The sequence below is a fragment of the Argopecten irradians genome, chromosome 3, assembly GCF_041381155.1.
Source record: "Argopecten irradians isolate NY chromosome 3, Ai_NY, whole genome shotgun sequence".
In the NCBI taxonomy this organism is placed as follows: domain Eukaryota; kingdom Metazoa; phylum Mollusca; class Bivalvia; order Pectinida; family Pectinidae; genus Argopecten; species Argopecten irradians.
In genome coordinates, this window is record NC_091136.1 from 25,943,807 (window position 1) to 25,997,819 (window position 54,013).

Genomic DNA, 54,013 nt, shown 5'->3' on the forward strand with positions numbered 1-54,013 from the left:
AGGCTGCCTAGCTGTGATGTTACAATGGAACACCCTTCACTGTCACGCTATCATGCTGTGATTCAGTACTGCAAAGGAACCCCAGGAGAAGGAAAGGAAAAGGGGTGGTATCTATATGATCTGGACAGTACCCATGGGACTTGGGTTAACAAGCACAAGACTTACCCCAATAAATATTACAGAATACGTGTTGGACACATGGTGAAGTTTGGAGGAAGTACTCGCCTTCATATTTTACAAGTATGTTCGAAAATGCAAAACAAATTTAATATCTGTTCTAAGGGACAACATATATAGTATATATATTTTTGATATATACATGTACAATTTACATGCACATACATTATTATAAGTTAACATTTTAGCATGACTACTACATCGAAGAAAAATGTGTCATTACAAATTTAAGATATTCAGCATCTTAGGAATATATTGGTACTACATTGTAATTTAGATCTATATAAATTCATAATGATTGCTTTGTTGTTTTGAACTATTCAATAAACATCTTTGTGCATGAATTAGGGTCCAGATGAAGATGCAGAAGAGGAGTCAGATTTAACACCCACAGAGATGAAGGAACAGAGAGAAAAACAGAAGAGAGAAGCAGAGATACTAAGACAGGCAGAGATTGCTGCAGAGGAACAGAAAATAGAGGAGATGAAGAGAATTGAGGAAGCCAGGGGATGTTCCTGGGGCATGGGTAAATGTTGATATATTACACATGTGTTATTCTCAAAAACCAAAAGTTAATTCCAGGGGATGTTCCTGGGGCATGGGTAAATGTCGGTAGATTATACATGTGTTATACTCAAAAAACCAATAGTTAATTTTTACCTGACCATGGCTATCCTGTATTTCTTGGTTTGTTGTAAAAATAGTTTAACCAGTTGTTGTATTTATTGACACCAACTTATAACATAGCTATGGTCATCATTTGTGTTTGTAACAGGTGACGATGCTGCAGAGGAAGAGGATGAAGAGGAGAAGGGAGAAAGTGCTATGGGACAAGTGTTAAATATTCTTACTCCAGAGAGTGAAGCTCTCTACATTAATGACCCAAAGAAAGCTCTCAAGGGGTACTTTGAGAGAGAAGGTACTTTAAATTACTCTGAAGAAAAAATTTAACTACCAGTATATTTTATTGATTACCTAACCAACCTATATAAATATACACACATAACCTGTTTTGTAAGCAGACGATGGAGACTACTATTAATGTCAAAAATTCTACAAATTATACTACTAGTTTATAGCTTCATCAATATTTTAATTATTTGATAAATAAATTAGAATCGTTTAGTAAGAATGAATAGGAAAATCCTAAGGGTTTTCTTCATAACAAATACGTTTCTATCATCCAAATTTATCACATATGAAAGTTGCTATAAAGTTCATTGGGATATTTGGTGTTAAAATAGTTTTACGAACATCCAGAAATGAAAACTAGATACCATGTTTGTATAAATTTTTTTACAGGCTGTGAAGAGCCAGAGTATGAGGTAGTGGATGCTGGCAAAGGGAAATTCAAGTGTACAGTGGAGTAAGTACTGGTAATATAGACTTGTCTTGACACCAATTACTGTATATAGGTGTAAGTGCATCTAATTATATATGTATGTAAATTATAGCACAAGAATTAGTACTTGAACAATATGATAAATTGTAAAGTATAACTTGTCCAAATCCATCCCTTATCTAATCTGAATCCTTGTCTATATTATCGTGATTGTATGGCATTTTCTTTCTTAATTTATATTTATTAAAACCTGTATGATCCATAAACCTGGCTATGCCGGCATTATATGCTGGTCCCATATACAGTATATGTAATTTACACTGTGTATGCGCTGTTAGCAGAAGAAATATTTGTCACTTTCACTGTTGCCTATATATACATGGGGACAGGGTCATAAAATATAATGTAGTGAAATGAGGACTGGCATCAATTTCAAATTTTATTCTTAGATTACCAGTTGACACAGCAGCTGGAGAACCAATGGTTGCTGAGGCCACTGTGTCTGGGAAGAAGAAGGATGCTGTAGTGCAATGTGCTCTGGAGGCCTGCAGACTCCTCGACAGACAGGGCTTACTGAGGGCATCCAAGCATGGTGAGCTCCTATACTGATCTGGAGAATCTGTTTCCGTATAGTGCTGGTATGGTAATCGGAACTAACGGTCTATGTTACTCCTGTCACCAAAGTCTTCTCTCCATAACGACTGCATCAATCCTCTGGTTCAGTTCTTCTTAAGTATAAATATAAACTTTATTTGTTTTACACGAAACAAGTTATATGACTCATATAAATCAGTTTTAATGGCCCGATTGTAGTGTGCAAAGGGTCTTAGGGTGGGAGGAAGCTGGAATGCCCATAGAAAACCCTGTGACCATGGCCAAGTGACCCCTGTCCTTGTCAAGGATCTAACCCCAGCCAACTAGGTGAAAGGTGAATGGCTTAACCACTACACTACACGATAACCCACTTCTTCTTATATTAATTAGGAGGCATCTCACTCTTTTGAATCAAACTACGGACACATTTTAATAGAGGCACATTACATTTCATCAGCAAAAAAAAATTAAGCGAAATTCCATAATTTGAAGCTATGATATATTGTAGCCTTAGACTTTCTACCCTTGCATATTCATGTGTTCATTTTTCTGTGGATTTCCCACTATGTCAGTTTTAATTTTTTTACAGAAAGTAGAAAGAAGAAAAAAAAGAATTGGGCCGATGATGATTATTACGACAGTGATGATGATACATATCTGGACCGAACCGGTGACATAGAGAAGAAACGAAAACAAAGAATGGACAAGGCTGGAAAGGGTGAAGAAGGAGCACAGAACTATGATACATTGGTATTAATCAACATTTTCTGTTAAACTTAACAATCAAAGAATGCCTGTTATTATACTTTTTCATGCAAGCAAAATGTGAAAAGGAAAATGTGGGAAATTATTTTCATTATTTGGAATTTAACATATCTGTTGTCCAATCCTTTTAGAGATCACAGCGGCCACCTTTGAGTTCCCAGGGAACATTTTAACAGCTATTACACATCTACATAGTTTCAGCTAGAACCATGTTTGATTTGAAAACAATTAACTGATTGGCTTTTAAGGAAATCTCTGGAAATCAGACAAATTATGATTACTATGATAGACACTAATTAAGTATTTGGAAATTAGAGCTTGAAATATTTAAGATGAATGTCTTGAAAATATATTTATAGCTGGAAAAACATAAGAAAATCCTTCAAGAAATAGAAGAAATAGAGTCCAAACTGGAGAAAGCTAAAGCAGGTAAGGTTGTTCCAAATTTTTCATCAACTTTATGAAGTCTAAAAATTGAATGCTTTAAATAGATATTCCATTGGTGTTTCAAGAATGCAAGTTAAAAAAGATGCTTCCTTTACTTAAATTTCAAATCAGAATACACAAAATGAATCTATATTGAGGTTTTACAAAAACTTTTTATTCTATTTGGCTTCCTATAGACAATATTAAATTCATTTTTGAAATATTTTCTTAATTCAAAATTATCCATCATTGGACTTTTTCTCCTTTGTTATCATGAGGACATATTTATTTCACATTCAGTTTACAATTGTCAGGACACGTCAGGTTTTTATAGTGAAAGAAATGCAGATTATCCAGAAAAAAACACTGGCCTTTACCCAGTATCTAGAAACTTTTGTTATTTAGGTTTGGATACACCAAGTGAAGAAGAGTAATGAAGAACAAATAGCATCATCTGGTACCACTGATTAAAAAACTAAAAAACAACAAACCTCGCTTATTGGGTGTTTATGAAACATTGATTATTCAAAATGAAACAGTTGATAGATTTTTCAAAATGAAGTACCCGGGTATTGAATTTACACTACAGAGGCAGCTGCAGCCATGACAGATGGGGAGCTAGATGCCCTTGATGCCTATATGTCTGCCATTAAATCGGGCATGATGGACACAAAAACCAAAATGAAATTAAAACGTCAACTCATGGAATTGAAACAAGAGGAACAGAAAACTCGAAAGCTTGTCAACATAGCAAAGCCTACTTCTATGCCTGAATTGAAAAGGTATCATTAGCAGCCTTCAGTAAATTAAGTCACTGTTCAAAAGCAATGAAATCGCAAAAAGAACATGCCGCGGAAATAAATTGATTTACAGTTTAGTCAATTCAATGCTGGTTGGCTTCAAGAATTCTCTGGGAATTAATTATTTCGTTTGTGAAGACTACGATTATATTATGCATTTTTTTTTTCAATGAGAGGAATTTTCTCAAAATCAAGATGCTGTTATTTCTGGTATATGACACTGATTCATTCTGATATTATTTGAAATATTTTTGCTTAATACTACATTTTGAGGATCCTTGGAACAGAAACGTGGACAGAAATAGGACTGATAACATTGATGAGTACAAGTATTTAAGTAATGTTACAGTGCACTATAAACCACATTATTTTTTGCGTAATTTTCGCGAGAGCTTGAACACAAATTAAAATTTTTCATGATACAGTAAAACATGTATCAAATGAACTACTGGGACCAACAAAATTACTTTGCTCTACACAAAGTTTGTTATACATGCAATTACAGGCATGTTCTAGGAACCTTTACTGGGAACGAAAATTCCTACGCTATTAGTAAAAACATGAATTTGTTGTAAGAGTGTTCATTATAAACGTGTTTTACTGTAATTGTATAAAATGTAAAATGAATGTACAGTTGTTAGTAAAAGTCCTTGAACACAAATTTATGTATTCATGAATATATTTAATATAACAATGACGTTTAATATCGTATACACAAAAATAAAATGGTTTACATTATTTGGCACTTATTGTTAACCAACTACCGGTAAGTACATGTACCAGGTATTTTATGTAAAATGTGTATTTTAGAAATGGTTATAACGCTTCAATTGTGAATTATTTTAGAGGCTAAAAAGTTTTGAACTTTAATTTGTTTTGATAGACCTGACCCTAAAGACATGAAGAAGGCTGATGTGAAAGGACTGCCTGCTTTTGGAAAAATCAAAAGTTTACAGAAAACCACTAAAAAGCCAACAGTGCCTGCAGTAAGTTTAAATTAGTGGGGATATTTTGTTAAAAGTGTATTGAAAATTACAAGGATTTTGTTTCTATTTTTATTGTATTGATAGCATATGAATAAATCTAAAGCAAAAACTGTTTACTGTAGTTTTAAAATCTTTCTTGTTTGTGCTTGACACAGAGCAAACCTTTGAGTTTTGACAACAACAGAACAGTGGAAGAGGAGGAGGAAGAAGAAGAGGAAGAAGAAAATAAAACTAAAGGAAAATCAGATGTGAAAATCTTAGACTCACAAGCTAAAGACAATTCTAGTGCTGAAAAATCTGTGATAAAGACTGTGAAAAAATCTAATGAAATAAAAGGTCCGCATAGACCACCAGCATCACAACACAGGGACATGGAGGATACATCAGAGGGGGACAAAAGTGTTCCTCCCCAGACACAGGACATTGTAGACACCATGGATGTAGTCACTGAGGAATCACAAGTAACAAAAGACGCTGTAGATCAACAGAAAGCACAAGGAAAGAGACAGCGAAAAACAGACACAACAGATGTTAGTATAGTCTTCATGCAGTAAAACATGCAAACACAAAAAACTAAATACTTTGGTATAATACATGCTGTTTGTTACACTCGTATAACAAATATCTTATAGTCTGGGAATGAAAAGTACAAGATGTACTATGGGAACCAACAGAATTACATTGGTATAAGTACATACATGTGTAACAAACATCAATCTTAAATGAACCTTGTTGGGTAATTAGAAGTACATTATGTATTATGTTAAAATTATAACCATGCATATGTTGTATGGGTGTGTTTTACTTTATTTACTGTTAAACTTGCCTCTATAGAACCACTTGCTGATGTCAGAATTACTTTTTTCTTTCACCACAATAAATAACTTGTAATTTTGTTTTCAACCTCATTAGAGTTCGTGTTTTCGAACTCTTGCAGTTTGGTGATCATGATGAACTGTTTAATGACTTAAATAGATTCTGTGAAAAATTATAATTTACAAAACTGCTTATACATCAAAGTCTATGTTTGTCCGATACATTTTTTGAATACACAATCAGCTATAACATATATGATTAATTTTAACTTTTTACAGAAGAAAACTAAGAAAAGAAAACAGGATCCCGACGTTATAGGTCCAACATACGACAGTACCGACCCTGACTATGCTGTATGGGTACCACCAAGTAGTAAGTAATATAATTATATACTTAAAGTTATATGTGCCGTAACTGGGCGATAATTTTGACATGCTATTTTTTCATCATTAATTTATTAAAAACCATTAGGTTTGATGAATAAAGCTGTAAAAACCATTCAAATGGCTTCAGATGACTTATAAACATTAGTTATAACATAGAAATTTTGTACTGAAAAATTGTTGTTTTTATGCCTAAGATGTGTTAAATGAAAACATACCTGTAGAAGTCACTTTATAATTACTAAAAACATTGTAAAATGTGTAATGAAATTGTAGACCACAATTTGGCTTCATGGTCTCACCGTATGTACTCATTTCTCTTCACCATTGATGTAAATAAATGATTTTTGGCAGTACTGCCAAAAATCATTTTCAGCTCTTATTTGTACATGTAAAATTAAAACCTATGCATTGAAAGCACTGTAATTTTCAAAAAGTTGGTAATTTTTGGTGCTGAATAACATATTAAAAGCTCATCTGGATTCGTGAGTATGAAAAATACGGCACATATAACTTTAATATATATGTTACGGTTTGCAAATCCTTCCTTGTTTTTACTGTATATTATCACTTTTATTCAAAGGTAAAAAAAAGAATGATGAGTAAGATAACATGTACAAATGTATCGCTTATTACTGTTAGAAATTTACAATTGCTTCAACATTTCTCCCTGCAAATATTAGTATCAAAGAGGTGATCAAAAAAAATTTTTCTAGCAAAAAAAACCAATAACTCAACAGTAGAATGACATAAACTATTAAGTACAGAAATGTAATACAATTGCATGTAGATTTAGATATATTTAAAAAAAAGACTGGTGACATATACACTGTAATACCAGTATGTACATGTCACAGTTTTCATGTAGTAAAATTTTCAACAGTAGAATTCTCTTTCCTGTAAACTATGTTATGGACTACAGTGTAATTCCTTTAGAATTGTATTTATTTAAATGATATATTTCCTTTGCAGATCAATCAGGTGATGGGAAGACACATCTCAATGCGAAGTTTGGGTATTGATCAGATCCAGGTTTGGTCACTGGTAACACCACATTGTGGGATTTGAGGCAGCATCAATAAATTGATATTCCTGCGCACTCCATAATTGTAGCTGTGACAGTGAAGCAGTTCATTGAAATAATGCTGAAGAAATGGCTGTTAGATGGTATCATGTGAGGAAGGTATGATACCTGGTACATTTATATATAAATCAACACAAACAAGTCACATGCTAATTGTCAAGTGCTATTATGACAGTTTTTTGGTTAAGATGTACACTACTGTAAGGTACGAGTGGCAGGACTTCATTTACATGCAGATCAAATTGTAGAGACTCTGTCAAGTGTTCAGAGGGTCATGGGTTCAAATCCTGGCATTGATATCAAGGGTTTAAATCCTGGTGTTCTTGTCAGGGGCTCAGAGGTTCTGGGGATCAAATTTAAGTCCATATATAGACATTTACCCATTTCCAATTATAAACATGATTACTTGTAGTTTCTTAACAAAGCTGCACAATATTGAATGGAATGAATTATTTTGTAGAGATTTTGTAAAGTGCAATTTGTGATCAGTTTAAACAATAAGAGTTCATTTATTTGTGGTCAGGAAAATTCTGACACGTGTATATGTATACCAATTACTTCTTTCAAATATCCCTAATTTGAGCTTGGGATTAGATATGTGTTAGAAGACAAACCCAAACTGCTCTACAAATTTATAACAATTTCTAAATGGACGAGGTGTACAAGATCCAAAATTTGTACAAATAGTTCATTGAAGTTCAGGCATTGTACGTAACCCATCAAATGGATTGTGGTAACCTGATATGAATATGGATTGATTTCAATTCATCAGCCTGATTCAATCCATCAACTACAAACAAGCGCATTAAATCATTTGATAACCATACAAAGTGTGTTCTATGTTATTATTATCTTGGTTTTATGTTTACCTAGGCAAATGAGCATATGTTTGGTGAATCTCCGTCTGTCAAACACAGCATGCAACTTTCCTACAAACAATTCTCAAGACACAAAAACCTCTGTTTGGGCTTATGAAATGGTGAAATGTAGTCCCATTATATAAAATTTAAATGATTGTGTCATGGCTGCAAGATTTCAAGATTATTAGTCCACCATCATCAGATGGTGGGCTATTCAAATTGCCTTTCGTTCGTGGTCCACCGTCCGTTCATCCGTTAACAATTCTTGTTACCACTATTTCTCAGAAAAAACTGAAGGGATCTTTTTCAAATTTGATCTGTAGGTTCTCCTAGGGCCTTAGTTGTGCATATTGCATTTTGGGACTGATCAGTGAACAAGATGGCCACCAGGCAGCCATCTTCGATTTTGATAGTTAAAGTTTGTTAATGCAATTTCTCAGAAAGTACTAAATTGATCTTTCTCAAATTTCATATGTATGTTGCCCTAGGACCCTAGTTGTGCATATTGCATTTTGGGACTGATCAGTCAACAAGATGGCCGATCGGCCACCATGTTAGATTTTGATAGTTAAAGTTTGTTACCGCTATTTCTCAGAAAGTACTGAAAGGGTCCTTCTCAAATTTCACATGTAGGTTCCCCTAGGGCCCTTGCTGTGCATATTGCGTCTTTCCATCCATCCGTCCGTTAACATTTCTTGTTACAGCTATTTCTCAGAAAGTACTGAAGTGATCTTTTTCAAATTTGATCTGTAGGTTCCCCTAGGGCTCTAGTTCTGCATATTGCATTATGGGACTGATCAGTGGACAAGATGGCTGCCAAGCAGCCATCTTCGATTTTGATAGTTAAAGTTTGTTACCACTATTTCTCAGAAAGTACTAAATGGATCATTCTCAAATTACATATGTAGATTTCCCTAGGGCCTTAGTTGTGCATATTGCATTTTGAGACTGATTGGTCATTAAAATGGCCAACTGAACGCCATCTTTGATTTTTAGGTCATCTGACCCGAAGGGTCAGGATGACCTATTGTCATCATGCACCGTCCGTCGTCGTGCGCAGTGCGCCCTGCGTAAACTTTTTATTCAAACGACTTCTTCTCAATAATCGAAAGGCCCAGTTTGTTTAAATGAATGACCTTGACCTTCATTCAAGGTCACAGGGGTCAAAAAGGCTAAAATCTTTAAACAACTTCTTCTCAAGAACCAGTAGGCCCACGGTACTGATATTGGGCATGTAGTATGCAGGGATGAAGGGCTACCAAGTTTGTTCAAATGAATGACCTTGATCTTCATTCAAGGTCACAGGGGTCAAATAGGCTAAAATCTTTAAACGACTTCTTCTCAAGAACAGAAAGGCCCAGGATATTCATATTGAGCCTGCAGCATGCTAAGATGAAGTGCTACCAAATTTGTTAAAATAAATGACCTTGACCTCCATTTAAGGTCACAGGGTCAAATAGGCTAAAAATCCTTTAAACAACTTCTTGTGATAAACTAAGAGGCCTAGAGAACTGATATTGGGCCTGCAGCATGCTGGGATGAAGGGCTATCAAGTTTGTTCAAATGAATGACCTTGATCTTCATTCAAGGTCACAGGGGTCAAAAAGGCTAAAATCTCTAAACAACTTCTTCTCAAGAACCAGTAGGCCCAGGGTATTGATATTGAGCATGTAGTATGCTGGGATGAAGGGCTACCAAGTTTGTTCAAATGAATGACCTTGATCTTCATTCAAGGTCACAGGGGTCAAATAGGCTAAAATCTTTAAACGACTTCTTCTCAAAAACAGAAAGGCCCAGGATATTCATATTGGGCCTGCAGCATGCTTAGATGAAGTGCTACAAAGCTTGTTAAAATAAATGACCTTGATCTTCATTCAAGGTCACAGGGGTCAAATAGGCTGAAATCTTTAAATGACTTCTTCTCAAGAACCAAAAGGCCCAGGATATTCATATTGGGCATCAAGCATGCTGGGATGAAGGGCTACATAGTTTGTTAAAATAAATGACCTTGATCTTCATTCAAGATCACAGGGTCAAATAGGCTAAAAATCCTTTAAAGAACTTCTTGTGAATAACTAAGAAGCCTAGAGACCATATATATGGCCTGCAGCATGCTGGGATGAAGTGCTACCAAGTCTGTTAAAAGAATGACCTTGACTTTTATTCACGGTCACAGGGGTCAAAAAGGCTGAAATCTCTAAACGACTTCTTCTCAAGAACCAAAAGTCCCAGGATACTCATATTTGGCTTGCAGCATGCTTGGATGATGGGCTACCAAGTTTGATAAAATGAATGACCTTGACCTTCATTCAAGGTCACAGGGGTCAAATTGGCTTAAATCTTTAAATTACTTCTTCTCAAGAACCAAAATGCCCGGGATACTCATATTGGGCGTGCAGCACGCTGGGATGAAGGGCTACCAAGTTTGTTCAAATGAATGACCTTGACCTACATTCAAGATCACAGAGGTCAAAAAGGTTAAAATCTTTAATTGACTTCTTGAGAATAACTAGGAGGCCTAGAGACCTGATATTGGGCCTATGACATGCTGGGATGAAGGGCTACCAAGTTTGTTCAAATGAATGACCTTGATCTTCATTCAAGGTCATAGAGGTCAAATATGCTTAAATCTTTAACGGACTACATTGTGTTGTGCTAATAGTCAGATGACCGTTAAGGCCGATGGGCCTCTTGTTATAGTTGAAGTTTGTTACCACTATTTCTCAGAAAGTGCTAAAGGGATCCTTCTCAAATTCCACATGTAGGTTTTCCTAGGGACCTTGTTGTGCACATTACATTTTGGGAACTATCGGTCAATAATATGGCCGCCAGGCAACCATTTTGGATTTTGCTAGTAAATAGTTTGTTACCACTATTTCTCAGAAAGTAATGAAGAGATCTCTCTCAAATTCCATATGTAGGTTCCCCAAGGGTCCTAGTTGTGTATATTGCATTTTGTCACTGATTTGTCAACAAGATGGCCGACCTTTTGGAACTGATTTATCAACAAGATGGCCATTTTGCATTTCATCATTGAAGTTTGTTACCACTAAACCTCAGAAAGTACTGAAGCGATCTGTCTCAAATTTTATGTTTGAAAAAGTTTGATAAGCAAAATTAAGATCCCTCTTTCCACTGTCAGACATAGATCATTCTTTGGTGGATGCCAAGATCCCTCTGAGATCTCTTGTTATAATTTTATTTACTCCATTTGTTTGAATGATTTTTAAACTGTATTTCACCATCAGAACATGAATAATGCTTTAAAAACATCTGGAAATGAAGGGTTTCATGAAAGGTTTTATTTTGAAGCGCCTCAATTCATTGAAGGAAGGCCTTTTTGCAGAATCACTTTTAGTTCAAATTATTCTGGTGTTCTATCATCTTTTTGTATATTCCTAACATCCATATATCTTTGCCTTCTTAGAACCTCACTGGGATAAGTAATGAACTGAAAACCCAAACTGATTGAAGTAGTGTCAATGGAGATGTGAGGAAGACAAACACTGTTTGATCATGAAAGAGGGACAACAGATATACGATGTTGTTGTAGGAGAAAATTAAATCAAATGCATTACTCACATTATTATCATTATTTAACTCGTAACTGTCAAAACTGCTATACCTGACGCCTCTATAAAAAGGACACTTGTCTATAGAGGTCACCTGTCTATAAAGGACACCTCTATATAAAGGACACTTGTCTATAGAGGACACATGTCTATAAAGGACACCTGCCTATAAAGAAAACATATATACTGGACATGTCTATACATGTATAAATGACATCAGTATAAAGGACACCTGACTATAAAAGTGACTCCTCAATCCCATTTGGTGTAATTTACTGTATTATTTGGTGTAATTTACTGTATTATTGACATCTATATAGAGGACACCTGTCTATAAAGACATTTGCCTCTGTCCCATTTGTGTCCTTTATAGACAGGCTTGACTGTAATTTTAAGTAATGGTGTGGCATGCTGGGAATTAATTTGATGTTTTCTTAATGAGAAAGAAGACAAGAAGTGCATTGGATTGTATAATAATTATTGGCGAAGGGAGGAAGACTAAGTGAAAATCTGTCACTCCATCCATTCATGTACGTACATTGTATTATCTTGCTAGGATGCAGATACAAGGCACTAGAATTTTGGGTGCCTGTAAAAATCAAGTCACTGTAACCGTATTTTCAATTTTGAACTACAGAAAAATTATGATTAGGACTCCCATCTATATTTTTAAGCACTGATTAATTCTTTAATTAGAACCCATGTGGTGAAGCTATAGGGGAACCAGGTCACCAACTTACTTGTACAATCAAAGGAAAAGCTGGTTTGTTGCACTGCACATATAGCGCTTTATTATTACTGTCCATCTAGGTGACCAGGAAATATTTAAACCTAATGGCATTGTAATTATATATTCATCAAATTATCAACTAACTTCAATGGCCATGGTTTTCCTTTTTTTCTGAAGTTTTCCTGCCGCCAATTAAGCTACATTTTTCAAAAAAAGATTAAATGTTTTTTGAAAAGTAAACTTTGAGATCAAATTTGTGCTGATAGTGCATTAATAATTAGAACAGCTATTATTAGCTCACCAAGGAAGGACCGAGGTGAGGTGAGCTTATGCAATACTGTAGTGTCCAGCGTCCATCCATTCATCAACAATCGACTTCTTCTTGATAACCGCTGGTCGAAATTTAACAAAATTTGATTGGTAGCATCCTTGTGGGCTACTGACTGAAAATTGTAGAAATGATAGGACTGACCCCCCAGGCAAGGGGGGAGGGGCAAGGGCGGGGTCAAAAAGGGTCATTTGGCTATTTCCATATCAACGACTTCTTCTCTGAAACTAAGCATGGCATAGCACTCATAATGCAATGGAAACATCCTTAACGGTGGGGATTCCAAATGATTGGGCTGACCCCGGGGGGTCTAAGCCAGGGGTTGGGTCAAAAGGCCAATTAGGCTATTTTCATATAAATTACTTCCTCTCTGAAACTATGTTTTGGATAGCATATTTTTATGGTATCTATAGCATCTTTATATGGTTGGGATTCTAAATTAATCAAATAAGAGGTCAATTTTGCTAATTTTTCTAATTGTAAGAATCTTTATGATGATAACTAAAAAAAAAAAAAAACAAGTGAGCAATACAGACCCTCTGGGCCTCTTGTTAAAAATTCAATACTTAATGTGATAAAAGTTTAAGTGAATTGGACCAGTCTGAAGCCTATACATATGTTAGAATTCAAGTATCTATTGACAATAATTTGCTATGATTTCCTTTACCAGGTTATTGTGACTTTTCTGAATGCAATCCAAATTTTGGGATAAAAAGCTAAAGTATTGTACGTAATGTTGATGTACCAAAATTGATACTGTACTCAAATCGATATCCTAATTGAGAAAACAGCTGAAATATTTGTTTTGATAAAGTTTACCTTATTTCTCAGTGTTGACGCCAAAGATGCATTATTTATTGATAATTATTTGGATGCTTTGTTTTTGTTTCTGCATTATGTGAAAATGATAAAAAATGTTAAGAATGTTCATGTAATCTCAGGCTTTCTCAAGTGACGTCATTATTTCAATTTTAAATTGTACGTTTGAAATATATTATTTTTAAATGCTATGCAGTCTGTTAAAACAAACATAAACTTATATGGAACGTTTGGTGTGGTGGTACCTAGAAATGATCTCAAGGGAAGTAACTAGAACAGGAAGTGAAACTTGGTCTATCCATACGCGAAATTAGTTTTGAATATCATGCAATATATCTTTATACTCCTGAATATTTACTTATTGCGACCAAATTAAATGCTTTAAAGCAATTTATTGTATCTGGTGTATGAATAAACATGAAGTGAAATTTGCGATAAAATAATGCACTATTTATAATGGTTGCTACGATGGCGTAACAATCTTAAACAGTGTGTTGTTAGGCACACGTTGTGGTTGGATTGGTGATGGATCTTGCATGTATATTGTAAATAAACGAAATAATTATCAGTATGGCGGACGAACCAGATCAACAACCAGATAATATAGCAACAGAAGAAGAGGAAAATCAAGAAAAGGGAGAGCTAAATGAGGAGCAAGATGGCGAAAAAGAAATTCCGGAGGTCACCGTTACTGAAGAACTCACGGAAGATGCAGAGGCATTGAAAAATGAGTTAAACAAAATCGTGGTGCATCCACCGTCAATAGATCTATCGTAAGTGTTTTTTTATGGAGCATGACAATAAAGTTTCATTGTATATATGTAGACGTTGGTGGTTTTTATTTATATGTACATTTGTAACTAGCAGTACTGTACTGAATTAATAGCACTTGCATTATATTTACATTGTACGATATACGGTACATTTGTACAATGTAGCTAGCCTTATATCATAGCACAGGAGCTTGACGTTACGTCAATATTATAGCATAATATGTACTATATATTATGTTATTTTTATGTTCATAGGCATTGGACGGAGTGCTGTGTGTTTATGGGATTGTTACATACAGTATGGTATTAATTTTTAATAGTTAATTGCCTTAAAACATCTGATTGTTTAATTTCCCTTTCCCTTGCATACAAATGTGTATCATAGAATTTGTTTAATTTTCAGAATCCCCATGAAAGAGTTTGACCAAACTGAATTCCCTGCTTCATATAAGGAAAATTTACCAAAAGAAAATCTAGTTTTACAATATGCTGAAAACTTTCGCAGACAATATGTACATTTGTATAGAGACAGAAAGCCACTGCTGCTTAACCCAGTCAATGAATGTGGAACAGAGGTAATATTTCTATACTTTTAATCACACAATCACAAAAATACCCAAATTATACTAAAGTGCATTTAACCCTAGCTAAATGTATACATGTAGCTGTCATTATTAATGTTATGTGTGATGTTATTCTGATTCTATATATATATATATATATAAAAAACCCTGAAAGATTGATTTTTCAAAATTTTGGTTATATGAAAAGCTAAAACTATACACACAAATGATACACAAGAAGGATAATATGATAATCAATGTTACACTTTCAACTGAGACAAGGAAACATGTTCTATCAGAGAAAGTGTTTGAGATACATGATTAAAAATTACATTAAAACATTAACCAAGCCAAAAGTATTCTTACCATTTTTTGATTTGTGTTTAGAAAGGAAAAGAAAAGAAATGTGAAAATGCTTTTTGTGATGAATAATCATTTTTTATTTTTTCTTTGGTAGAAATTTGTCTGTACCACCATTCGACCCACACAACTTGAATTTAAAGAGCTTTATAACTGGGAGGGAGCGGCAGAATTTGTTGCAGATTACCTGAACTTTGAAACATTGGAACCGCCAACTGAACTGGTAGAAAAAAAAGGATATTTTCATAAACTAAATATTCTTAATACATTAAAATGAACAGTCGGGCAAGGATGGCTAAAGTCGGTAAAAATGGTGTGAATGTATCCAGCAGAATTTCTTATGAAATAGAAAAATAAAATCTCTCGCCAAAATCTGTCTGCGTACGAAGAAATTAATTTAAAGTATAGGAATCCTAAAATGTCCTCCCGGCTGACTATGTCCGTGGTTACATTTCCACGCAGCCTCGCTTTCAATGCTTTCAACTTTCCTTTACTTTAATGGTCAGAACTGGGAAACGTAAGCAGAACTTGGCCGTCGTATTAATATGTGAGAACTTTTGGAAGGCCAATGTACGCATTTAGACTGGTTTTCTTTGCCCGACTATTCACTTTAATTTCAATCTTGCTACTCGTTTGCATTACAGTCTTTTGTCCTGACAAACCGTTTTACTATTTATAGAAAATATACGTAATAAACTTAATTCAAATACAATTATGCATCTTAACTCAAAATGTTAATTGTTATCATGAATATCCTGCAAACTTCAAATTAGTAAGGTTTGACTAATTTCAGATTAAACATAATACATAAAAACAGCAAGTGGAATATACTACACTGTATTGATTAGGAAATCTACAGTAGATCATGATATACCTGGTATATGGAATGAACGATGTCATTCATCAATTATATGTGTATGATATGACAAATTTGTAAGGGAAGATACCGTTACACTCTACCTTAATGTTATTGTAGCCACGGAGATTACTATCACCCACCACTATCCTGAAGCGCCAGAAAGGAAACTGTTTTGATTACAGCACGCTGCTCTGCTCCCTCCTGATTGGGGTAGGGTATGATGCTCTGGTGGTCAATGGTTATGCCACACGTGAAACTTGTCTGGCTGACGAGTCGAGAGAAATCTGTCCACTAATGAAGAAAAAGGAAGAGGTATGATCATTACTTAAACTGTCTAACTACGGAGTAATACTTTTTTGGTATGTTTGACAATGAAGCAAGGTTGTTGCAATAGAAATAATGATTCATGTATACTAGATAATATTTTTAAAAATGCAGGTTAAAGAAGAGGTTCAGAAGAAAGAACAGAAGAAGTATGCAGTAAAGGCTCCTAAAGATTTACGTAGCAAGTTTGAGCTGAAACAAGATGCCAAAGCCAAAGCTGAAAAAGAGGCTGAGGAGGAACAGCGGAAAAAAGAAGCAGAGGAAAAGGCTGCGGTAAGGTTTATTATGTGGAAGATTTGTATTGTGTTTTGTATATATGATAATTTTTTCATTTTAAAAGTATTATTTATTCTGATATAAAACTTTTGTTCATGTGTAACAACTTGGATTTATGTGAATTCATTTATCTTTTCCCCCTCAATATTAATTTGTCTAAAATTTTATTCAAATAACGCTTTGAAATGGACATCACAGAAAATTTGAGAATAAAATTGAAGTAGTCTTCTATGTTAATAAGATTCTATACTCACAAAGTTTGATATCTATATATGGATATGTGTTGTAGGAGCTAGAGAAGCCCCCACCAGACCCACTATATGGTCTACGTGTCCATGCCTGGGTGCTGGTCCTGGCTGGCCGTAGGGAAGTCCCAGAGAGCTTCTTCATCGAGCCGTTCACAGGACTGTCTCATCCGGTGGATAGCCAAAACTACCTTGGTATTGAATCTGTATGGAACGCCACCAACTACTGGGTCAATATGCAGGACTGTTCTGATGGAGTGAAGGTAGGGTACTGCTTATCTCTACCTAAATCTTTCATTATGTATTTGACCCTCAATAATCTAGATGGAAATGTCAGGGAATGGATTTCTATATAATGTTACATCTTGACACCTGAGAACACCAAATTCGGCTGTCTGGAAAGTTTGTAATTGGTACAATTTAGGCTTGGATTGAAGGTGTCAGGATTATCAAGGATTTATTCTACATTTATAAATGACAATGGTAAGAAAAGATGAAATTTTGCAAACACATCAATTATAATATACCCACTGTGTTATGATAATGTGATATCCACTCTGAAAAGTTGAGCAGTTCAGAAAATTGTGATAACAAATTTTTTTAATAACAGGTTCATAAATATTTTTATCTTTTCCCAATCAGGGTCTCAGCTATGACCTTGGAGACTGTACTAGGTGGGAGTACATGTTCCCCATCACGGAGAAACCTCTACTGAAGATCCCAGATGTGGAGGATGATATCGGAGACCTAGATGATGATGAGGTAAGTGGACCACAGTTCAGTGGCTGTGTTGGTTTTTAAAGATGATGTATTGGATGTTGTGATTGTGTTTCCATTTTGAGTTTTAATGGTGATGAACCTGGGAAGCTTACTACAGAGGATTTATAAGCTTGACTGTCCGGGTAGATTTTTACCTTGTGAAAGTGATGATGTTTTCAACACAATGAAGAAGAAACGGTATAGATGATGTTGTTGGTGTGTGTGTTTGAACTTTTTTCATAATATGTTCAAGAAGTTCTGACCTGAACAGATCTAGCATGGCATGTTTTTTTTTGTAGATATTTTAGATGTTTAAAAAAAACTGTGAATATGTAGATTAGAAACTTAATAATTACATGAATGTACAGAATTTAGCTTTAATTAGTTTTTTTCCTCATGCATGTTGTCCATGTGTTGATAATCAGAGCCTTGAGACATTAGTAACATTTTGTCAACATTTCAGAAAGGCAGTGAGCGGTTGAATGCTCTGCATCATGACAACACACAGCTCACCTTCTCTGAGGTTCTTTTTGTCGTCCTATAAACTGCCTCTCAATATTTAATCATATTATTAATTGAAAAATTGACACAGTGATTAGGAGGGCAAAAGTTTGGGATAGGATGTAATCTTTAATAGATTCGTACAGTGAACAATTTGCATGGTAACATACTTCCATTAAAAGTAACATCATGAGGCATACAGAAATTGATTCAGTGCAGTACAGTATGGTTTTGTTCATAATTATTTAGATAAAGGAGTTGGGGGGTTGGGTTTGTTAGTTTAACGTCCTATTTACAGCGTAATGTGATTGGATCACGAAATCTACAAAACAAATTCTTCCTAATCACTGTTTAAAGCTGTAATTGTGTTTTTGACATTTAAAGGGACAATTCACTCAGACTAATTCTTTTACAGAACCAAGAAGCAAAATGTGGCATAAATGTATTGTTCTATATTTCTTACGAAATACATAACACAAAATATTGACAAATTCCACGTCATTGTTTAGTATTTTAATTTATACCATTGTAATTACAAATCATTGATCAATACGATTCAGCAAGTACAGTATGTATGCTGTACACATACCCGAGCCAAGTCACATACGTTAAACAAATGCACTACATAACCACTGAGGAGGTGATAAAATGATTTTCAGGCAAGACAACTCACTTAATAAGGTAAACACACTACTGTCAGAGCGATTTGAGCAGTGCTAGCCAAAAGTGCTTTACTCGACCACAATATGTAATGGCGGACAGCGAGGGAGTTTGAACATTTCACACGCATTTCACCACCATAGGCTTTTCTGGCATATCACAGTAAAACTGACTGATCTAATCTCCATTAGAACTGGGTTTGTCCGATATATGTACAAATTTTAATGTTCTCTAAGACTGAATTGTCCCTTTAAGATGTGTTTTCTAACACTTAATTTTAACATTATTTATATATGTGAGTGACATATATGTAGTTTTATTGTGATTTTATTGTGATACATATAAGTACAAATGTAGACATTTACACAATTGTACTGATTACACACATGTTTATCACAGGAAAGGGGGGAATAGTATTGTGTGCTGTTGTGTTGCTTAAAACTTAGCCTTATAAATGACATGATGTACAATCTTAAACATCTTTTCTATTAGGGGAAAAAGGTTAGCAATACATTTATTGTAAAAAAAAAAGATAAATTTGAAAGGTGGGGCTTTAACACTTGATATAGAATGTCTGTTCAATTAGAATATTTTTTCTTTGATAAACCCTGATTTATTTCTTGCAACAATTTCTTTCAAAATGGCTTCCTCTAATGCCTAGAATAATGATATATATGATTCTGGACATTGCTGTGTATGCTTTCTGCCTCAGTCATGCTGATTGGCATATTTTTGAGATGTGCACAGTTGATATACAGCAAACTCTAACAGTCAAGCTGAAACTATTATTGTGCAGGATTGGCTTTGCTTATATATCAAATTGCTTTCAGATAACATTGTCAGTGACAATGGACAACATTAAAAAAAAAATAATGTATATCAGATCTCCCTCAGATCATATTATATGTTAGATTTGTTGTTAGTTTGGGAGTGTTATTTATGAGATTCAAGTTCAAAGCTCCCACAAGATACTTCATTCTTTACAGTTACATTTTAAAACATTTGTAGTTTTCATATGGACCCATAAGAAAACATAGTTATTAATATAATAGTTTAAGGATTACATAGAGAACAGGAAAGATCATACAACATCTCACAATTAGCAGATGACACCACTCTATTTCTAAAATCAAAATGTATTTGACACATTTTTGTACAGTAAAGTATGGTTATAACAAACCTTAAGCTTTGTGAGCCTACCTAATTACTCCATTATAGGCATATAGTTTGTTATACACATATATATTGCAAACATCTTATAGGAACTTTGATGAGAATAAAGAATTCTACATTGACATATAACCATCAATTTGTTGTAAACATGTTTGTTAATTACATGGTTATTGGTGGGTTATTAAACCAATGATGTCAGTTGATGTATCCTAATTGTTATAATAATACCATAATATAATGTACACTTTACATCTGACTTACACTGTACGTGACAGTAACAGAGGTTACAGGAGGCAAGGTGTTAATCCCATTAGATTTTGAAGAATATCTATTAACAAATCAAAATTTAAATTGATTACCTTCTTACATGTATGTGTGGGCGACGGGTGATGATTTTCTTATAGTCATAATAAAAACAATGATAAACATGTATATAGACTACTGATTCTTATTGCAAAAATAAAATCATTATCCATTCGCTGTTCTTACAACAAATTTCTGTGTAATTATTGTCTAATTACTGGTATATTATAATAAAGCCTCCGTTACTTTTAGTATTCATGGATGGGTGGCCATGGTATTGTGTATCGATCCTCATACAACCTTCATTAATCCTGCAGTATTTGTATTTCTAGAGCATTTTCCTTGGCAGTTTGATGATAATACATGTAGTTCTCATATATCACACTTTCATCATAGATTAAGTATAGTTTCCTGATATTGTTTAATTCTACATAAGTCAGTTAAATTTTCTTGTTGAAATTTCATTTTCTTCAGAAACTACATGTTAAGTTGCAGAAAAAATAACATGAATTTCCATTACGCATTTGTAGGAAGAGGAAAATGAGATGGACAAAAATCTAGATATGCCCCCATCTTGGGTAGAGCCTATCAAACTGTCCTTAAGGGGTAAGTATTAGAACACGAGAAGTTATGTTATTTAAAAATTTAAAAAAAAATCCCATCATGTACTTTTTTTCATTGAATAGTGAAGTACTTGTATTATATCATTTTTATGTGAAAAAAACTTTGTGTAGTTACTATCTTTAACATAAATAATTGTGATTATGATAATACCTTGATAAATAGCTGTAGTAGATGAACATGTATACAATAGGTGTGATATGTTTTGCAGACTTTCAGATGAGATGTCCCCAGGGGAAGAAAACTAAGCTGTATAAACGTGCCAAGCTAGAGAAATTTGCACATTATCTGATGAAGGATGGTCTGGTGTCAAAGCTTTCCATGTACGATAACCGTGAATGTAGGTATACTGCAGGAGCTGTAGTAATAATTAAATATTGTTTTGTTTAGTAATGGTATTTTGAATTAGAATAAAAATAAAGAGAAAAAAAAAAGAGAAGAGAGAAAGTAAATGAGAAATAAAGAAAAAAGAAAAATAAAATGAGAAAAAAAGGAGAAAAATTGGGGTGGGTGGGATAGAAGAACTTTGCATTGCATGAAAAATGCTATGAAAGACTCCACATTTGGTAATGGAGTTGCAACAATTTAGAGAAATAGAATTGAATACTGACGACAATTTGCCTGTTTGTAATACCTGTTTGTAATAAAGCTGTGTTTGGTGTTGTAGTGACAGACTTGATCATGGTACGGGAGTATTTTGCTCATCGTGTAGACAAACTGTGTACAAAAGTACACAACCACAGATCTGGTTGGAACACAGAGTTCTTTGACCCAGGAAGACACAAGTGTCTAAAAGGTAAGAGACAGCACACTGTTATTATCTTACTTCAAATTACATCAGTTAAAGGCACTGATTATCTATGTAGCTAATGAAAACATAAAAAATACTGCAAAAGCATCAGAACATAATAGTTCATTTGAATCTGTAAACCGAAGTGTGTCATTATTTCTTAGATAAATCAATGGTAATGTGACTAATTAAGGTAGTCAAACAGCCTCCATTCAATTAGTCCTGCCACCATGAGTCTGTCTGAAGGGTTTACCGAGTACAAAAATCAATATCGAAATCATTTAACTCAAGTACATGTATTAATGTTGGAATAGGAAAGGTATTGTATTAAAATGTTTTTAAATTAGTACCATTTGACCTATTTTAGAGCACCAGTTTAAGGCCAGCAGCCCTGGTCCTGAAAATGACAGAATCATGTTGTTTTACGATGAAGCCAGAGTGGACGGACTGGTAAAGCGAGTTGAATGTCTGACTGAGATGACTGAAGAGTACAGAAACAGGGATGATTACCTGTACTATAAACAAGTAGAGTTTGGAAAACGAACAAAGAAGTTTGGTCCACAGGATGGTACTGGTGCCAACAACATGAGGCCCATTGTGGTAGGTCTTCATTTTACTACCTTTTCATCATTGTAGTTTAATACTGGGAATTCGAGATCCCAAAACGACGTTGGTAAAGTACAATTTATTGTTGATTAGTCCCACCTTCCGGTAAATATGATGTCACAAAAAACATGTAAAAGATGATGTCACAATTACCAGAAGGCAGGACTCCTTGACATTAAATTGTACTTTAGCCGCATTGTTTTGAGATCTGATATCTAAACAGCCATATTATTTTTGTGACATTCAGTTTAAAAGATGCTATGGCCTGCTAAACATGTACTGATACAACTTTTGAGTATTAAACTTTGTTACATTGTTACATTTTTAACAGTTGTAAATTTTTTTTGTTACAGAAAATGGTTCAGAAGTTTAACAGAAACACTAAAAAATCCGCCAGTGAAGACATAGCTGAGTTGGTGTTTCTGGTGTCTGAGGATAAGATCCAGCTGACCTACCACACAGAGGACCCGCGTATAGCTTCCTCCACACGTGAGTTCCTCAAACCCGCTAACTGGGATGAGAAAGGAGCTACTCTTACATTTAATCCAGAAATGCATCAGACTTTCCAGGTTTGTACATTTTGTTGTTTGCACTGAATATAATTCTATTTTATTCCTCTTAATTAATAATGATAAAAGATTTAAGATCAAGAAGGTAATATATACAAAACAAATTATTTCAAATTTGGCTTTAAAAAGTTTTGATTCCAAAGTTTGATATCATTTCTTAGTGTCAAAATGATCTATCTTTGCTTCTGGAGTATTGAACCCCCATCTTATAGTGAAAGTTGTCTTTCTTTGTTCATTGCCAATTCTACAGAAAAGTTTGTCCCAATCGTTTGTTTACAGGTTGATCCCACCTCACCAATGAACAAAAATGTTGAATTGTACGAGATGTTGTTGGAAATGCTAAAGGCAGAAGAGAAATGTCGTAATGAAGTCCGAGAATCTGAAGAAGAGGTAGAGTTTTGCATTCATATTTTTTTTTTTTTAAATTGTAATCAAAATGTTTCTATAACAATTCCAGAGAATGTGTGATAAAGTAATTGTTTGGTCATATGAACTCATGATTACAGGTTCGTGAAGTATTGAATGAAAGAACTAAGGAGGAAACTGCTTCAGAGCTGGAAATTTCTGTGTACGACACCGACAGAAATGAGAAGGCCAAGAAACATAGACGAGAATTGGTAAGTCCTACCACCTTTTTCTCCCACCCAATGCCGGCTCCTGATATCAACCTCTATTTCCCACTATTAACTTCCACTCTATATGTAAGATCTACTCTTCACTAATAATCTCTTATCCTAATAATTTATCTTTCCTTTTCATACTTCTTTCAAAGCAAACTTCAGCACCATGAACCTCTTTCTGCCATACAAAAAAAATCTGTTCCTCACTGCAAACCTTTCCACCTTTTCCAACGTATCCTTCTTTACTTACATAAACTCTCAATCATCAACTACCTATCCATCCAGCTAACCCGAACTTTTACCACTAATTGGCAAGTTTCCACATATCCTTGCCTATCTTCTGTCATCAACCTCCTGACAATCTCACAAATAAAACCTAGCTTAATCATTACATCTCCCCATCACCAGCCTACATGTACTAAACCTAATCTGTCCTACATTTCTTGTCAACCTCCACTCCCCATCATTTATCTGCTCTTCCACCTTCCTTGTCAACCTCCAATCCCCACCATCTATCTGCCCTTCCACCTTCCTTGTCAACCTCCACTTCCCACGATCTATGTGCCCTTCCACCTTCCTTATCAACCTCCACTCCCCATCATTTATCTGCCCTTCCATCTTTCTTGTCAACCTCCACCCCAACCATCTATCTGCCCTTCCACCTTCCTTGCCAACCTCAACTCCCAACCATCTATCTGCCCTTCCACCTTTCTTGTCAACCTCCACTCTCCACCATCAATCTACCCTTCCACCTTCTTTGTCAACCTCCAATCCCTACAATTCATCTGCCCTTCCACCTTCCTTGTCAACCTACATTTCCCATCATCTATCTGCCCCTCCACCTTCCTTGTCAACCTTCACTCCCCACCATTTATCTGCCCTTCCACAATTCTTGTCAACCTCCACTCCCCACCATCAATCTACCCTTCCACCTTCTTTGTCAACCTCCAATCCCTACAATTCATCTGCCCTTCCACCTTCCTTGTCAACCTACATTTCCCATCATCTATCTGCCCCTCCACCTTCCTTGTCAACCTTCACTCCCCTACCATTTATCTGCCCCTCCACCTTCCTTGTCAACCTTCACTCCCCACCATTTATCTGCCCTTCCACCATTCTTGTCAACCTCCACTCCCCACCATCAATCTACCCTTCCACCTTCTTTGTCAACCTCCAATCCCTACCATCAATCTACCCTTCCACCTTCCTTGTCAACCTTCACTCCCCACGATCTATCTGCCCTTCAACCTTCCTTGTCAACCTTCACTCCCTACCATTTATCTGCCCCTCCACCTTCCTTGTCAACCTCCACTCCCCACCATTTATCTACCCCTCCACCTTCATTGTCAACCTCCACTCCCCACCATCCATCTGCCCTTCCACCTTCCTTGTCAAACCTCCACTCCCTACCATTTATCTACCCCTCCACCTTCATTGTCAACCTCCACTCCCCACCATCCATCTGCCCTTCCACCTTCCTTGTCAAACCTCCACTCCCCACCATCAATCTACCCTTCCACCTTCCTTGTCAACCTCCACTTCCCACGATCTATCTGCCCTTCCACCATCCTTGTCAACCTCCACTCCCCACCATCAATCTACCCTTCCACCTTCTTTGTCAACCTCCACTCCCCACGATCTATCTGCCCTTCCACCTTCCTTGTCAACCTCCACTCCCCACCATCTATCTGCCCTTCCACCTTCCTTGTCAACCTCCACTCCCCATCATCTATCTGCCCTTCCACCTTTCTTGTCAACCTCCATTCCCCATCATCTATCTGCTCTTCCACCTTCCTTGTCAAACCTCCATTCCCCATCATCTATCTGCTCTTCTACCTTCCTTGTCAACCTTCACTCCCCTCCATCTATCTGCCCTTCCACCTTCCTTGTCAACCTCCATTCCCCATCATCTATCTGCTCTTCCACCTTCCTTGTAAAACCTCCATTCCCCATCATCTATCTGTTCTTCTACCTTCCTTGTCAACCTTCACTCCCCACCATCTATCTGCCCTTCCACCTTCCTTGTCAACCTCCATTCCCCATCATCTATCTGCTCTTCCACCTTCCTTGTAAAACCTCCATTCCCCATCATCTATCTGTTCTTCTACCTTCCTTGTCAACCTTCACTCCCCACCATTTATCTGCCCCTCCACCTTCCTTGTCAACCTTCACTCCCTACCATTTATCTGCCCTTCCACCTTCCTTGTCAAACCTCCATTCCCCATCATCTATATGCCCCTCCACCTTCCTTGTCAACCTTCACTCCCTACCATTTATCTGCCCTTCCACCTTCCTTGTCAAACCTCCATTCCCCATCATCTATCTGCCCCTCCACCTTCCTTGTCAACCTTCACTCCCTACCATTTATCTGCCCTTCCACCTTCCTTGTCAAACCTCCATTCCCCATCATCTATCTGCCCCTCCACCTTCCTTGTCAACCTTCACTCCCCACCATTTATCTGCCCTTCCACCTTTCTTGTCAACCTCCACTCCCCACCATCAATCTACCCTTCCACCTTCCTTGTCAACCTTCACTCCCTACCATTTATCTGCCCTTTCACCTTCCTTGTCAACCTCCACTTCCCACTATCTATCTGCCCTTCCGCCTTCCTTTTCAACCTCCATTCCCCACCATCTATCTGCTCTTCTACCTTCCTTGTCAACCTCCACTCCCCATCCATCTGCCCTCCCCCTTCCTTGTCCACCTACAACATTCCATCCTATTTCTCTGTACATCTCATTGCCACCAATCTCCACTATCATGTGTCCATCCAGTCTAACCAAACACCCTGACTCACTACCAGCTACCCCCTACCCCTCCCTTTTCTTTATGAAGCTTTACATAATCTGCTTCTCACAATCTAGTTGTTTAAACCTTGATTTGCTAGCTGAAGTGTAATTATGTTGTGTATGTGTGTTTCTGGAGATCAATCTAAATGATAGATATTTTGTTGCTGTAGTAACTTTGACAGCGGTGGTAATTTAGTAATGTTAGTGACCTGTCTCAGAGCGGTACATAACTTGTAAACAAGCTGGAGAATATAACATAAACCAAGGCTGACTAGCTCTAGTGTGCTCCTTCAGATACTGAATACAAAGAGCAGGTACAATGATGGATCTGCCCTGATTAGACCTGATGAGGCCTGCTTTGCTTCTTTATTGTCTTGCTAAAGGCATTGCAATTTTTCATTCAATGCATTTCCTGCAATTAGCATTTGTTATACGATGGTACTTCTCCAGAAATCCCACTAATTATGGAAGCTAAGCTGTGGGAAATGTTTCAAGGCTTCTTAAAACCAATTAAAAACAATTATTACCGAAGGCAAAGGAGGCAAATGATACATTGATGTTGTTCGTGTCACCATATTTTAACCTATACAGTGCAGATATATTCATGTTAAGGTCAAATGCTGTTCAAGTTTTTCCCTACTTGGATATTGGTGATCATGATTTCTGCCATACAACACCATTCTTTATGCAAGATTCCATTGTATAACTTTAGAAAAACGATTAAACATATACTCAAATTCTTCAATTTCATTTATCTATCTTCTTAACTTGACTATAACAAAATGAGAAATTTCTGTACAAAGAGTCGACTTAGCTGTACATTTGATTCTGTTACTGGTAAATTTTAATTTTATGTCGATTTTTTTAAATGCCCCTTTTTCCCCAGTGAGAACAACTACTGTATGATGATTGTGACTTCTTTAAAAAAATCTTGATTAATAATTATCATTATTTCGAAGTTATTTAACAAGATACCATGACGCATACTTAGTATATTAAGTAAAGAGATGTACATATATTAGACATTGCATGATATTGCGTATTTAGCAGTAGTTGCTTTATGAGATTTAACTATTGATTATGTATAAAATCAGATAACCGGAAAAATCCTTCAGATGATAAATACGGGAAGATCAGGTCTTAAAATGTCTCCTTAATTAAGCAATAAAATAAAAGGAATGAATGTCACAGAATAAAAATATTATCTCAAAGGATTTTTTATGAAGAAGAAAAAAACGTTGAGAATTCATTAGGCTTTACTAGCTATTGTTATAGGTGAGACATGTACAGGTATGACGAGAGGCGTATATGGCCTAATAATCTGATGCAGATAATAACGAGACTGGCACTGGTTTAATTTGCAAATGCTCTCCAGCATTTCTCCATAACTTCTTCTCTAGCTGTGTATGTTAGCTTTGTTAATACAACAGTCACGCATGTAGGATACAGAAGTACTCTGTAATCTTGTTTTACCATTTCCGCTCAAACGAATCTTTTCCAACATTACTTCTACTTTTAGAAGCAGAGATGAAGAGGAGTACATTTTCTGGCATTTGAAATCTGCATTTACGCCCCTATTTATATTCTCTATTACAAGATTTTTTCCTCCACAACCCTTTACAGTTTTCTTTCCAGCTAGGCTTGTAATTGAATTTCTACTGGTGAATTATAGGTGTACAATCGTAACTGTTTTGTGGTTCTCTTGTCTAGCAGAGGAAGAGCAGTGTACCATTGCTATAGCCATACAAAAATGATACCTAATACATCTATGAATCATACCAGCTGATATCGAATGTTCTCTTGTATCATGAAATCAATATCAAATTCAATGCATTGGTCTGCACAACACCTGGGATTGTGATGCTCAAGCTATAATTATCATACAATACTCTTCAGTTTGATCGTGTATTTCGCCTGGTTCCAGTTTCCGTCCTGTGGTCTGCCTATTTACTGGTATAATCCCGCCTGCTGTTAATCCTGTCTAGGGATACGCTGACCTTCTCCACTCTTGTTTGTTCTTCCTTGTCATTGATCACAATTTGGTTCCTTTAGCACTTTAGTTTCTAGAGATTATATTTCAGAATCTTTGATATTGAATCATCAAAAATTTTGAACAACTGAAATGCAGACATTGACTTTTCATATATGTTCACATTGAACAATTTCATCTGACAAGATGAATTTTGATATTTGAAAATCAGTGGGGGTCGAATAAAAACTGTCAAGTCTTTTGTCCAAAAAATCTAAATACATTGGAACATTTTCTCTCATGAGCATTACCAAGTAAAGTATGGCTCATTGATAAAAGCAAATATACTGTCTCACTAATAAGATAAAAGATTATTTCTTTAGCGGGCATCTTCTCTTGTCTATTATTTGTACCTTTATTTCAATTCTTTTGATGCCGTCGCCATAATTTTTTTGGTGTGGGGGAGGGACATTTAATGGAAAACTGTTCTATTCTGTCCTTTCCTGTATCATTGCATCCTATCACCTTACATTTTTGTCGCCCTTGTGTTGTCCTTTTATATGGTCCTGTTTCCATCCCTTTAGTCAGTGCTAGATGTTATTGTAAACCAAACAAATCGCGAAATATATCGCCGCGAAAGTGTTTAAAATACAAGTACTTAAAGTAGAACTAGATCGCGAAATAAAACCCCCAAAAAAAACATCCTTAGGGATGATAACGCGAAGTTTGCTCGCAGCGAAAATAGGTTAGTTTAAAATATATACACTGTTGTAAACGCATGAAATCATAGCTCACTGCATCAGGTGTAATCAGATCTGCATGCAATTCCTCCTCGCTCCTACTTGTCTTTATCAAATTAGCCCTGTAATGAGAATGTAATAAGATCTTTATTGATGTGTTTACGATGAGTTGGAGGTGTTGTCGACTTGACTCTCTTGTTCTCTTGTTCGAGTTATATGCTACCACTCTGTGCTCCACAATTAATGAAGTACTATTGTCAATAAAAGGTGTTAATTATTTTGAACTTCAAAATATTTGACAAATTATATTGCTATGGTTTGTTCACCCAACACAACTATAATTAGATGATTTGCTAAAGTACTAGTGCTATGCATGACATTGCATGTCAGTATGCTTTCTGTAACCATCACTTTTCAAGCATGCTTAGCACGAAGCATTAATACAAAGTATTCAACTTGACCTATTTTCGATTTCAAATGTCTCACATGCTGTCACGAATATGTTACAGATTTATAATCTGTCTTCTGAGTATGGGCCAATAGTATAGTATAGTAGATGACTATACCTTTGCTTGAATAGGTGACTAATAGTGTTTGAAAAAGTCATGGAAAGGAAATTTATTTGTTTTAGTACCATATTGATGGTGTGAATCAATATTGATAATTTCACTAATGTCATTTTCTCTTTGTGACTAAGTGACGTGTAAAAATAGGCAGCAATGTATGTTGCTCAGGCCTCATGCGTTTCCATCGCAAACTAACGATGGTCACTCCATATTCTATAAAATGCTTGCTTTTGCCAGAAACATATATACATAACTACTCTGACCAGTGCTCGAACAAAAAATACGGATTTTGGCTGTTAAATTAAAAATAATAAGAAATTATTGAAGTTTGTGCTAATATTTTGTGTTTGTTTGTTTACGGCAGCGAGTCAAAGAATATTGTCAAAATGGCGGAAATTGCGTAAGAAGGGACCAGTCCTCGAACACCCCAATAATGAAAATTAAACTTTGTATTTCTTTTCTACCTATTCTGATCTATTTAGACCTCTATTTCTCATAACACCAACAAAAGATATTTTCTAAATCCATAACCTGTTCATATTCGACAAAAAACAAAACTAACTATTTTTAAGGGTAATACACCGGAAATCATAGATTAACACGCGTTTTAACGGGATGGGAAGTGAATCAAAATGAAGAAAATCACATTTTTATGTTATTCTTGCCAAAGACATGTTGCAAGTGCTGTTTTTCTTTAAGAATAGAGGTTTTGCTATCATTTTAACATAATTAAATATTTCAAGAATATTTCAAACTTACCATGCGACAATGTTTATTTTGGCGATTGTCAATTTTGTGATTTGCCGTCAGACGTCGTCTGCTCATATTCAAATTACGTAATTTGTAAGGGATCTTTTCTTATTGACGGAAGAAAAGTGTCAACACACAACGCAATTATCATGCACCATGAACAAAAGAATCAACTGGTTTTAGAAATGAGAAGCGAAAAATAAAAATAGGTGTTCGAGCACTGGTCAGGTGAGTCTACTCTAGTATATATATGTTTCAGCTTCATGTGCTTTATAGTCACCTTTGCTTGACCAGAGATAAGGTTTTCACTTTCTTCTGTGTTCCTTTGCAGTATTACCGTTTATCTTAAACTATATACTGTATATATCCTTGGTTGTTAAAGCTGTACCGACCCATGCTTGCGTGATCTGTTTAGCTAAATTTATCACCTGACATGCCCTCCCATTGTGGCGAGATGTTTTACACAAAGTCAGCTCAATCAAGCTGTGTTTTAGTGATATTTGTGAACCGTCACATCACAGCATGTTGATGGTTGATGTTGATAGACACTAACTACATTCACACTTTGTGGTCTCTCCACCTCTAGGAGCGCCTGCAATTGGAGGAGAGGATGCGAAAACAAGAGATGGACATCGACTACCTGGCTCCGTTCCTCGCCCAGATGGGCAACCCTGATAAAATCACCAGGCAACAGGCCTACCAGCTCAAGGAAGATTGCCTTGGCGATCTTAAGAAACGCCTAATTGATAAAGCCAACCTCATCCAAGCCAGGTTTGAAAAGGTTTGTACCAATTAAGTTTCGCCCTGTAGAGCTGGAGGGCAATTTAAGACAGCTCTAAATGATTTTGGAGCGAGACAAAAAAAAATCAATACTTTATATACAACTGTTGGAAATCATAAACCAGGCCACTCTCTGATGCATTTTATAAAATATACACGAGTTAGCTGATCTGGCCTAAATATCATTATAAACTCATATATCAAGATTTTACAGATAAATCATCTTAGGTAGTCATATTACTTCAAATTAAGGCCAATTTGGTACTGGTTATTTGATAAAATATGAAAAAAATAATTGCAGGAATTTTTCATACATTTAGAGAAATTTGTGTTGGTAGAAGTTTAAGTGAAGTTAATGTGATTTGTCATCTCGGTATAGTCATGCAAGGTTATTTTTAATCCTAAGTTGTACACCATCAAATTGGCACAGCAGTTTATGGCTATCGAAATACTAAATATGTTAATGTATGTTATAATATCTTCTATTCTTATCTACCCCGTCGTATTGATTTGTGAATAGAGTTGTGGTGACAATGTCTAGCTTATGTTATTGTTTAGCATTATCGGATAATCACTGGCTATGATATGTTTGTGTAGGAGACCCAGTTACTGGAGAAGAAACAAGCGTGGTACCAGCAGAACCAAGTGGCTATGTCTAAAGACGACGAGGAAGCCTACCTTGACTACTGTAGCGAAGCCTTGTTTAGAATCCATATCCTCGATCTGCGACTAGCAAGGTAATAAACTTCCCTTCAGTAGGGAAGTAATGCATGGATGTAATACAGAATTTATCAAATCAATTTACTATAACACAGCGTTTAAACTAAATTAATTAGTAAAATTAATCAAATAAATTTCACATTGCATTGACTTGTGTGACAGTTTATCAAATACGATAATTCTATTTTTGACAAAAAGCGATAGGACATTGTTTTGCTGATAAAAATTCAAAGCAGTCGTTGCTTGATCAATAAATGTTGGCGAGCCAGGGTGACTACAAATTAAAATCAAATGTCAATGTAATTATTCAAAACTGAAGCATCATTTAATTTGGTTTAAAATGATGCTTGTATTTCACAATATGATATTGATTTTTAACAGGGATTGTCTGTACTTTTTGCCTCATTATAACATGCCATCAATTTGAGTTATTTAGTGCTCACGTTTATCAAGAAAATGTAAAGACATGAATTATGATCTTACAAATTCTATCAGTTCTTTTAAGGATATTTAGTAATGGATTTCTTGAAATAAAATAAAGTAATAGGATGAGAAGTGCTTAAGTATTTATTCTAATGACGGCTCACATTATCCTGAATTAAACATCGAATCAACAATTTTGCATATTTGGTGGTTGTTAAGAGGTCATTTGTAGGTCACTAGGATGAGCTCATTGTTTATTTATAGACACTGTGTTAGCTGGGAAGAGCTATACTATTTATGGGTATTAAATGGAAGATTTTTTGTAGACCATGACTGATTTATTTATAGTAACTGTTAATGGTGGGGGTGTAATGCAATTATGACTACATATAGCAGGTTTTGTTATCAAATCTTTGTCAACCTAGAATTCGAAAGTTGCCTGAGGCGATTTCCATTTTTTTCAGTAGAAGTGTACATTTTAGATAGAACTAACAATTCAAGATTCTGCCCTGAAATAAATTTTTGCCTGCTGTTATTTTTTGTGTTTTGGTACGTCACCCAAGCTATCAAATGTTTTAGACCATTGTGGTAATAATCCTATATGTATACAAAACCTATTTGTGTTTGTGTTAAATCCCTTTAGACTTTAATGCCAAAGTGACAGATAATACCTCGATGCTACGATATTTCTGGGTTTGTTGACGTCATGAGAAAAGACGGACAAATCTAAGCATTGTTTAGAATCAAGGTTAATGTGTATGCATGAAGTGCAGGGATGTGAGATGTAGGATTTCCTGGGGTTTAGTGTGTAATCTGCTTTGTTCCCACTCCACCGACGCTGCCACTTCTCTGTCATTAATTTAATGTATTCTTTCAGGCACAAAGAACAAGCCCCACACAAGTATATGCAGCTGGAACAGAGATTGAGAAGCGAAGAACGACTGGCTGAATTTTTCTAGGAATCTTGCATGTCAAACATATTTATTGTCGAAGAAAAGTATTGTGATATTGTGATACATACAAGCCCCCTATAGGTCCTTTTGATGTCACCACACACATACCGGAACAATTTGATTGGTCAGCATTTGACTTAGAAGCCTGTGATTGGTCAGAAAATTTTTGAGACAGCTGACTAGGCTACAGTGTTGTTCGATTGGTCATTTGTGACCCACGTATTCCAACAAAACTCACTATTTCATTATCAATGTCTGCCATTCTAGTACGTGGCTTAACACGGCTATTCACTCTGTGGTTTGGCAGGCTTCCGTTTAATGTCGTCTGCTCACAGCAGCCAACATTATTTACACCCCTAATGAATGACTATGACATTGTATCTCTTTTGTTTATACAAAAAAAAGAAAGAGTGAATTCATTGTATATAAACATGAGTATCTGTGATAACATGTATTAAATAGTAACTTATCATAACATTGTGTCTGCTCTTATCTTTATAAGTTATTTCTCAAGCATCAGGATTTGTTTAGTATTTAAGAAAACAGCTTGTTGACTCAATATCAGGGTTTCTATTGTCGACTGCTTTAAAACTACCATATCATGCACTTATTTCTTTTCTTATAATATTTACACATCTTCTAGAACATTCAAGTTGTAAGTGCCTTAATTTTTACAGCCATGAACCAAAAAGAACTTTTCATACGGTATTCACCACCATAAGTGATCATTTTGAGAATTACAATACTTGCATGTATATCGCATAGGTTTTAATTTTACACATAAGAGCTCAAAATGAATTCTGGTAGTTCTTTCAAAATCATGTTATCTACGTCTACATAGCAGTGAAATTTAAAAACTTTCGCCCAATTTTGGCACATATTAACTTCATGTATCCGTAGACAGAACAACGGTTTTATGACGCATTAAAACATAGTTATGATGTCATCTTTTGTTGTTTCTGTAATTTAACTCCCGGAATATGGGATCATGCATTACCTGTAACTGTCCTATACATGTATGTTACCTTTTACTATCTTATATGTGGCTCTAATATAAGACAGTAAAAGGTAACTTTTGGGAGAGTAACACAATATGGGTGAGTATATGTCTCAAGGAATAATCCCATAATTATGTTAACACACAACCTGCCGGAATATTCCATAATTTTTTAATCCAAACTACGAAAAAAAAACCACACCATGAAGATGCGGAAAAAAACCACACCATGAAGATGCGGAATTAAACACATCCACAGAATATCTTTATATATCCCAGATCGAGTTTTCCTCCTTATTATGATTCGCCTTTTAACACTTATCTACAACATTAACTCCAATTTCCGCTTTCTGAAACCGTGTTGTTTTTGTACACCACTTTTAAATTTCCAAATCGTCTACATTGTTGTTTTACACTGAATTGATATTGTTTCAACAGTATTTAAGAATTGCACATGATATGGATTTATTTATTGTCCTTAGAGAGGTCGAATTAAATCATCTGAATTCAATGTTAGTTTTGGGGGCACCGACTGTTTTGAACAAGCCTGGAAATCACTGTTATATGCGATCATTTTAGCCAGAAGCTTTCAAACAAAACTCCTAAATTGCAAGTCTAGTTTCATATGTCATTTCTTTACCATATCAGACATTGGAAAGAAATGTCCTTTTAGTAATAAAAGTCACTAAAGTCACCTTATTATATCGTTTAAATTAAGAAAGTAATATCTCTCCATCACTGTCGGTGGACATGGATGGTGAAAGTGAATTTACAGGTAGTTGTCCAACCCAAAAGCATGCTTTATGCATTCCTTTCATGAATGATTATGCATTACATTCATGAATGATATTCATCACATATAACACTTGCCTTTACTGCATACTTCCAACCTCTCACAAAGAAAAAATGTGGCCAATAAATGTCTTGCTACTACAGTTGTCTCCACAATAACCCCCTTTCGCGGCCAATAAGGATTACTTGACCATGAAAGGGGCTAAATCCCCCATTCATGGCCAATCAGGATTATTACATGACCATGAAAGGGGCTGGACATGTGTGCAGTCAACTATGGTAACAAATGCTGGAAAAGAGGGTGATATAATCATTTCTTTCATAATTACACGTGTAACACTGGCTGGTCTAGGGCAATACACTGATGTCGTTAACATTTTAATGATAATATCTTTAAAATGGAGAAAATGACAAGTGTGTAGGTTTGTGTTATATTGCTGTCGGACAAAAGCGTATTTAAAACTCGAACACCCAATGACCTAGGTATTTACGGCAACACGACTCTTACTAGTAATTGGCAAATCCGTCATTTAATGTCAGTAATTATTGCGTGGGATACATGTATGATTTGATGATTGCTTTGTCACAAATACAAAGGATAAATGGGACATTTTTATATTAATAGTATCCTCATACGTTTAAATGCTATAAAGGGGATGCTCTGAATATCCTAGTCAGGTACAAGGCGTCCTCGCTATCTGTTAACGGTAATGAGGTTTTAGACACCATAGTTTATTTCTAATCACGTCGCATTACAGAACTCCAACTCAATTTTACGCTTCCTAAACCTGACACGTGTGAAATGAGGAGAAGCCTTTTACGTGTTGGCGGCGATTGTCGCTTATAAGGTTTCTAGGAAAGTAAATGTGTCGGATTAAATTTTGCACACGCTGTATGATGCTGCGATAGCCCCGCGTTGTCAGCGAAGATACGGCTGTACATCGTCGGGACCTTTGGCATCCATTTTCAGCCACTAACACATAATCTAATGTAATAATCTTTGGCTTTCCTATAACCTTGTTACCATATGGGTCTCCCGTCTGCCGTTTTTAGAAGTGACCAGGCTTAGGTGTTGAACAACGTGTTGTATTATAAAATGACCATTTAAGGAACACGAGCTAATCATCGTCGATCTTTTTGGCTCATAAAGTAACACTCATGGTAAGAGAATAAAACAAGCACGTGTAGTTGGAACCTAGTTTTAACGTATCGATTTAACTAGTTTGTCTAACAAACAGTTGATTTAGAGCTTTAAATAATATCAAAGAAAAAAAATGGATAATTGAAATTACTGTATTATCTTTATTAATTGTCGAATTAAATAGCACTCCGAAGATGTCAGTCGATGCAATGCAGTATAGTCAATGTTTAGAATGTCATCTGCCTATTTTGTACTCAGACAATTTTATTTTCAGTTTCTATGGCACCAATTCTGGGACATACCAGATACAAAACCATAAACGTGACATTTTAATTCGTGGCTTTTCAGGAGGCGAATGATACAAGCTGTTGTAGCTAAGAATAAATCCTTTAACGAAAATAACTCGAAGGAAACTTCTGGAAATGGTTATACGATACTGTCCAATTATTATTTATTATCATGCGCATCTTTTTTCACTTTTCTTTTAGTTTGGGGAATGTAAAAATCAATTTAAATAAAGCTAATGCATGTTTAAATCACTAGTAATACCGTTTCATGGTACCTCGTTAATTGATATTTTATACGAAATTATTTTTGGCTTGCTAAATTTCACTTGTCCAGAAGGCGGTCCTCATCATGACATGATCGAAATCCACTATAAGCAGTTTTTGTGTTTTTCTACATTTGTACGTCTTGATATTTCCTGATGTCTATTCAACGCGTATTCAAACTTTTCAATAAGGCGAACGTTTATCCATCAGTGGAAGGTAATGGGATCTGGCCCAGTTTACGAACATTTCTTCACTTTAGGATACTCCTTAACTTAAAAATTATATTAACAAGATAATAAGCCAACTGGCTGAAACGATGAAAAAAGTTAACGAGAGACTGGGAACAATCGAAACCCAAGTTCACAAATTGGGAAGTGTTCAAGCATCTTTAGCATGTAAAGCTGATTGAGCGGACAAGGAGGAGGTACATAGTTGACGTTCGTAAGAAGAACATCGATATTGAACAGAGCACGGTCGCCACCAACGAGTTCTACGAAGGCGTTAAACAAAAAGCTGGAAAAAACGGAACCGAAGTAGAAAATGTACGGATTGAGGTATTTAATTTGAAAGAATCAACAGCAAGCCTATATGACTTCAAAGCCAAAGTCGAGAATGAACTATTGATGCTTAGGAGAGAGTGCGATGTACTCAGGCATGTTAGCGAAGATCTAAAATGCAGATCCATGAAAAACAACTTGATATTCACGGGATTACAGGAACAGAAATACGAAAACACCGAAGCAAAGTTAAAGGAGTTCATTCGTTGTGAATTAGGCATTGAGCGTGATATCCCGTTCGGGAACTTGCACCGGTTCAAGCGTTATGTTAGAGGAAGAACACGGCCAATAGTTGCTAGGTATCTGTTTAAAAACGCAGACAATTGATGAAAACCAGTGGTTGCATGCTATAAGGTACTCACTTTGGGATTCGTGAACAATTCCCTGACGCAGTGAAAGAGCGACGCAGGAAATGGTATGGCGTGATGAAAGATTACAAGGCAAATGACCACAGTGTACAACTGGTAAGAGACAGACTATACATTGACGGTAAACAATATTTCCCAGAATATGCAATGGATCACCAGCCGGAACAACAGAATGAGAGAACATACAGCCAAGTGACGAAACAGCCGACGCACATGGAAACACCTACTTCAAGGAAACGTGGAAGGATTCCATCTACTCGAAATAGGTTTTCTCTGCGCAATGTAAATGAGCACTCAAGATCACCGAGATCTACCACTTAGGACGGCCTCGCGATACTGCGACCCAATGGAAATCAGCATCGCCCAGATGAAAGTCAACAAGGCGAGAACGGTTGAGCATGGCGACGGGAAACGGACGAGAATATGGTAGTCCTAACGACGACGGCGGATTTGACAGATGTCACACTTACGGTAACAATCGAAATGTAAGAGAGTACAATCGGGATAGTGTGACTGTAATATCTTGGAATGTGTGTAGATCTTTTACTGACAAACTGTGTGAAGATGAAAAAAGATCATGTGATAGAATTACCTGGTTATACAATTTCGTTGCGAGAACATATAGAAAAAGGCGAGGCATTGTTCTTTTTTTATAAGAATGATTTAAAAGATTATTGTAATATTGTTGAAAATGTGAAAGATAGCATTGTCGTTTTCAAAATATCAAGAGAGCTTTCGGTTGATAACAAAGATACATATTTATTTATTAAATATTTCCCCCAGTAAATAGCAAATAGTATGGAACGCATGATGTAGACTTTTTTGTGAAAATGGAAGAAAGCATTTCTGCATACTCAGATAATGACACTTGTAATATAATTGGAGATTTTGAAATCGTTTTATAAGCATTTAAAAACCAACATCATACAAAATGGACTGAATGGAGGAGATTTCTTCAATCATTTCCAAAAGTTAGCCGAGAACAAGCCAACCAGATACGATGATATTAACGACTTTTTATAAGAACATGATATCAGATTGTCAAATATAACATTTGAAAAGTTAGACGTCAATATAACAGAGGCTGAAATAATTCAGGCAATTGAGAAGTTAAATAAAAACAAGGTATGCGGTCCTGATGGCGTGTTATATGAATATATAGTTAATTTTAAGGATATTTTATTTCCATGTTTTTTAATGCTGTTCAGCAATATTCTTACATCCGGGCATTTTCCGGACTCGTGGTCTAAATGTAATATTGTGCCAGTTTTTAAGAAAGGAGATCCATATAATGTTAATAATTATAGGGGCATTACTCTTGTAAGTTGATTAGGAAAATTATTTACGATAATTATCAATAATAACTTATTTAGTTTTAGAAATAAACATTCAACAGCAGACGCTTTATTTGCCCTACAATCTTTCATTAATAGGAGTTTAAAAAACAAGAACAGATTATATTGTTGCTTTATAGATTATTCGAAAGCATTTAATTTTATAAACCTGCAAAAACTTTAGTTTAAGCTAATAAGAGAGGGGATCGATGGAAAGTTATTACTTTTAATTAGATCATTATATTAAAATGTAAAATGTTGTGTCAAGTATAATAATTCATTATCTAATTATTTCAGTTGTGAACACGGAATGTTTCAAGAAAAAAAATTGTCATAATTACTATTTTCATTATATGTTAATGATTGTGAGATGCGGTTTTTAATTGACAATTGTCCATCTATAGAAATCCAGACCTTAAATTTGTTCCTGCTTACATGTATGTACGCAGATGATATGGTGATATTCTCAGAAGCACCAGAAGGCTTACAAGATATGTAGAATTCATTAGCAATGTACTCTAAAAAGTGGTATTAAACAGTAAATACAGAAAAAACAAAGGTTATTGTTTTTAGAAATGATGGAATTTTGAGAAATAATGAAAATTGGACATATAATGGATGCCATTTGAAAATTGTCAATGAATTTAATTACCTGGGAATGTTACTCAATTTTAATGGAAAGTTTTGAAAAACTCAACAAAAAATAGCACACATAGGCAGAAAAGTATTATTATAAATTAACTTTCAAGATATTAGAACTTAAAAATTTATATGTCGGCCATTTTGACAAGATGACCTACAGCTTTTATCAGTTACTCATATTCATATTTGCCTTCAGTAACACTGAAAATATAGGTACAGAACAAAAATTAGGATTATATATTAATTAGTTTTCAAGATATTAGTCTTTAAACATTTCTATGGCGGCCATTTTGAAAAACAAAATGGCCGATGGCTTATTCCAATTACTTATGTTTATATTTGCATTCAGTAACCCTGAAAATATAGGTACAGAACAAAAATCAGGATCCCATATAATTTAGTTTTCAAGTTATTAAACTTAAATATTTTCATGGCGGCCATTTTGAAAACTGGCAGCCATGGCCGCCAGCAGCAAGATCCGCTTGGGGTCCGTTCTCAAATACCTTGTATTATGTCATAGTAATGGTGTACCAAATTTCATACTTGTATTACAAAGTGCACGATTCGGCCAAAAATGGCGCTTAAGCCTCCTTCCTGACTATATAATGCAATGCTATGTTTACTGTTTTGTAGAAAAAAATGTACCATACCAGAGTTGTTTGGAGATGGCTAAAAAAGGCTTTGCCTGATGCCAAATCTTTTTGCTTGTTTTTGCAATAAAAATTGTTGAAATTGAAGATATAAAATAAATAAAAAGTAACTCTTCTGACCTATTCTTCATAAAGTTTGGCGTATTTTCTGTGAGTTGTTTTATAGCATTTCTTTTTAGAATTCCTAGTTAACTTGCGATTTGAACTATATGTACTCTTATTAATAGTACAAGTCTAAATAAATTAAATAGCTGAATTAAATAAAATTCCTTGTAAATTCCTTGTGATTTGAACCATATGTACTCCTTCTAACAGTACAAGTTCCTTTGTAGATCACAGTTCTCGCCTCTTTGACATTATTAAATTCATTTATACCTATCAAACCATGCCCCTTACATCCTGTGTTTTTGTTCTAGTTTACAAAGGTGTAGTATCCTGTTTGTTTTCTCTCAAATTGTTGATTCACAACTAATTTTTATGTAGTTTACCCGAAAAAACCCAACAAAAGCAACCTGAAATAAATAGAAACAAAATTAAATGATTTGTATGAAACTTTTTTTTATATCTTAACATTTCTTATGACAGTTGATATTATTTTCAGGGCATGCTAGGTTTATTTGTTCCCGGCGGTCATGACAGTCATGTTCAAGCCATTTTCAGACCAATGTTAAGGTCTGATGACTAGATTTCATCAATACCAAAGCACGGGATTTCCAACAAAAAGTGCACTCCAAATGACGTTCGTTTTATTTTCAAGTCTTCCATCATTTTTATGAAAAATTCGTAGGGGAAAAAACAAATTTCAGGTGACAGGTTGATAAAGGTCAATGTCATTTATCTACTAAATATACCCAAATGCAGTATCACTATGTTAATTAGGATATTGGATTTACACGTGAGGCGGCATTATGGTTGGTGAATCGTCTCTCATTCGGTTCTTGTGTTGTTATCACTATGTTGATAGGATATTGGTTTTACACGTGAGGCGGCATTACGGTTGGTTAATCGTCTCTCATTCGGTTCTTGTGTTGTTATCACTATATGTTGATAGGATATTGGATTTACAACGTGAGGCGGCATTACGGTTGGTGAATCGCTCTCTCATTCGGTTCTTGTGTTGTTGGTATCATCACTATGTTGATAGGATATTGGATTTACACGTGAGGCGGCATTACGGTTGGTGAATCGTCTCTCATTCGGTTCTTGTGTTGTTATCACTATGTTGATAGGATATTGGATTTACACGTTAGGCGGCATTACGGTTTGGTGAATCGTCTCTCATTCGTTTCTTGTGTTGTTATCACATATGTTGATAGGATATTGGATTTACACGTGAGGCGGCATTACGTTGGTGAATCGTCTCTCATTCGGTTCTTGTGTTGTTATCACTATGTTGATAGGATATTGGATTTACACGTGAGGCGGCATTACGGTTGGTGAATCGTCTCTCATTCGGTTCTTGTGTTGTTATCACTATGTTGATAGGATACTGGATTTACACGTGAGGCGGCATTACGGTTGGTGAATCGTCTCTCATTCGGTTCTTGTGTTGTTATCACTATGTTGATAGGATACTGGATTTACACGTGAGGCGGCATTACGGTTGGTGAATCGTCTCTCATTCGGTTCTTGTGTTGTTATCACTATGTTGATAGGATATTGGATTTACACGTGAGGCGGCATTACGGTTTGGTGAATCGTCTCTCATTCGTTTCTTGTGTTGTTATCACTATGTTGATAGGATATTGGATTTACACGTGAGGCGGCATTACGGTTTGGTGAATCGTCTCTCATTCGTTTCTTGTGTTGTAACACTATGTTGATAGGATATTGGATTTACACGTGAGGCGGCATTACGGTTTGGTGAATCGTCTCTCATTCGGTTCTTGTATAGTTTATCATGCTGTTGATTCGTATGGATATGGTAACTTTATTGGTTTATAGTGTGAGTTTAGTTTTTAATGAATTAGTGTAACGTATTCTTCAAAAAATTTCGTGGACTCACGGGTGTTTCACTGATTGGTTTAGTTTAGGTGTTTATACTCAGCATTTGAGTTATATTCCCTCCAGGAATCTCAACACGGGTGAAGGACCGGCTACGGCGTGGTTGAGTTTACAGATTTCTGTTTTATATAGTTTTATAACCTTTTGTTCATTCAAACTGTTTTTGTTGCTGTCGTATTCAAGGGATATTACCACAAGACGTTGAGATCAACAATCAAAAGCACATGATCTACATCAATTTCAGGTCTTGTTATCGACTATCAAGCACCAGAATAAAAATGTGTTGGTGGGCTCCCCATGATTGTTTTCTTTGTCTAGAAATGTGTGAAATACAGTAGATTCTAGGCAAACTTTATGCCGTTTAAGTTATGAAACTTGTAACGATTTCATAATCCAAACAAATTTGTCTACCGTACCATATGTTCAGGAATCACGTGCTATAGTTTTGTAATGCTAGTAGATGAAACAACTAAAAGTTTTATCTACTAAATTCTTCTCGTCTGTTATTGGTTTATAAGGTATTCGTCCATGTCTATAACTAGTTGGTTGTATAACGATTGACTTCTGCTTTCAAAAGTGAAATCTAAATTAGTAGTCGATTTAAACTAGAGTAATGATACAATATAGATTAAATAACGTTCTATTAAAAGCTTGGGTCATGGTCTCCCCTGTGTGAAGTGTGTAGCGTATTATATGTAGTGTGCTGAATGATATTTTCGTGTTGTGTCTTCTGGTATAGTGAAACTTTGCTTTTTTTATAGTGTTACTTTACTGCCGAAGGCACCAAGCAACACACCCCATCCGACATCTTCACATGTCAAGGCAAGATTATTCATTACACTCCTACTCCAAGTATGTTTAGCTCTAAGCAGGAGCAGAAACATCCTCCATACTCCAGGGGTTCCGATCACTTACGATCTCTACACCCCTGGTCTATCTCATAGTAAAACTGGAGGCAACAGAACAAAACAGGTAATTTAGTTATTTGATGTACATCAAAAGAGCCGTATAACGGTAGACTGTGCGGCTTTGATGTTAGGCGTCACTCTCTCTGTAATCTTCAAAGGACATCTTTGCTGGCCTGTGATTGGTCAAATGTTTTCCGCTGAGCTGCCTTCAATTTCACCATGAGATAGTCCAGGGGTGTAGAGATCGTAAGGGATCAGAACCCCTGCAATATCGAGGATGGAGCAGAAACTAACACTTTTATAGACTTTGGTATTTTGTATGCCTATATATCACTTTCTTAGTTGCTAAAAAGGGTTGTACTGTTGGCTCGTAGATTTTTGTGCTGCTCGTAAATTTTGGAACAATATGCAAACAATTGTACATTTCTTTTTAAGCAACTCCATTCGGTTCGGAACATATTTCTGTCACCAAATTATCATGATACACTTGCTTACTAGTGTTGATAGTTGGTTCAAAGAACACTTATCATGCAACTATGGCATATAGGGAATCATGTCAATCACAACAATATCCTATTATATGAGACCAAGACTAGTCGGAAGAAAACGTGTTCAACAGCTATATTTAGTCACATTATAAAACGGGTAAACCAGTCGTCCCATTTCTCTTATGGTTATCGCTATGCGGGAGCAGAAGCTAACACGTTTTACATATTATGGTGTGTTTCGGCCAGGGGACAAAACCTAGAATGAACGAACTCTCAAATGAAATCCAACAGTGAGGCGGTCATAAGAGACACGTTAGGAAGAATAAGACAAGAGGCCCATGGGCTTTAACGATAACCTACGATAAGTTCGGATACAGAATGAAACAAAGACATAATTAAAAACACTCTATATTGGCTCATCAGGCACTGTTAGCCAGTGATTTTATAAATTTGACTTTTTAATCAATGGAGATTATTTGGTTCCATCAAATCTGTGAATTCAGAAGAGTTTTGAAATTTTAGCCATTTTCACCGCTTTTGGTCCCGCCCCTGTGCCCCTAGGGGTCGGCTAGGACCAATATGGATATGATGTTTAAAGAATGCTCTATCCGGCTATTAATTCTAGCCAAATTTCCTATGATATTGAGCAAATAATACTCATAAATGTGTTTTTCTTATATAAACTATAACCTTGACCCCCTCACCGGGGGAAACGCGAGACACAAGTGTCATATAATTCACACTTTTTGTAAAGGACCTTAAGACCTTTCCAACTGTGAAGAGTATTTGATTCTGCCGTTTCCAGAATTTCAGAAGCAGATTTTTGAAAAGCCATTTTGACCCCTTTTGGTTCCTCCCATTTGGCGCCTGGGGGTTGGCCAGGACCAATATTGATTTAATGTTAAAATGCTATCTTAGGCTAATAATTCTAAGTATTTTGACTCATTTCCTATGAAAAATTAGCAAATAATGCTCATAAATGTGTTTTTCCAGTATTAACTACATAAACTGTATAAAAAATGACCTCCAACCCAAGGACATATAATTCACAATTTATCTATGAAGAGTATTTCATTCTACCACATCTGTGTTTAGAGAAGAATTTTTTGAAATTTTAGTCAATTTTACCCCCTTTTGGCTTCTCCAACACCCCCGGAGGGTGGGGACCATATAATTTTGGTTGGTCTTATACCTTAGAAGGATTGCGCAAATTTTCATTGAAATTGCTTCAGTAGTTTTGGAGAAGAAGTCGAAAATGTAAATTGTTTTGTCGTCGCAGGTGACCTAAAAAGGATAAGCTCTCAAATTAATTCGCCTTTGGAGATTAATCATGCAATGAGAAAATCTTGTCCAATTTTAACGGCCTTTCTACAGAGCATTAGTTGCCTGGAGTGATTCCTGACATATTCTAATTATTCATTCTTTTCTTGCCATGTTCAAGTGACAACAGTCGTCCAGACATCACATAAACTCCTTCTCAGGCTGGGCCTACGTCTGAGTTCCATACTATTATATGTTTACATTCATTTGTTTATTCATTTTTTCGAAGCATTAACAGCGAATTCTTGTCATTGTTTTTTGCGTGTGTGTTATGGGGTAATATCGACTGTATCGATGAAGTTTTATCTTAAAATAATGTGTGAGATACAGCTAGTAGATTCCAGAATAAATACACGTATGCCCTTTAAGTCACTCCGCTAGTAACGAGTTCATGAAATTGAAAAAATGTATGTGTGTTCAACGTTTATTATATCACGTGTTCAGAAATAACGTGGTATAGTTTTTCCGATCCTTAACGCAGGTGTAACAATGACAACAAATAACTTAAACAACAAAATTATTCATCCTTTAAATTCTTCTCGTCTGTTATTGGTTTTAACATAACACTTTTTCGATTCTGTACTTTAGAACATGTATTATAAAAGTTGACAGATCTGAAGGTTTTTTTTCGTCCATAAAGGTTCAGAAAAACATCCAGATGTCCAAGGAGTAATGTCATCGTAAAAAAAGAAACAAGTTTAATATACCATAAATAAATTAGCCCAGTCTAAAAAATACACCCTAAGAATAGAAGTAACATTACAAAACACATCGGAGTCTAAAAATGTAATTATGATGTGTGTAAAGAATACAAAACGCATAGTCCGAATATCATAACATTTGTTTACAGTTCATAGTTATCACTAAAATATACCTAAATATAACTCCACCTTTGTCTTCAATCTGATCATGTAAATATAGCAAGCGAATACATAAACAACAAACAAAGGCCTCCGATTGCCTGAAGAAGTACAAGGACATTATAAATTAGTGACAGTTCGATAATTTGACGTCAAGGCCTATACCAAGGATCGGGCTCAATGATTCTATGCTGTATATCCATGTTATGTGAAAGCCAGACAGTAGAACGGAAATGCTGGAATTTTAATTTCCAATTTACTTCTCATTTTGTTTATGTTGATTATTCATTATATCTGTAGTCAATACATGGTTGTAGGCTTATTTTTACTATGGAAACATTCAGCTACATTTGCAAAAAAAATCATAAATTAACAAATACAAATCAAAAGTAAAGTAAATCAGATTTTATTCTATTCGTGGGTTATGTAAATAAATAACCGCAATACTACGATTTGAATTTTAAATACGTATAAGTGAAATATGTTCCGAAGCTTATCCAAACGATTTGGACGACTTGATTGGGTATGTCTAAAGAGAAAACCTAAGGTTCGTGTTTCAAAAGCGGACGCGATCACACTCACAGTAAAAACGTGAGTTCCTTTTGACAATGCGTGTGAGCGTGTCAATAATGGGATTGGTCTGTAATTACCACTATGTAGAAACAATTTATTGAGTAGACAATAACTGTGTTCTACATTATGTAACGATACTGGTGACAAAGTCAACATTAACCAATTCTATCCCCCAATAACGATGTACCAACTGTCCATTGGTATTGCTATAGTTATAAGTTTGGTTGTTTGATTAATTAACGTCCAATTAACAGTCAGGGTCATGTAAGGACGGCCCCCATGCATGCGAGGTGCGTGTCCTGGGAGACTGCGGTATGTTTGTGTTGTGTCTTTTGGTATAGTGGATTTCTTGTTCTTTTTATAGTGCTATATCACTGAAGACAAAGCAGCACACTCCATCCGGTCACATTATAGTAACAACGGGCGAACTAGTTTTCCCATTACCTGTATACTCAGCGCTAAGCACGAACAGAAACTAGCTATCAGTTCACTGTTAATTATTCCTATACAGAATTATGTTTTACTTTGCAAATTGTCGTTTGTTAACTGAATATGTCTATTTAAGGGTCATATAACAGCCAAAAATGCAAACAAATCACCCGTCGCCCCCCTACTCGTATGAATTATGTGCTTTAGCTTGAACGAATCGTGCAAAAGGTCCACTACCTTTCCGAAACGGCTTTTAATTTTTTAAAGGGAACGTAAAACGAGACCGATTATTTTGTAGAGCCGCAAAAGTTATTACCGTTCATACTACACGTATCATCACCTTCTGAACAATTTGATTAAAATAAATAAAATGTTAATTTTCATAACGCGGGTTGTCTTATGTTCCCCGCCGTCGTCCTGAATACCGCGCGATAGTTGACTATTACTGCGCCAGACGGCAAAACAGCGAAATGACACTCCACGGTTTTCATAAATCACACAGGAAATCTTGCATATGTGTTGGGTTGTAACGTCATATTAAGCCATCGGTATATATTATCTGACATTATCAATATTTTTTTGTTTTAAATAAACCTTAAATGTTTTGATCCGGAAAGGTAGTTGGTGTTTAATCAACACATCTCATCGGTAGAATGAAAATCACTGTACCAAACCAACACCGAAGCGCCCCCTAAGTCAGAGGTACGCAACTCCTGCGCACCCCAACTCCGTTAACCTTCTCCACGGTAATTTTTATCCCCCGCTTTCACCGAAACGTCCGTCTGTCTGTCTGTAACGCTTGGTTTCCGTGCAATAACTGCCACAAATCTTAAGCGATTTTTTTGTAACTGGTTCAATGTGCCAAGGGCTCGAATGAGTTTGCTCGGCACTTTCATCGGACCTTACTTGGCGGAGTTTTGCGGAACAACGGAATTTTCGTCTGTTTCCGTTCAATAACTCTCGCAAATATTACCGGATTTTCTCGAAACTTGGTACCATTGTTGAATATCTCAGGCCTTGGCCAACTTCGATTAGGTCTTTGATTGGACAATATTTGGCGGACTTAATGGGCCTTTAATTAAAGAAACAAGGAGAAATATACAATACAGACAAGCTCGCTCATCTTGATCCCCTGGTCCTGTTTGGTATCTTGTGATAATAACCTACACACCAATTTACATTTACGTTCACATACATCAACGTATGGACCAGTCATTCTGTCGTTAGTGGTTCCTTTGTCTTGCCTAAAAAGAATTATATTTGATATATTTCTCCCGGTCATTTTTCTGGAATAAATGTGATTTCCAATAAAAAAAACACATTTCAAACTCACATATCGACTATACAACTCCCCCGTATAATCGAGTTTGATAGCTGGTTTATAGCCTAAACCAGTGTATTCAAAACTGTGATTGGTGTCTGTCTGTGAGGGATATAAAGGTTAATGGTCACTCGGAGACAAATTCATTCCATGACAATAACAATAAAATTGATAATGCCAATGATACATGGCCTACAAAAATGATGACGTTTTATGTTATGACTGAGGCAAGTTTTCACGGAGTATTCATTTTCACTGGAAGTCGAAATGACTATTGATTTATGTCATCACATGTTATATAATATATAATCTTTAACTTCAATATATCGGTCATTGAACTTGGCTCACGTGGTGCGAACTTACCTAAGGGGCATTTTATAGTTGAATCAAATTGTTTCTATGTAAAGAAAGCAAACATGCGTGTTGGAATATTGTAAAAGACGTTTGACAAATATTTTTGTGTCTTTATTTCTAATCGGCAGTATTGCGATTTTACACAAACTAATTTTACAGACTTCCTGCGTAGCGCTTAGCATTAAGGGAGTTGTACGACTGATTCACCCGTTGTAAGTATAATGTGACCGGATAGGGCGTACGCGTTGCCTGGTGTCTTAGGTGGCATGCTTCAATGAAAAAGTACTATATAAAATGGCAAGCGTTTACAAGAACACACAACACGAACATACCACAGTCTCCCATAACACACATCTCAGCACTTCACACACGTAACACACTGCATACATAAAAGACCGTTCCTAAACGACCCTGACTGGGTATTAATTAACAAACAAGAATAACAAGAACATAGTCATTCACATCCCCCGCCAATGGAGATATCAAAGCTGAAGTAAGTTGATTGTGGAGACTTATGTGTATAAAAAAAACCAGGGAAAAGTGCAAAAAATGAAAACCTAAAAATAGCAAAAGGTACTACTAGACCATAAAATGAATGTGTCTATGAAGTAGAAATATCTCAACCGGTTTTAGACTTATGCTGCGGAAACGAACCTGCTACAAAAATAGGATATTTTCAGCAATGTTTCCATGGTTACAGAAAAAGTGCAAAAAATGAAAACCTAAAAATAGCAAAAAGCACTACTAGACCATAAGAACAATGTGTCTATGAAGTGTCATGGAAATATCTCTGATGGTTTTAGAGTTGTGCTCCAGAAACGATTCTTACACAAAAATCTGCCATTTTCAGCAGTGTTTCCATGGTTACAGAAAAAAAGAACAAAAAGTGAAAACCTTAAAATAGCAAAAGGCACTACTAGACCATAAGACTAATGCGCCTATGGAGTTCCGTGCATATATCTCAACCGGTTTTCCAGTTATGCTGCGGAAACGAACCTGGTACAAAAATATGATATTTTCAGCAATGTTTCCATGGTTACAGAAAAAGTGCAAAAAATGAAAACCTAAAAATAGCAAAAGGCACTACTAGACCATAAGAACAATGTGTCTATGAAGTGTCATGGAAATATCTCTGATGGTTTTAGAGTTGTGCTCCGGAAACGATTCTTACACAAAAATCTGCCATTTTCAGCAGTGTTTCCATGGTTACAGAAAAAAGTACAAAAAGTGAAAACCTTAAAATAGCAAAAGGCACTACTAGACCATAAGACTAATGTGCCTATGGAGTTCCGTGCATATATCTCAACCGGTTTTCTAGTTATGCTGCGGAAACGAACCTGGTACAAAAATAGGATATTTTCAGCAATGTTTCCATGGTTACGGAAAAAGTGCAAAAAATGAAAACCTAAAAATAGCAAAAGGCACTACTAGACCATAAGACCAATGTGTGTATGAAGTTTCGTGGAAATATCTCTACTGGTTTTAGAGTTATGCTCCGGAAACCATTCGTACGGACGGACGGACGGAACCCATTTGTATATCCCCCGCCAACTTCGTTGGGCGAGGGATAATGAAAACTGGTACACCAGTCGTCCCATTTTTTTATGATGATCACTGTGCAGATTAGAAGTAAACACTTTTATAGATTATGTGTGTTTCGGCCATGAGACAGAACCTATAGCCTTTTTCACAAGGATGAACTCTCAAAAAAAAGCCAACATTGAGGCAGTGTCAAGAGAGACGTTATGAAGAATAGAAAGGATTAAATCCCAATTTTAGTTTAAGATCATGCAATGGGGTCATTGTGTATACTCGTATGCAACATTGATTGCTGAAATATTAGTTGAATCATTCAAATTATTCATTCTTTCCTTGTCATATGCAGCTGATATCAGTCGTCCAAACATCACAAAAACTCCTACCCAGACTGGGCCTACATCTAATGAGTTTCGTATTATGAAATGTTTACATTTATGTGTTAATTGTCTCGAACGAAGCATTAACTGCGCATTAGAGTTCTTGTCCTTATCAGTGGTCAAACTGTGATATTCAAGCCAAAGACGTCAATGCAAAACTGTGAACATCGTTTTATTACTTAAACACACTTTTGATTTCAATGTCAGTTATGTAACATCGTCGCCTAGTCTATTCAAAAGTTCATCCTCACAAAGTAACAGCACTTCAACCTTCTCTTAAAACTACAGGAAACCCGTCTTTTTGTAAAGCGCGCACCTCTATTTATACGGCTTCAATAATAATTAATATTCATTAACTCCCAAATATGTTTTATTGACCAATCCTAACCTTTTACCATATGGACGTGCTCAACATGTGCCTAATATGGACCAAGGGGATGTCCACAATGTGACACTGACCAAAATCGTGTACACATCTCTACCTAGATGACCACTACTTTGTACACAACTGACTTTCAGTGTCTCCGTAAACTTTAGTGATTAAATGGCAAGGTGCTATTTGCGAACCAAAGCGAGATGCGTAAACCTATACCAGACTACTATAACACAGTCTTTATCGTACTCAAAGGCCTTTGTACTTGAGTAGAACCGATTGACTTGACTATAACTATGTTCCCTATATACACCAAATAAGAGTTCTTTCCTAAACATATAACCATTCTAGTACAATAATCTGTATTCTCAAAATCACTACAGTTATGAATCATAAGCAATAAAACTCAATAAAAAATAAGATATCATTCAGACTTTTACCTCTTGATCCAATAATTCCAGGTCAACAAAAGACTCTCCAGTCTTACAATGCATCATGTCATCCTTCAGGATATTTTACTATGTTCCTTTCAATAAGTAATTCCATTCTCCATTAAACTACTCGCGAAGTCGTTAGTTTGGTCATGTGGTCACAATGGTCAAGATGTCTTCAAAGACACGTGTATGTGTTTCACCTATACTGAAATGACGTAAAGCTATATTAGCCATCGATCTTTAGTCAAGGCAAACGTATGTCAGTTGCGAGGTATCTGTTGTGGGTCTGTGTAGGTCCGCGAACTATGAGTACTTCCCCTTATGATGATACGATGGTAACCAAAACTTTGTCTCTTTCCTGTTACATACCATCAAAGAACAGGTTGGCGGCAGCAGGTGTCCAGCATGTGTCAATAAACATTCAACTCCTTTTAAATGGACCAGGTATTCAGGGTAGATCTGCTTTGTTTCCCAAGGAACATAGCTAGGAGAAGCCGTAATAAGTCGAGATAACTTCATAAGATATGAATGATAGATTCAAGGTTATGTGTTAGTCATGGAGCCATCATATTTGTTAATAGTTAACTAAATACGGCACGGTTTGTGTGTTCGCCTCCGCTGGGAAGCATTTTTAGGCGGAGATTTCTTTATAAGTTTATGATCTTGCTTGAAAACTTCACATTCCTTCTCGATTTATAATTTCATAAAAACACAAAATTTGGCATAGCTGTTATTGTAGATCTAAAGACTTCTATACAAATAATGATGTCGTCTTTTTTTCGTCGAAAAGTACAGTAAGCCGGGAACATATCGTATATTAGTTCTATCTTTGACACATATTAAAGGTCGTCGATGAAGTTATCAACACTTAGTCATCCAGATAGCATATTCGCCTCCTTTTTTTAAATATCTCAATCTCAATACAGTCAAACCTACCTTAGTGACCACATCAGTATCAAATCAACTTTTTTTTAGACCAAGATCAATTCTGACACTATAAGACCATTAGACATAGACTTTGTTTTCTTGGTCTCTGAAATGGTCTCAATATATATCCATTGTTGAGATATGTGCAGCTCTTGCTGTCCGGCAACGACATCTGTTTATCTCGTTCAACGCATAAAACCTAGTGCTATTCTTTAGTGGCTTTTTATGCTTTACATGTCCATGTTTGTATAGTTTCATGAGGGAAAGACACCTAAGCTGGTAGAGAAACACATCACCACCAATATGCCACAACTAAATATTACAAGCGAAACTATCATTAAGGTTCTGAAAAAACTGAAACCGAACAAAAACAGCGCTTGCTATAGCAATTCCATTTCAAATTATTTTTAACCAAACGCTTAAAAGCGGGAGTATACCCAACCAGTGGAAATACGCCCGGGTTTGTACTATTCACAAAATACCGACCTGTTAGCCTAACATCAGTCGTATGCAAAGCTATGGAAACAATAATACGGGAATATATCAACAAATATATGACAATACGGCTTCATATCGGGAAGTCAACTTCACTACAACTGTTAGAAGTATTGGATAAATTGACAGAGGCTTTAGATCAAGGATTCGGAGTGGACTGTGTGTACATGGACTACCAGAAGGCCTTTAACACCGTTTCACATAGACGCTTAGTCATTAAACTACGCGCAGAGAAATTTTCAAACAAAGTTGTTTAGTGTGTAACAAGCTTCTTAGAAGTTTTCCATTAAAGAAATAAATTTTGAATGTACAGATGTATTGTCTGCGATTCCACAAGGCTCAGTTCTTGGTATGCTACTATTTTTGATTTTTGCAAATGCTCTTCCAGAAATAGTGAAATCGGATATTTAACTGTTGCTGATGACACTAATATTTTAAAAATCATTACAAAGTGCGAGAATGAAACAAACAAACAAGCGAGAATGAAGAAACATTGCAGGATAATTTAACTACGATGGGGACCTGGAACGTTACCTGGCTGTTTGCGAATGCACTCTGAAAAGTGTAAACACATGCACAAAGGCCAAAAAAGCATTAGCACGATACAACCTGTTGGAAACAACCTGAAGCGTAGGAAAAAGGAGAAAGATATTGGTGTCATAATGGATTCGGAACTTACATTTGATGAACGTTTAATTCTATGAATAACAAATCATTCATTCCGCTGTCCAAAAGTTTTGTTAAAACACACATTGACTACGAAAGTTCGGTGTGGGTTCCCTACAAAATCAAGGATATCGACTAGAAACGGTGTGGCGAAGGTCAACTAAAAGTCTTCCGGAATGAACAGTTAAATTTAAACAGAAAGACTCAAAATTCTAAAGCTCTCAACGCTGTCGCATAGAAGAATTAGAGGGGATTTGATCGAGTTATACAAAATAACAAATTGCATATATGATAAACAGGCATGTAGTTTCTTAAGATTAACTAACTATACAGAGTAGTAGAAGAAATACAAAAATGATCTACTCACAGCAATCGAGAAGATGAAGACGTAGTAAAGATTTCATAATAAGAACGGTGAAGCTTTTGAACAGTCTACCTGAAGAAGTTGTTTCAGCACCCAATATTTGTTTGTTTGTTTGATTAACAAGGACATAGTCATTCAGATCCCCCGCCAATGGAGATACCAAAGCTAAAGTAA

General features: G+C 35.8%; 2 protein-coding genes across 3 annotated transcripts in view; both read left to right on the top strand.

Moving 5' to 3' along the window:
• The window catches only part of LOC138318000 (kanadaptin-like), a 9,053-nt gene extending 850 nt beyond the window's left edge, over nt 1-8,203 (top strand). The window contains exons 1-12 of the mRNA XM_069260010.1: nt 1-240; nt 526-703; nt 953-1,096; nt 1,480-1,543; nt 1,969-2,111; nt 2,703-2,863; nt 3,238-3,307; nt 3,894-4,086; nt 4,988-5,090; nt 5,246-5,620; nt 6,185-6,278; nt 7,262-8,203. The exon at nt 1-240 is cut by the window's left edge and continues 850 nt beyond it. Of these exons, the coding sequence (XP_069116111.1) occupies nt 1-240; nt 526-703; nt 953-1,096; nt 1,480-1,543; nt 1,969-2,111; nt 2,703-2,863; nt 3,238-3,307; nt 3,894-4,086; nt 4,988-5,090; nt 5,246-5,620; nt 6,185-6,278; nt 7,262-7,311 (1,815 nt within the window). The 3' untranslated portion in view covers nt 7,312-8,203. The remainder of the gene's footprint in view (nt 241-525; nt 704-952; nt 1,097-1,479; nt 1,544-1,968; nt 2,112-2,702; nt 2,864-3,237; nt 3,308-3,893; nt 4,087-4,987; nt 5,091-5,245; nt 5,621-6,184; nt 6,279-7,261) is intronic.
• Nucleotides 8,204-14,148: 5,945 nt separating this feature from the next.
• On the top strand, nt 14,149-34,316 carry LOC138318001 (dynein regulatory complex subunit 7-like). Of its 2 annotated transcripts, XM_069260011.1 has the most exons (18): nt 14,149-14,455; nt 14,859-15,030; nt 15,476-15,601; nt 16,355-16,549; nt 16,676-16,834; nt 17,127-17,345; nt 17,725-17,844; nt 18,305-18,364; nt 21,009-21,084; nt 21,311-21,439; nt 21,767-21,895; nt 22,257-22,489; nt 22,849-23,064; nt 23,344-23,454; nt 23,571-23,681; nt 31,086-31,280; nt 31,877-32,016; nt 33,300-34,316. In XM_069260011.1, exons 1-18 carry the CDS (start codon nt 14,253-14,255, stop codon nt 33,379-33,381), a joined length of 2,676 nt encoding a protein of 891 aa, XP_069116112.1. In that variant the 5' UTR covers nt 14,149-14,252; the 3' UTR covers nt 33,382-34,316. The 2 variants fall into 2 exon arrangements, with proteins under 2 accessions (XP_069116112.1, XP_069116113.1); XM_069260012.1 differs by lacking the exon at nt 18,305-18,364 and having other exon boundaries at nt 14,150-14,455.
• Nucleotides 34,317-54,013: the final 19,697 nt, after the last annotated feature.

Excerpts from the sequence above, each read along its gene's own strand:
- LOC138318001 (XM_069260011.1), top strand. The coding sequence starts at position 14,253 with ATGGCGGACGAACCAGATCAACAACCAGATAATATAGCAACAGAAGAA. Across the intron at positions 17,346-17,724 it reads ACTGTTCTGATGGAGTGAAG|GGTCTCAGCTATGACCTTGG; the intron begins GTAGGGTACTGC and ends TTTCCCAATCAG. Across the intron at positions 21,085-21,310 it reads TATCAAACTGTCCTTAAGGG|ACTTTCAGATGAGATGTCCC; the intron begins GTAAGTATTAGA and ends TATGTTTTGCAG.